We start from the raw sequence: 52,143 nt of genomic DNA on the forward strand, positions 1-52,143 counted from the left end.
AGCCTCCCCCGGCTGCAGGGTGATGAGTACATGGGGCTGGATAGCAGCAGGAGAGGAAGTGACCGAGGATGAGGAGAACAGCTGCTTGGACGCAAGGAGGAGGCCGTCCACGGGAGAGGCGGACAGTGGAGTTGGGGAGAGAGAGAATGGATTTTCAGAACCTGGAGGAGGTAGGCTTGATGTGTGAGTGATGAGCAGCGTCCCGCAGTGACCACTAGGGTTCAGGTTACAGAGTCAGGTCCGTGGTGACGTCCTTTGCCAGGAACATAACCGATTTGGTGTGGTGGGGGAGAATCTGGATTGGTGCTTAAAGCATCCAGGGGTTGTTGAACAAAGATGTGCAAGAAGCTGTGAGGGGCTTCCCCGGTGGCCCAGTGGATGAGAGTCTGCCTGCTAATGAAGGGGACACAGGCTCGATCCCTGGTCTGGGGAGATCCCACATGCCGTGAGGCAACCAAGCCTTCGCGGCCACAGCTCCAGAAGCCTGCACATGCTAGAGCCCGTGCTCCGCAATAGAGAGAAGACCCGCTCGCCACAACCAGAGAGAGCGCACACAGAAATGAAGCCAGCCAGCGCGGCCAAGAGCAAGTAGACAAAAGCTGTAAAAAGGAAAAAGCCACGGGGTGTCTGGAGGTCAGGAGAGGGGTCACCTGGAGGGAAGAGCCTGGGATGGAGCAGTTCACAGGTGGTGGCTGAACGACTTTATTTTTTTCAGTTAGAATTTGATTTCGAAAACACATCTGTGATTCCGTCATGTGTCACCATCTCAGTGGCCTCCAGCCTCTCTGACCCCGTGACTTCCTCACCCAGCCTCTCTGTGGCTTCTGTTCTGTCTCCCCTTCGGCCCATTCTGTGTTCAGCTAGAAGTAGGGATCCGATTGTCGGAGCCAGCATTCCACCCGTCTCCCGGGGCGTGGTTGCTGTGTCAGGGAGGAGACCTCTCGGCGTGGGAAGTACTCGGACACGTCTTCAAGGGATGGCCGTGGGCACGGGGACCGTGGAAGGGAGGGGTCCCTGAGTGAGGACTTGCAGACAAAAGGGAGCGGGGGGCGGGGTGCAGGGGCTACACCCTGAGCAGACCAGGACATGGGGATCGGGTGGGCAGGAGCGGTCCGTGCGTGATGAGGGACGGACACGAAGCTGACGGGAGCAGAACCAAGTATGCTATCGTGTGGACTGAGCTTTCCCACCAAAGGACAGGCAGCTAAGCGGGGTGAGAAATAAACTAAACCCAGCTCCACCCTGTCTACGAGAACAGAGTGACGAAAGTTGGACATAGAGATGAGGGCCCAGGAAACAGAGGAAGGAGAACAAAAAGCGAATCTGCAGTTGACCTCAGACGAGGTGGTGTTTGGGGTCAAGTGTGTCGAATTAAGAGGAATACTAGGTAATGTAAAAGGCGAAATTAATGGTGTGTTAGGAATATGTGGCCAGCAAGCAGCATACTGAGGAGATAATAAATACTGGGAGAATTTCAGGCAAATATAGCAGTAATTGGCACTCCTGTGTTCATCCTTCAGCGTTCTAATTCACCAGATAGGATCCAGGAATTAAATAAGAGCACCAGTTAGGATACAGGAATTAGATAATAGAGTCAGTAAAGCTGATACAATATCTATGTAGGATCCAGCATCCCTCACACTTAAAGTAGACTCTCCCTTAGGTTTGTGAAATGTTTACAAAAACAGATTCCACATGTGACCACAAAGGGATACTTTCTCGAGTGCAAGAACCTTAAAGGTCACATTTTGGAGCTTGTGGCTGTTGTTCCGTTGCTGGGTCGTCTCCAACTCTTTCTGACCCATAGACGGCAGCACGCCAAGTTCCTCTGTCCTCCACTCTAACTCTGGGGTTGGACCAACTTATGCCCATCGAGTCAGTGATGCCATCCAGCCGTCTCGTCCTCTGCCACCTCCTGCTCCTTTTGCCCCCAATCCCTCCCAGCATCAGGGTCTTTTCCATGAGACAGCTCTTCGCATCAGATGGCCAAAGTATTGCAGTTTCAGCTTCAGCATCAGTCCTTCCAATGAACACTCAGGACTGATCTCCTTCAGGATTGGCTGGTTGGATATCCTTGCAGTCCAAGGGACTCTCAAGAGTCTTCTCCAACACCACAGTTGAAAAGCATCAATTCTTCGGTGCTCAGCTTTCTTCATAGCCCAACTCTCATATCCATACATGACCACTGGGAAAACCATAGCTTTGACTAGATGGAGCTTTGTTGGCAAAGTAATGTCTTTGCTTTTTAATATGTTATCTAGGTTGGTCATAACTTTCCTTCCAAGGAGTAAATGTCCTTTAATTTCATGGCTGCAGTCACCATCTGCAGTGATTTTGGAGCCCAAAAAAATAAAGTCAACCACTATTGCCACTGTTTTCCCATCTATTTCCCATGAAGTGATGGGACTGGATGCCATGATCTTAGTTTTCTGAATGTTGAGCTTTAAGCCAACTTTTTCACTCTCCCTCCTCTTTCACTTTCATCAAGAGGCTCTTTAGTTCTTCTTCACTTTCTGCCATAAGGGTGGTGTCATCTGCATATCTGAGGTTATTGATGTTTCTCCCAGCAATCTTGATTCCAGCTTGTGCTTCTTCCAGCCCAGCGTTTCTCATGATGTACTCTGCATATAAGTTAAATAAGCAGGGTGATAATATACAGCCTTGACATTCTCCTTTTCCTATTTGGAACCAGTCTGTTGTTCCATGTCCAGTTCTAACTGTTGCTTCCTGACCTGCATACAGGTTTCTCAAGAGGCAGGTCGGGTGGTCTGGTATTCCCATCTCTTTCAGAATTTTCCACAGTTTATTGTGATCCATGCAGTCAAAGGCTTTAGCATAGTCAATAAAGCAGAAATAGATGTTTTTCTGGAACTCTCTTGCTTTTTTGATGATCCAGTGGATGTTGGCAATTTGATCTCTGGTTCCTCTGCCTTTTCTAAAACCAGCTTGAACATCTGGAAGTTCACGGTTCACGTATTGCTGAAGCCTGGCTTGGGGAATTTTGAGCATTACTTTACTAGCTTGTGAGATGAGTGCAGTTGTGCGGTAGTTTTGGGATTGCCTTTCTTTGGAATTGGAATGAAAACTGACCTTTTCCAGTCCTGCGGCCACTGCTGAGATTTCCAAATTTGCTGGCATATTGAGTGCAGCACTTTCACAGCATCATCTTTTAGGATTTGAAATAGCTCAACTGAAATTCCATCACCTCCACTAGCTTTGTTCATAGTGATGCTTTCTAAGGCCCACTTGACTTCACATTCCAGAATGTCTGGTTCTAGGTGAGTGATCACACCATCGTGATTTTCTGGGTCATGAAGATCATTTTTGTAGAGTTCTGTGTATTCTTGGCACCTCTTCTTAATCTCTTCTGCTTCTGTTAGGTCCATACCATTTCGGTCCTTTATTGAGACCATCTTTGCCTGAAATGTTCCCTTGGTATCTCTAATTTTCTTGAAGAGATTTTTAGTCTTTCCCATTCTATTGTTTTCTTCTATTTCTTTACACTGATCACTGAGGAAGCCTTTTTTTAAATCTCTCCTGGTTATTCTTTGGAACTCTGCATTCAGATGGGAATATCTTTCCTTTTCTCCTTTGCTTTTCACTTCTCTTCTTTTCACAGCTGTTTGTAAGCCCTCCTCAGACAGACATTTTGCCTTTTTCCATTTCTTTTTCTTGGGGATGGTCTTGATCCCTGTCTCCTGTACAATGTCATGAACCTCTGTCCATAGTTCATCAGGCACTCTGTCTATCAGATCTAGTCCTTTAAATCTATTTCTCACTTCCACTGTATAATCATAAGGGATTTGATTTAGGTCATACCTGAGTGGTCTAGTGGTTTTCCCTACTTTCTTCAAGTCTGAATTTTGCAATAAGGAGTTCATAATCTGAGCCACAGTCAGCTCCCTGTCTTATTTTTGCTGACTGTATAGAGCTTCTCCATCTTCAGCTGCAAAGAATGTAATCAGTCTTGTTTCGGTGTTGACCATCTGATGATGTCCATGTGTAGAGTATTCTCTTGTGTTGTTGGAAGAGGGTGTTTGCTATGACCAGTGCGTTCTCTTGGCAAAACTCTGTTAGCCTTTGCCCTGCTTCATTCCGTACTCCAAGGCCAAACTTGCCTGTCACTCCAGGTATCTCTTGCCTTCCTACTTTTGCATTCCAGTCCCCTATGATGAAAAGGACATCTTTTTTGGGAGCTAGTTCTAAAAGGTCTTCATAGAACTGTTCATTCTTTAGCATTACTGGTTGGGGCAGTAATTACTGTGATATTGAATGGTTTGCCTTGGAAACAAACAGAGATCATTCTATCATTTTTGAGATGTACTGTATTTTGGATTCTTTTATTCTTTTATTGAGGGATACTCTAATTCTTCTAAGGGATTCTTGCCCACAGTAGTAGATATAATGGTCATCTGAGTTAAATTCACTGATTCCGGTCCATTTTAGTTCTCTGATTCCTAAAATGTCAATGTTCACTCTTGTCATCTCTTGTTTGACAACTTCCACCTTACCATGATTCATGGACCTAACATTCCAGGTTCCTATGCAACATTGCTCTTTACAGCATCAGACTTTACTTCCATCAACAGTCACATCCACAACTGGGTGTTGTTTTTGCTTAGGCTCCAGCTCTTCATTCTTTCTGGAGTTATTTCTCCATTCTTCTCCTGTAGCATATTGGGCACCTGCTGACCTGGGGCATTCATCTTTCAGTGTCCTATCTTTCTTCCTTTTCATACTGTTCATGGGGTTCTCAAGGCAAGAATACTGAAGTGGTTTGCCATTCCCTTCTCCAGTGAATCAGCCCCCACATTTTGTCAGAACTCTCCACCATGACCCATCTGTCTTGGGTGGTCCTCCACGACACGGTTCATAGTTTCACTGAGTTAGACAAGACTGGGGTTCATGTGATCAGTTTGATTAGTTTCCTGTGGTTGTGGTTTCCAGTTTGTCTGCCCTCTGATGGAGAAGGATCCGAGGCTTATGGGAGCTTCCTGATGGGAGAGACTGACTGTGGGGGAGGCTGGGTCTTATCATTCAGAAAACTAACATCATGGCATCTGGTCCCATCACTTCATGGCAAATAGATGGGGAAACAATGGAAACAGAGACTTTATTTTTTTGGGTTCTAAAATCACTGCAGATGGTGACTGCAGCCATAAAATTAAAAGATGCTTTCTCTTTGGAAGAAAAGCTATGACCAACCTTGACAGCATATTAAAAGCAGAGACATTACTTTGCCAACAAAGGTCCGTCTCGTCAAGGCTATGGTTTTTCCAGTGGTCATGTATGGATGTGAGAGTTGGACTATAAACAAAGCTGAGTGCCGAAGAATTGATGCTTTTGAACTGTGGTGTTGGAGAAGACTCTTGAGAGTCCCTTGGACTGCAAGGAGATCCAACCAATCCATCCTAAAGGAAATCAGTCCTGAATATACATTGGAAGGACTGATGCTGAAACTGAAACTCCAACACTTTGGTCACCTGATACGAAGAGCTGACTCATTGGAAAAGACCCTGATGCTGGGAAGGATTGAAGACCAGAGGAGAAGGGGCTGACAGGGGATGAGATGGTTGGCTTGCATCACTGACTTGATGAACATGAGTTTGAGCAAGCTCCAGGAGTTGATGATGGACAGGGAAGCCTGGCATGCTGCAGTCCATGGGGTCACAGAGTTGGACACGACTGAGTGACTGAACTGATTTGGTAGGAGAAGCATTAAAAATCCGAAAAAGAGACCAAGGCAAATTGATATGGTCTAGATTCAGTGCGGCCATGGATATTTGCTTCCAGGCTATACATTCTGACTTGTCTGAATTTGAAGTAACAGTTGACCACTGCTTCCCACTCTGAAAAGCCCAGGCTTCCTTTTAGAAGCAGAGACAGTAACCAAATCACAGAATTCAAGTGACTGAATGTCTCCTGAGCATCTTCTTTCCGCACCAGGAAGCTTCCTGGACATTAAGGAACACAAGCGGGGATCTGACCCAGTCCCCGACAGCAAGTTAGGACTCCCTGGAAACCAGAGCAGAGTGGCTGGGAGAGTGATTAAACACCACGTGAGGAAGTGCTGTAGAAAATAGCGCTCTGTTTTCTGGCATGTTCTGGATTAATCCCTGGATTTGCTTTTGAATTGGAACAATAGTCTTAGAACATTAAGTTGAAGAGTTTTTTTTTTTAAGCAAGAGAGCAAAATGTGCCATTATAACCTCAGAGAAGTAGTATAATGTTGAAAGATGACAGGAAAGATTTTAGAGGAATCTTAAATTAGGCCCCGCTTTTGAAGACCTGTAATTAGAGAGAGGCGCATTATCTCTTACATAATATTTTCTTGCTTAAAATTGCATTTCACAATGCGCTACTTACACTTGGGTTTCAACAAACCTATTCAAGGGAGGGGGACGTGCTTTTTTCCTCCTAAATTGAGAGCCGTCAGAGCAGCAGCACTGCCATCTAGCGGCCACTCTCAGAACTGCAGGTTTTGTTTCAGCGGCTGTTGGTCTGTAGATAAGGTTTTTCTAAATTTTTGGCTTGCAACCTGGTAATGGGAGGGAACGCCTCATGAATGAAAAAAAAAAATTGGAAATATTGATGAGCAATTATGACAAGAAAGCAGAACTTCTTCCAACTTTGTGGAAGCATTTTTATAAAAAATTTGGAGCATTATATAAGTTTATTGTTTGTATATTATTGGTTGTTTAGTTATTACAAAATAACCTCATTTGGGAAGAGTATAAAGTGAAAAGATGTTACCAGATCTCTTAAAAATGTTTCCTTGAGAACTCCCCTGGTGATTCAGGGGCTAAGACCCTGAGCATCCAACACAGGTGTCCTGGGTTCAATCCCTGGTCAGGGAACTAGATGCTACATGCCACAACTAAAGATCCTGCGTGCCTCGACTGAGACCCAGCACACCTAGATAAAATACTTAGAAAGACAAAGTGTCCCCTCCTTTCTTCATATAGAGCTCTAAATCAGAGGTTATTATTTTTCTTCATTTTTTAAAAAATGCTTGAGGTATAGTTTACACATGGGCTTCCCTGGTGCCTCAGATGGTAAAGAATCTGCCTGCAATGCAGGAGACCCGGGTTTGACTCCCGGGTTGGGGAGTTCCCCTGGAGAAGGGAAAGGCTACCCACTCCAGTATTCTTGCCTGGAGAATCCCATGGACAGAGGAGCCTGGAGGGCCACAGTCCATGGGGACGCAGAGAGCTGGACACGATTAAGGGGCTAACTCTAGCGCTAGCACTGACACACAGGGACACATGGGTGTGAATTACAGTCCTGAAGCGTGAGGCAAGCAGGGGTAACGCCGTGGCAGGCAGCTTAGATTAGGAGTAACACTGACCGCTGTTTGCCAATTAGGACCAATTAGCTTTCACTTAACACTGACCGCTGTTTGCCAATTAGGAAATTAGGAACGGGGGGGGGGGGGGGGAACCCCCGGGAAAGTCCCGCCGGCGCGAAAGTTTTGACCAATGAAATTGCTTTGCAAACTTGTAACCAATCCGCTTAAACCAACTACCAACGGGGTGTGCTCACCCTATAAATTTGTGTAATAGCTTGGGCTCGGGGCTCTCTGACCCACATCACTGCGTTGGTTGCAGGAGCCCTGATTCGAGTCAGTAATAAACTTCCCTTTTTGCGAGTTGCATTGTCTTGGAAGCCTTCTCTCTTCCCGCTCGGGGATTCGGACATCCGGTGTAACAGAAGGAGCTGATGCATGCACGCAGCCGCGCCCTCCCTAAGAGAGCAGGCTGTTTCCATCAGCACCAAAGGTTCCCCACGGAACAAGCACCCTTCTGATCTCTTTCGCTGTATATTAGGTTTTTTTTTTTCACTGTAGATTAGTTCTGACTGTTGTAGAAGGTCATATAAATGGAATCCTACAGCACGTACTCTTCTGGTCAGGCTAGTTTTTGCACAGCATTTTTTGAGGTTCATTCATGTTGTTGTATGACTGAATGATTTGTTCTTTTATTACCCATTGTATAAAAACCACCAATTTATTTATCCGTTCTCCTACTGATGTGGATTGCTTTCACTTTGGGCCGAAGAAAGCTGCTGTGAACAAGTCTTTATAGATACATGATTTCCTGTCCCTTAGATAAACAGGATAAATACCTAGCAGAGGTGGGGTTTGAGCATTTGATTGGAGGCAGGAGGAGAAGGGGACGACAGCGGATGAGATGGTTAGATGGCATCACCGATTCAATGGACATGAGTTTGGGTAAACTCGGGGACTTGGTGACGAACAGGGAGGCCTCGCGTGCTGCAGTCCATGGGGTCGCAAAGAGCCAGACATGACTGAGCGACGGAACTGAATTGAAGTGGTGGGATTACTGAGCAGATAGTGGTTAAACCTTATAAGGAACGGCCGAACTTTTCGAAGTGCTGGCTGCTTTGACCTTCTCTTCCTGTAGTCTTTAAAAGAAATTTGCTCATTTATTTGGCTTAATAAATCAGGGGCCAGATTTACAGCAGACGAGGCTTTGGTCGTGGCGTGCAGACCGAGTTGCGGCATGCGGGATCTCGTTCCCTGATGGGGGGTCAAACCCCAGGGCCCTGCACTGGGGGCGCTGAGTCTCAGCCTCTGGACCGCCGGTGAAGCCCGTCTTCCCGTAGCCTTTAGAATTCTGTTTACCCCCACTGAGTAGTTAATCCGCTTGTATTAATAACTCATTCTATCACACTCTGCCTGTAGCTTCCTTTGTGACGTGTCTGCGGCCCTCTCGTGGCCCGCCTCGGGGCTGTTTGTGTCTGTCTCACTGAGTTGTAGCAGATCTCCCTCTGTTTAGGGCACAGCGCTTCGTCAGGCACACACTGTGAAAATCTCATCCTAGTCTAACCTTGCCCGTTCATTGTATTGTGGTAAAAAACACAAACATATCGCCATCTTAACCATTTAAAAATGTGAATTTTACTTACCTTGTTGTGAAGCAGATCTTTAGAATTTTTTCACCTTGCAAATCTGATTCAACACCACCTCCCCGTTCCGCCTACCCCCAGCCCCTGACACCTATCATACTTCTTTCTCCGTCTCTAGGTTTGGCCTCTTTAAATATCTTCATGAGTAGGTTATGCAGGGTCTGTCTTTTTGTGCCTGGCCTGTTCCATTCAGCATAACGTTCTCAAGGTTTATCTGTGTTGTAGCACGTGTCAGAACTTACTTTCTTAAGGCTGGATAATGGTCCATTGTGTGGATGGTCATTGAGCTTATCCAGTCATCTGTCACCTCTTGGCTGTTGTGAATAGCGCTGCTCTGCGCACGGGTGTGCAAGGATGCCCTTAAGACACTGCTTTAAATTCTTTTGGATGAAGGCCCAGAGTGGGATTGATGGATCATAGGTAGTTCTGATACAGACAGAGTAAAGGGATGATGCAGGTGATTAAATAGTTAATCCCACTAGGAGGCTGCAAACAGAGAAAATACGAGGGACCCCTGTAAGTTAATGATTACTCAAGAAGGCAGGTTTGCTTAACCACAAAACTGAGCAGCCTGGCTTAGCAACAAAACCATTCACCAGAAGAACGGGACATGCCCCCAGACAATAAAACAATGGTGGCGTGAGACGCACACCCTGCCGGTGAGCTGGGTGAGGTAGGACACGCTCTGTGCACACATGAAAAACAGTAATCTGTGCCCCTAACTTGACCATGTAGGGTCAAGAAAGCGCCTCTGGCCAGCTGGAGGAGGAGTTGATGATGGAAGCGAGACATCTACTCAATAGTGAGGAAGAAAGGGGTCTTTTCTCCCTTCCCACGCTTCCTCTGATTATAAAACTGTAGCTTGCTAGGTTCTCTAGGTACGGCATCCTCTTGGCCGCCTGCCTGTCAGCCTCACAAGCATCCTATTCTAATAAATCACTTCTTATCTATCACTCTGCCTCTTGATGAATTTTTATGTGCTGAGACATAGAGGACTGGAGCTTCCTGTGTGTGCATGCTCAATCGTTTCAGCCATGTCCGACTCTTCTTGACCTCATGGACTGTAGCCCTCCCGGTTCCTTTGTCCTGGAATTCTCCAGGCAAGAAGGCTGGAGTGGGCCGCCATGCCCTCCTCCAGGGGATCTTCCTGACCCAGGGACCCCACAAAGCACCACCAAATGGTCTCAGCTCAAGTTCTAATTTTTTGAGGGTCCTCCACACTGTTTTTCGTAGTGGCTGCCCCGTTTTAAAGTCCTGCCAGCAGTGCACAAAGCTTCCGGTTTCTTTACTGTCTCACCAATATTTGTTGTTTTCTGATTTTATTTTTAATTTGTCTGTGTCTGGTCTTCTGCTGTGGGGTGTGGGCTTCTCTCCGGTTGTGGCCCCCGGGCTCCAGAGCAAGCCTGGACTGGATTGTTAAAGCCTGTGGGGTGAGCTGCACTACAGCATGTGTGATCTTAGTTCCCCGACCAGGGATCGAACCTGGGTCCCCTCTGCTGGAAGACAGATTCTTAACCACTGGACCACTAGGGTGTCTTTCTCCCCCCCCCCCCCCCCAACACCATTGGGTGTAGGGGATATTTCAGTGTGGTTTTATTTACATTTCTCTGAGAGTGAGGTTGAGCATTGTTTTAGGTGCTTATTGGTCATTTGTGTATAATCTGGAAAAATGTCTATCCAAGTCCTTTGCTTGTTTTGTGATTGAGTTACTTGATTTTTGTTGAGTTGTAGGAGTCTTCTACGTAGTCTATTAACCCCTTATCAGATACACAATTTGCAAGTATTTTCTTTCTTCCTGTAGGTTGCTTTTCCACTCTGTCGACAGATTTCTTTGATGCACAAAGGTTAAGTTTAATGCAGTCCTATTTGTCTGTTTTTTTCTTGTGTCGCCTGTACTTTGGTGTTATGTCCAAGAAACCATCGTCAAGTCCAGTGCCGTGAAGCTTTCCCCATGTTCTTTTTTAGGAGATTTTTAAAAATATGGATTTGTTCACTTGGAAGTGCCAGGTCTCAGCTGCAGCCCCTGCGTTTGTCGGCCTTCCTTGCCCCAGGTTGGCTTTTTCTAGTTGTGGCCCCTGGACTCTTAGGTGCAGCACATGGGGTCTAGTTCTCTGGCCAGGGGTCAGACCCGAGCCATCTGAACTGGTAAACACAGAGTTTCAGCCACTGAACCACCAGAGAAGTTCTTCTTCTAGGAATTTTACAGTTTTAGGTCTTATGAACCCATTTTGAGTTATTCTTTGTATGTGGTCTATTCATTTTTTTAACAGTGTCTTGAGATGAACAGCAGTTTGGGATTTTGATGTTTATAATTTAATATTTTTATGTTATGGTTAGTTCCTTTGAGTTTCCTAAGAAATCTTTGTCTAACCCCAAGTCACAAAGAAACCCCATCTGTGTTTCCTTCTGGAACTGTTACAGGTGGAGTGTTCAAATGAACACCACTTCTGGGTGACTTCCAAGCGTGGTGAGATCGGGGCGGGGGGGTGGTGGGGGATGTCTTCCAGGGCGGGGTGGAGGTGATGTCTTCCGGGTCGGGGTGATGTCTTCCGGGGCGGGGGATGTTTTCCCTGGTGAGCGACAGGTGCAGCAAGCCGCCGGGTTCGCTGTCCTGCCAGGCCGTGCTGAGAACGCCGTGAGGCTGCCCTGGCTTCCTCTCCAGAGGACACACGTCCCCTCCAATTGGCAGGGCCTCGGCTGTCAGTTCTCTTTGGGTATTGTTTTTTCTTTGCTGAAAAAGCCCTGCTCCCCACCCCCGCAGACCCCCAAGATCGGGCTTCCCTCCAGAGGCAGTGTGCGTGCAGTGACCAGTCCGCACAGGCTTGCGGGCACCTCCCTCTGACTCGGGACAGCTGTGCAGGCCGCCCCGAGGCCCTGGGGTCCCGGCGGCCGCGGTCTCACGGGGTTGGGCCCCCCGCGGGGTGTCGTCCTCGGAGCGCCCCCCACCAGCTGCTGGTGGCCTCTGAGGGCCAGGCTGCACCCCGCGCCCCCTCGCCGTGGGCAGGCCCCTGCAGGGCCGGACGGGGCGGGGGGACGGCGTCCCGCTGTGTCCGGAGCCCGCGGTGACGCGGGTGGCGCCGCTGTCTGTGAGAGCCCCTGTCTGCTCTCTCTCTGCCCTCTCTCGGGCCCCTGACCCAGTTCAAGCTCTCCTTCACCCCAAAAGCGACCCCGAACCCCAGCCCCAGCAGGCACCTGGGGCGTCCCCCCGCCACCCAGGCCTCAGACCCCGGCCGCACGGCCGGGCGGTTCCCGGGCCTCCGACCGGCGGTGGATCAGCGGGCCCACGACCCCCGCCTCGGGTCACGGGATCGCCGGCGTCGCGCACGGAACTCTGGGAAGCGCTGACTTCCGGGAAGTGCGGTCAGGGCGGAGCGGTGAGGGAACGACGCGGAACCGCACTGACGTGGAGCCGGGGCGCCGGAGGAGCCCTCGTCTCGGGCCACTCGGGCCACTGCTCCCCACGGCGGGGCGGGAGGGGGCCCTGCCTCGCTGCCCGTGGCGGGTGCCGCCTTTTTCACAGCCGGAAGGCCGGTGAGCCCCCGTGTGGACGGCCGTCTGAACCGCGGTTCCGACAGCGTGTGCTCTCTGCGTCGCGTCCGGGGACCCTCTCTCGACCTTCAGGCCGTATCACTGTCCCCACGGGGATGCTCACGGCGCCCCGCGATCTCGGAAGTTACACCCTCATTGACTGGGGGCACCTCCAGCCGCCCGCACAAAGCCGGCGCCTTGATGGGCAGGAGCGTGTGTTCTGACCGCCCCCCCGGCCGGCTGTCCCGCCACCCCCACGCCGCGGGCCTCCCTGTCCCCTGCGACGCAGCGACACGAAATCAGTCCGACTCGGGACCGCCAGCGGCCCCCAGGTGCTCACGGATGGGAGGAGCCCCATGTTCCTGCAAGGCTGACGGAGCGCGCCCCCGCACCCTGCGGCCTCCTGAGGCCTGCCCTGCGGTGGACACGCCCCGCTCAGGAGGCTGGCCTCACGCCCGGCCCCCGGGCCCTTTCTCTGCAGTCCCGCGGCCTCCAGGCTGCCCTTTGTCCGTGGTCGGTGGCCTGGGCGGCCACAGCTCAGAGAGCCCTGGTGAGGCAAAGCCAGCATCTGGTGCCCAGTTTGCTCAGCGGCCCTGCCCTGGAGCCGGCAGCCTCCCTACTGGGCAGGTCCCAGGTGGCCAGCAGCTGCTCCCCCCGGTCACTGGGCTCAGCGGGGAGCAGGGAGGCGCTGGGGTGCAGAGCCGGTATTCAGAGAGGCGAGGCCGAGCCGGGACCAGACGCCTGTCCCGGGGTGGACTGAGGGGTGGGCGCCGTCTGCCCCCAGAAGGCCCGCTGCCCCGCGGCTGCGGCTCTCTCCCAGTCTCTCCCTACACCTCCCGGGATGTTGGGGTGCGGATGAGACGGCCTGGTCACGTTCACTTAGGGGAACAGCTGAGTCCTGGTTAGCTGACCCCTGGTCTCACCGGAGGTCCACAGACTTGTGCCGGCATTCCCGAGTCCCCGCTACAATCAGAGCGTGGACTGTCGGGGCCCCTTCCTGGGATATCTGAGCCAGGCGTCTGGGAAGCTTGCATTCCTGGGGTCTAGGCTAGGCTCTAGGCCTGGACCACACGCTGGGAGAATGCTCTGGAAGATGCATAGGAGAGCAGAGGGGGCGGGAGCAGGTCACCTGGGCAGCAGGGGCCCTGGGGGTGGCACGCAGGGGCTTTCATTCAGGTCTCACAGCACCCTCCCCCAGCTGGCATGCTGGGTGAGCTGGGCAGGCATGTGAAGAGTGAACTCCTGTGAGTGAAGGGGGAGCTGGGTGCTTGTGTTGTGGGGTGTGTTTGGGGGGAGCCGTGTGGGCATCTGATGAGTCACCGTGGGGCAAGATGGACAGACAGGTGTGTGGCAAGGCTGGGTAGGGTGAAGGGATAGGTATGTGGTGGGATGGACATGCCATGCAGCCAGGAAAAAAAAGACCATAAAGGAAATCAGTCCTCAATATTCATTGGAGGGACTGATGCTGAAGCTGAAACTCCAATACTTTGGCCACCTGATGCGAAGAACTGACTCATTGGAAAAGACCCTGATGCTGGGAAAGATGGAGGGTGGGAGGAGAACGGGATTACAGAGGATGAGATGGTGGGATGGCATCACTGATCCGATGGACATGAGTTTGAGCAAGCTCCAGGAAGGACAGGGAAGCCTGGTGTGCTGCAGTCCATGGGGTCACAAAGACCTGGAAAACAAAGGCCATGGGAAAACTGATTAAACTGAGGATGGCTCCTCGTGTAGTCTGTGTATTTTTTAATGTTGTGTGTTTGTTTTTGGCTGTGCATGGTCCTCACTGCTGCTCGGGCTGGTTTCGGTGCCCGGGTGTCTCATCACAGTGGCTGCTCTTTGGAGCACTGGTCTAGGCAAGTGGGCTCCTGGTCACCAGAGCACAGACCCAGTAGTTGTGGTGCACAGGCTTCGTTGCTCTGTGGCAGGTAGGATCCTCCCAAATCAGGATCAAACCCATGTTTTCTGCCTTGACAGGTGGATTCTTTATCACCGAGCCTCCACGGAAACCCCACAGGCATTTCTTTAAGAAGAGGAATTGTATTCACATAGAAGAAAAAAATAGATGCAGGTGCGCAGAGATGCTCGTGAAGCGTACCATCGTCCCTTACATCTCCCATACCAGGGACAGGGTCATTCAGAGCTGAGATTTGATTCTTACACGTATCATAAGATGAATTATGTTAGAAGACGCATCAGATATAAAAACCCGATACTCAGTATCATAACATCAGTGCCCCCGTGGGAAGCAGTTAGAGAGTGCCTAGAGCCACGTGCTTCTATAGGATGGATTTTCTCATCATGAAGACTTCTGAACTGGACAAGCTAATGGTGTGATTACTGTCATTCAAAGCTTGCTGAGTAAATTTTGTTAAAAGTCTCTGTGGTTAATCAACCTTGAATATTCATTATAGGGGCTGATGCTGAAATTGAAGCTCCAGTACTTTGGCCACCTGACATGAAGAGCTGACTCACTGGAAAAGACTCTGATGCTGGGAAAGACTGAAGGTGGGAGGAGAAGGGGAAGACAGAGGGTGAGATGGTTGGATGGCATCACCGGCTCGATGGACATGAGTCTGAGTAAACTCGGAGTTGGTTATGGACAGGGAAGCCTGGCGTGGTGCAGTCCATGGGGTCGAAAAGAGTTGGACACGACTGAGCGACTGAACAGAATTCCAAGTGAAGGAACAAAAACCGCCACCAAATGGTCATAGCGTAAGAAAACGGATTAAAACCAGTGTGCTCACATTAAAGGCAGACTGGCAGGGACCGATTCTGGAACTACCCATAGGTGACTTTGAACCCAAGGGAGAAATACATTTGGTTCCTAAGCAAAAGTGTGAACAATTATCAAAGTAACTGGTACGCAAGCCTGGTCAAGCATCTTGGGTCAGCTCTCTGCTTCAGATGTTGCTGTCTTCTCATCCTGGTCTGGTGGCGCTGGTCCTGCTTAGTTGAAGTGGGGTGTCAGAAACAGGAGTTGCAGTTCATTCAAGAGAGGAAGGCGATAGATTCCTTCCAACCTGGCTGTAAAGTTTCCTCTATAATAACTGTCAATTAAAAAATAATAAGTTGATCTAAGAAAGAAATGGAAAATTTTCTTCAAGCCAAATTTAAGGATTATAACTCAGGGAGAGCATTTCAGAGAGCTCTGAGAACTGTTCCTTCCGGTTAGACGTCAAGACACAGTTATATGAATTTTTTGAGACAGAAGTTCAGTTGCTCAGTTGTCGTTGTCTGAGTCTTTGCAATCCTGTGGACACCAGGCAGGCCAGGCTTCCTGTCCTTCACCAGAAGGCTGTACATCAAATGACGTATTATTGAAACCGTTTACATTATCCAATCTAGGCATCATCCTGATGGATGGTGTGACCCCTTACAAGATCAAGAAGGAATGTTACCATTTAAGGAGTTGTTTTGTTGATGCAATATCACAGTAATCCAAGTCTATGCCGCAACCAGTAACGCTGAAGAAGCTGAAGTTGAACGGTTCTATGAAGACCTACAAGACCTTTTAGAACTAATGCCCCCAAAAGATGTCCTTTTCATTATAGGGGATTGGAATGCAAAAGTAAGAAGTCAAGAAACACCTGGAGTAACAGGCAAATTTGGCCTTGGAGTACGGAATGAAGCAGGGCAAAGGCTAATAGAGTTTTGCCAAGAGAACACACTGGTCATAGCAAACACCCTCTTCCAACAACACAAGAGAAGACTCTACACATGGACATCACCAGATGGTCAACACCAAAATCAGGCTAATTATATTCTTTGCAGCTGAAGATGGAGAAGCTCTATACAGTCAGCAAAAACAAGACCAGGAGCTGGCTATGGCTCAGATCATGGACTCCTTATTGCCGAATTCAGACTTAAATTGAAGAAAGTGGGGAAAACCACTAGACCTTTGAGGTATGACCTAAATCACATCCCTTATGATTATACAGTGGAAATGAGAAATAGATTTAAGGGACTAGATCTGATAGAGTGCCTGATGAACTATGGACAGAGGTTCATGACATTGTCTCCTGACAGGGATCAAGACTATCCCCAAGAAAAAGAAATGCAAAAAAGCAAAATGGCTGTCTGAGGAGCCATTTCACAAATAGCTGTGAAAAGAAGAGAAGTGAAAAGCAAAGGAGAAAAGGAAAGATATTCCCATTTGAATGCAGAGTTCCAAAGAATAGCAAGAAGAGATAAGAAAGCCTTCCTCAGTGATCAATGCAAAGAAATAGAGGAAAGCAATGAAATGGGAAAGGCTAGAGATCTCTTCCAGAAAATCAGAGATAGCAAGGGAACATTTCATGCAAAGATAGTCTCAGTAAAGGACAGAAATGGTATGGACCTAACAGAGGCAGAAGATATTACGAAGAGGTGGCAAGAATACACAGAAGAACTCTACAAAAAAGATCTTCACGACCCAGAAAATCAGGATGGTGTGATCACTCACCTAGAACCAGACATCCTGGAATGTGAAGTCAGGGGCCTTAGGAAGCATCACTATGAACAAAGCTAGTGGAGGTGATGGAGTTCCAGTTGAGCTATTTCAAATCCTAAAAGATGATGCTGTGAAAGTGCTGCACTCAATATGCCAGCAAATTTGGAAAACTCAGCAGTGGCCACAGTACTGGAAAAGGTCAGTTTTCATTTCAATCCCAAAGAAAGGCAATGCCAAAGAATTGCACAATTGCACAATTGTCCACAGTTGCACTCATCTCACATGCTAGTAAAGTGATGCTCAAAATTCTCCAAGCCAGGTTTCAGCAATAAGTGAACCGTGAACTTCCAGATGTTCAAGCTGGTTTTAGAAAAGGCAGAGAAACCAGAGATCAAATTGCCAACATCCACTAGATCATCAAAAAAAGCAAGAGAGTTCCAGAAAAACATCTATTTCTGCTTTACTGACTATGCCAAAGTCTTTGACTGTGTGGATCATAATAAACTGTGGAAAATTCTTAAAGAGATGGGAATACCAGAACACCTGACCTGCCTCTTGAGAAACCTGTATGCAGGTCAGGAAGCAACAGTTAGAACTGGACATGGAAGAACAGACTGGTTCCAAATAGGAAAAGGAGTATGTCAAGGCTGTATATTGTCACCCTGCTTATTTAACTTATATGCAGAGTACATCATGAGAAACACTTGGCTGGGTGAAGCACAACCTGGAATCAAGATTGCCAGGAGAAATATCAATAATCTCAAATATGCAGATGACACCACCCTTGTGGCAGAAAGCAAAGAGGAACTGAAGAGCCTCTTGAAAGTGAAAGAGGAGAGTGAAAGGATTGGCTTAAAGCTCAACATTCAGAAAACTAAGATCATGGCATATGGTCCCATCACTTCATGGCAAATAGATGGGGAAACAGTGGAAACAGTGGCTGACTTTATTTTTTTGGGCTCCAAAATCACTGCAGATGGTGACTGTAGCCATGAAATTAAAAGATGCTTACTCCTTGGAAGGAAAGTTATGACCAACCTAGACAGCATGTTAAAAAGCAGAGACAGGCTACAGTTCACAGGGTCTCAAAAGAGTCAGACACGACTGAAGCAACTTAACATGCGCAATGAGAGAAAAAGACCTTGTCTGCAGCATTTGCCAATTTCTGTGGTATAAATAATCTCATGGACAATTTTAAGCCACCTATGTGACATCACTGAACAGGGTTGGAAAAAGATTCGGAGTAGCTTACCCTTACATAATGTTTTTGTTGTACAGACATGATAGGGATAAATAACCTCTAGAGCTTAGATAACAATAAAATGCAATAAAATAATTAGCAAGTGAAAAAAAAAAATAAAAGCAGAGACATTACTTTGTCAACAAAGGTCCATCTAGTCAAGGCTATGGTTTTTCCAGTGGTCTTGTATGGATGTGAGAGTTGGACTATAAAGAAAGCTGAGTGCTGAGGAATTGATGCTTTTGTTTTTGTTTTTGTTTTCTCTTTCTGGTACTGTTATACTTGTTAGATCATGTGTATGGGGTACTCTGGTTTGAATGGAATGAAAAGAAGTGAGGAAAGGAAGCAGTAAATCCAGGATTCTCTGGCTTTTCATCAGGAGGGCTGAGGACGATGCCCCTTGATGAAATCCTATTGATAGGGGAAATTGAGCCATTTGAAGGGGCTCCCAGTGCGGAGACTGATCCCTCCTGTAGTGGGATGGTGGATCCCGCCAGGAAAATTTTGTTTTCAGGTCTGCCCTCCTCTGGAGGCTCTGAAAGTGAAAGTGAAAGTGAAAGTGAAGTCGCTCAGTCGTATCCAACTCCTTGAGACCCCATGAACTGTAGCCTACCAGGCTCTTCCATCCATGGAATTTCCCAGGCAAGAGTACTGGAGTGGGTTGCCGTCTCCTTCTCCAGAATTGATGCTTTTGAACTGTGGTGTTGGAGAAGAGTCTTGAGAGTTCCTTGGACTGCAAGGAGATCCAACCAGTCCATCCTAAAGGAGACCAGTTCTGGGTGTTCTTTGGAAGGACTGATGTTGAAACTGAAACTCCAATACTTTGGCCACCTGATTCGAAGAGCTGACTCGTTTGAAAAGACCCTGATGCTAGGAAAGATTGAAGGCAGGAGGAGAAGAGGACAACAGAGGATGAGATGGTTGGATGGCATCACTCACTCAATGGACATGGGTTTGGGTGGACTCTGGGAGTTGGTGATGGACAGGGAGGCCTGGTGTGCTGCGTTTCATGGGGTTGCAAAGAGTCGGACACGACTGAGCCACTGAACTGAACTGAACTGAACTTGTTGATGGTGGGAGGACAATGGTCTTTATGGTTGAGTAGGTATTCCTGCTGATGGCAGAAGTCTTGATGCCCAGTAGGGCCCTGTGGGGCTCCCAGGCACAAAGGCCTTTTTGTCCCCCATTTCTTATAGGCAAGACTCCATGACCTTCCCTTTGTTCCAAACAGCAGACTCTAATAGTTGCTAATCAGGGAAGGAGCAGCCATGAAACCACCCGAGGCAAGATTAAAGGGGCCAGAGAGGCTCATTCAGATTAGAGAACCTAATCTGGTGGCTCAGATGATAAAGCATCTGCCCGAGATGTGGGAGATCTGGGTCGATCCCCGGGTCAGGAAGATCCCCTGGAGAAGGAAATGGCAACCCACTCCAGTACCCTTGCCTAGAAAATTCCGTGGATGGAGGAGCCTGGTGGGCTACAGTCCAAGAGTTGGACACGGTCGCAAAGAGTTGGACACGACTGAGCAACCTCACTCACTCACCCTTCTGAAACTGCAGAAGGAAGAATGCAAGACTATTACCGCCTCGATCCTTATCACATGCCCCTCTGTTGTTGCTGTTAACTGCTACCTTCTGTTAGACTCCCTGCAACTCACTGGGCCGCAGCCTTCCAGGCTCCTCCGGCCTTCACTACCTCCATTGGTTTGCTCACACTCATGTCCATCGAGTCGGTGATGCTGTCCAACCATCTCATCCTCTGTCATCCTCTTCTCCTCCTGCCTTCAGTCTTTCCCAGCATCAGGGGCTTTTCTAATGAGTCACTCTTTGCATCAGGTGGCCAAAGTATTGGAGTTTGAGCTTCAGCATCAGTCCTTCCAATGAATATTCAGGGTTGATCTCCTTTAGGATGGACTGGTTGGATCTCCTTGCTGTCCAAGGGACTCTCAAGAGTCTTCTCCAGCACCACAATTTGAAAATACCAATTCTTCAGCATTCGGCCTTCTTTATGGTCCAACTTTCACATCCATGCATGACTACTAGAAAAACCATAGTTTTGACTATAGGGACCTTTGTCAGCAAAGTGATGGCTCTGCTTTTTAATATGCTGTCTAGGTTTGTCATAGCTTTTCTTTCAAGGAACAAGCATCTTTTAATTTCATGGCTACAGTGACTGTATTCAGTGATTTTGTTGTTTTTGTTCAGTTGCTCAGTTGTGTCCGGCTCTCTGCGATCTCATGGACTGCAGCACTTTAGGATTCCCTGTCCTCCACCTTCTCCCAGAGTTTGTTCAATTTGTTTATGTCCATTCAATCAGTGATGCCATCCAACCATCTCATCCTCTGTTGCCCCCTTCTCTTCTTGCCCTCAATCTTTCCCAGCATCAGGGTCTTTTTCAATGAGCTTGCTCTTCACAAGCTCATTGGCCATCTCTGATGGCCGATGTATTGGAGCTTCATTTTGGAGTCCAAGAAAATTAAATCTGTCACTGCTTCCACTTTTCCCCTTCTATTTGCCATGAACTGATGTGATAGGGTAGGATGCCATGATCTTAGTTTTCTTAATGTTGAGTTTCAACACGGCTTTTTCACTCTCCTCTTTTACCCTCATCAAGAGGCTCTTTAGTTCCTCTTTACTTTCTGCCATAAGGGTGGTGTATGCATAAGATAAAGACAAAGTTGCGCACCCCCAAATCCCGTCAGTTACAAGAGGGATTGGATTCAGACTGGGGTTCTGGCAGATGGGACAAGTCAGGGTCACTTGTTTAGATGGCTGTCCTATGGGTCTTGCAGAATCAGACCTGAGCGACTAACTCAGACAAGTCAAGTTCCAAATTAGCCAACCTTTTGTTTTGTCTTAGGATAGGAATTGGGTTTCCCTGGTGGCTCAGAATCTGCCTGCTGCAATCCAGGAGGCCAGAGTTCAATCCCTGGGTCGGGAAGATCCCCCAGAGAAGGGAATGGTGGAATTTGCATTTTTAAAAGAGGGCCTAGGTAAGGGTTCCTAGAAAGGATCAAGTAGAACATTTACATCTGAAAGACAGAGGAGGAGAAAAGCAGGTCTCTCCCAAGAAGACTTTGATCCCTTAAGACCAGACTTTTTCTTTTTTTTTTTAACTCTGGCCATAAAATAGAAATTTTATTTCATCACTTCCAGGAGTCAGAATCAAGTCTGGAAGGGCTCTCTCTGGAGACGAATCAGTTTTCCACCAAACCACGCTGTGGTTCCCCGCCCCTGTGTGGGTCCCTACAGGGCCTTGGTGTGCTGACCCCAGGGAGGGCTACGCAGACTGACTCCACCTGCGGGGAGTTCTTCCTGGTCCCCATCCTCCTCCATCTCCTGGACTGAAAGGCAAGTGAGTGACTCGTCTGTGTGTGTGTGTGTGTGTGTGTGTGTGTGTGTGTGTGTGTGTGTTCACGCTCTGTCATTTCCGACTCTTTGCAACACCAAGGACTATAGCCCGCCAGACTCCTCTGTCCGCGGGATTTCCCAGGCAAGAATGCTGGAGCAGGTTGCCATTTCCTCCTCCAGGGGATCTTCCCAACCCAGGGATGAAACCCGTGTCTCTGGAGATTCTAGCATTTGCAGGCAGGTTCTTTACCACTAGCGCCCCCTGGGAAGCAGGGACTGCCGCGGGTAGGCTCTGTCTAGCCCAGGAGGGGGTCCCCTCGGGCTTCTGGACAGTGTGAGTGGACTGGCTGGGGTCTCTGCCTGCCCCACCTTCCAGGGCAGAAGACTCCAAGGGCATGGGCTACAGTGCTGGGTCAGCTGGAGCGCCAGGGCCCGTGGGGAGGGCCACCCGCCCTCTGCTTTGGGGGTCCTCGGGCTCCACCGTCGCTGAGGCCCATGTCCTCTGTGCCACAAGTCACAGCGACTCAAAACGCCCCAGGCCACTGGGGCCGCTGGAACCTGTCCCTAGTACCTCCCGCCTTGGGGGCCTGCCCCGCCACTCCCCGGCGGGGACAGGTACAGGCCCGACCCTGCGGCGAGTGCCCGCCCCCCAGGCCCCGCCCCGCCGGCCCGCCCGGTCCCCTCGGAGCCCTGGGTGGCCGGCATGGCGCGCGCGGCGGGGCCCGAGCGGCGGCTCCTGGCCATCTACACCGGTGGCACCATCGGCATGCGGAGCGAGCGCGGCGGTGAGCGGGGCGGGTGCCCGGCTCGGGGTGGGGGGCGGAGTGGGGGTCGTGCTCCCGCCGGCAGGCCTTTGACCTGTCCTGTCCCGCGCTCCGGTGGGCGCCCAGCGCCTCCCCTGCGCTGCCGCCGCTCCTCTCGGGCAGAGCCCCGGGGGGGCTGTGGCTCCCGTGGGACCCCCATCCCTGCACAGATGGGCTGGTGGGCAGGTGTTCAAGGGCTGTCCGGGCCTCTCACTCGGGACACCAGCGGCTGCCGGGCGACCCCGGCCGCTCCCGGCCGCTCCCCGCTGCCCCTGTCTGGCCCGCGCGGGGGACAGGGGCGCCCGCCAGCTCTGGGCAGAGCTCACTGGCACCAGGAGTCGGGGCAGTGAGCGTTCCCTGTCCCCTGCTCCGGGCGCTGACGGGATTTGGGCCAGGGAGGGGTGACTGTTGGGTGGGGGAGAGCCTGGGGTGGGCGCCGGGCTGGAGGACCCCGGGGCAGGCGTACCCCCAGGCTGGGCAGAGTGCCTCGGGCAGGAACCTGGTCTGGGGAGCCTGCAGGGGTGGGGTGGGCACCGCACGCACCCCCGGAGTGTTGCAGCGTGGCCTCCACGTGGGCCCCGGGTCCTCCAGGAGGGGCCCAGACAGCCCCTCAGCCCTGCTCTGGAGCCTCGCCCCGTACTCTGGAGCGGGGGCACTGGCCCTCCTCCACCTCCGTCCCCCGGGCCTCCTTCCCAGCCCTCCCCAGCTCCCTGCACCCCCGGGGACCCCCACGGGCCTCACTCGGGCCGCCCGCCCTGGCCCCGGGGTAGCCTCCTACTCGGAGCTCTCCCAGCTCCCCAGGGCCCTCCTTCTGCCTTGGAACCAGCTGTGTTCCCCCCACGACCCTCAGGGCTAACAGAACATCCTCCGCGGCCCCCCCACCACCAGCGGTTCCCCTGAAGCAGTCACTCACATGCCGTGAGCCCTTTCTCACGCCAGCAACTGCTTCCCGTCCTCTGTCCCTGTTAATGTTCCCCTCCCCCACCAGTTCACAGGTGTCTCCAGGGCCCGTCCATGCTGGGCCCCAGGGCTCAGGCCCCCAGAGAGCCCTGTCCTGGGGGGCTTTCCACATCCCTTCGTACCCTGGGGGTCTCTCCTCCTCGACTGCAGGGCTGGGGCAGAGAGAGGGGAGCGGGCGGGCTCTGCTGGCGTCCTCAGATGGCCCCGACGCATCCCGGTCACTGCTGATGCCCCCAGGCTTGGCACTTGGCCAGCTGTGATGCCTGTGATTCCATTGAGCTCAGCTCATAGGTGTTAAGGGTCCGGGCTGCAGGGACCAGGGGGACTCTGACCCTGACCCCATTTGCACTGCGTTGTGCGCCCCCATCACCACCCCCCACCACCTAGACGCCCCCGGCTCACTTCCACAGGCCCTGCCTTTGCCAAAGAGCTTGCAAACCCCCTTGTTTGGAAGGGGCTCTAGAAAGATGAAGTGTGGTGGGCAGTGACCTCCAGGCAGGCTGGTCTCCCAAGATCCCGCAGGACAGCGCCCCTGGGCTGGTAGGGAGCCAGCTGGGGCCGGGGAAGAAGGGCAAAGGGGGTGCGCGGAGGACACAGGCCTGGCCCATGGGGACCCCATTCTGAGCCCTGCTGGAGGCGAGGGCCGCCCAGCCGCTCCAGGCCCTGCCTGCCTGGGGATTCCGGTCGGTCGCGGGGTCAATGATTAACCGCCCTGGCTCTGCGGGTGTGGTCGAGGGGCCAGCCTGGCTGTTTGAATTCTCACTGTTGGGAGCATTTTTGCGCCTGCTGGTAAACAGTGACCTGCCGGGCATGTGGGGCCTTGCATGTGAGCCCTGCCAGAGGTCAGGATGCTGAGGGGAGGGCAAGGCCGTGGCGGCTGGGGACGCCCCTCGCCCGCCCCCTCTCTGAGCTCAGAGATGATGTTATAGGTCAAGGGGCGTCGTGAACCCGAGATCAGTCGATGACGGCAAGCCCAGGGTCAGGCAGCACCCCGGCCGGAGACCCCGCCGCCCCGTGTGACCCCCGTGGGCTCGGCTCCCGGCGGGCGGAGCCTCGGGGTCCACAGGGGCCAGGACGTCCCAGGAGGCCACAGGAGGGCCTGGCAGCCAAGCCTCATCCTGAGAGGGGATGCCCACGGCTTCTCCTGCCCTCGGCCTGGACGCCCTTCACGGAACAGGCTGCCACGCGCTCCCTGTCCTGGGGACAGACTGGCCCTTACGGGGGAATGTGTCTGTGGGGCCGCTACCAGTGACCAGCTCCCCGTCTGCATTGCAGGGAGACGAGGCCCCGTGCGGCCGCTTCTGCTTGTGGAGGGCCTGAAGCTTGGGGGCCCTCGTTAAGAAAAAGAATCCAGTTTACAAAATCAGAATTAGATGTGAAAGCAGATGTTGACTTATTAGTTGTTTTGTCTTTGCTGCACTGCGAGGCAGGTGGGATCTTAGTCCCCGAGCAGGAATTGAACCCGCGCCCCCTGCAGGGGAAGCCTTAACCTTTGGACAGCCAGGGAAGTTTCCCAACCCCTGCCCTACTTTTTTTTTTTTTTTTTTGGTAGCAGGTGTTTACTTAGATTGATGAAGGAAATGACAAACTCCCTGTTCTTAAAAGTCAATAATGTTACAAAATCCACAGAAAATATTTTTTGTTTGTTGACTTCCTGACACTCTCTCACCACCGTTTTCCCCACATTTTTGGCTGCTTTGGATAATGATGCGTCGGCAGAGTTTTGCCCCCAGAGAATAGAATGGAAACAGAGTGTGGCCTCCTCTTGGGCTGGCTCTGCCTGTCCGTCCGCCTACACACTCGCCAGGCGGGGTCACCAGGCCCGCCGGCCCTGAGGTGGGATGTTCCCGGAAGTCAGGGACCCCCCGAGCCCCCCCGCCCAAGCCCACCAGCAGTGGCCTGGCTCTGGGGTGGCAGTGAGTGTGCACACCACCCGCCCTGTAGGTGGATCCGCAGATTTCCACGGCCACCCCCCCAAGGCCGCTCACCACAGGGGAGCTGGCGCAGACCGTGGCGGGGCGGGGGGGGGGGGGGCCTCCTGCACCCGCCCTGACCTGGGGCCGCAGACCAGGGCCTCGGGCAGCAGGAGGGCCCTCTGGAGACCTTCCCCACCAGGGCTCTGTCCTTCCCCCGCCCTCCCCTCTGAGGGTCGAGCCCGCTCACAAGGATGTGGGTGGAAGCCAGGAGCCAGCGTCATCTCCTGAACTCACGCCCACAAGAAGTTGGCCCTCAGGTCCTGGGGCTCAGGCCGGGACATCCGCGGGCCGTCCTGTCCCCTGCCGCGGCGGGGTGGGCGGCCCTGGGCCTCCGTCAACGCCCAGGTCTGAAGTCGGGGCCTCCCAGCAGCAGGGCTGGCGAGTCCAGCGCTTTGTGCAGGCAGCCGCGTGTCCCGGCCACCCTCCAGCATCTTGGGAGGGAGGCCGGCCGGGCCGTCTCGCACTGATGTTCCCTGAGCCACGGTGCTTCCGCAGCAAAGTGTATGGAGCCCCCACAGGGGCTTCCTGGGTGGAAGACGGGGTGGCTATTCAGGGTGCCCCCTTCCCTGAGGTATCCTTCTCTGGCTGGGGAGACGGCACCCTGAACTCTGAGGCTGTGCTCCCTGTGCGGCTGGTGGGAGATGGGTCTGGGGTTTAGCGGGTGGACGTGTGGAGGGGGTGCTGGGGCGGGAAGCCCACCCTGCCACCCAGAGCCTGCAGCTTCTGGCCCATGAACATTGCTGCTTTGGTTCCCTGAGTTTGTGCCGATTTGTTCCTCGGAGGGTGAGGCACGGGGAAGCTGAGTGCTGCCCCGAGCTGCAGGGTGGGGACAGGGGCATCACTGAGCTGGGGACGGGGCGGAGGGTCTGATGCTGGGCCCACGGCCCCAGAGAAAGGAGCACGTGGCCGGATTCACATCTGGGGAGAGATCCTGGCCGCCAGCCTGAGGAGGAGACGCATGCCTAAGGCAGCACCGGGGTGGGGGGCGGGGTGAGGCTGGGGGCGGTGCGGGACGGCTGTCGGGCTCCACTGAGGGAGGAGAGGAGGCAGGGTGAGATCAGAGAGATTCAGAGTGTGAGGAGCCACCGGCCGTCACGGGGGTCCCCCGGCCGGGGGTGTGGGCAGCCCCTAGGCTAGGAAAGCTCATGGTGGCGTGAAAGCTGGCATGAAGCTGAGTTCTGCCACTGAGCCTGGACCGGACCTGCTCCAGCATCTCCAGGAGGAGCGCCTCCCGGACGCCGGAACCCACCCCACGCCCCACCTCCAGACTGAGACAATGAAGGGTGCTGTTTAAGACGCTAAGCCCGGGGCAACCTGTTACACACAGCAGGAGGCTGATACGCCTGGCAGAGGGCGAAGGCTGGGAACGAGATCGCCGCCCAGGTGCCCACTGCCGCTGGCCCTGGAGGTCTTCTGTGTTTCAGCCAAAGAAGCTTCTCTGGAATGGGGGGGGGGGCATGTTGTCCTTGCTGCTGTGGCCGGGCGTCCAGCACGGCCAGGCACGTGGGCGATGCCCCGCAGAACCTCAGTGAGGAGGAGTCAGGCGACCTGCCTCAGGTCACGGAGCTCGCAGGGAGCAGGATGGGACAAAAAACCAGGGCCCGGATGCAGAGATTCTTCTGGGAGCCTTTGCTGAGGAAGCTGTTTGTCTCCGGGAAACACTTGGAACTTCGTGAGCTTTTCTTAGAAGGCGTGCCGTTTCTGGCTAGTGCCTCTTTAGATGCGTGCTTCTGGCCGGGGAAGGAGAAAGGGTAACCGGGTGTGTGTGGCAAGGGCACCGGGACCTGAACATCAAGGAGGGCTTCCTGGAGGTGGTGCCCTGCACCGGGGGGAAGCATCTGCTGGGTGAGAAGGGGGACGGGGCAGGGGACGTCAGGCAGAGTCAACGGGGCATCCTCGGGCAGAGTGGTGTGGATGTTCTGGGAAGTCGGGGGGAGGAGTGGTGTGTGTGTGTGTGTTGTGAGGGGACCGGGGCACCCTGAGCCTTGCTGGGGCCGTGGGCTCGTCCGGAGGTGGAGGTGTTAGCCAGGAAGTGGCCGGAGCCCCTGGCAGACCCCTGGTCTGTCTGGAGGAGAGTCGGGGTCCAGGCCCTGGGCGGCGATCCACACTTGCCAGGGCCCTGGGTCGCCTGCAGACCTGAGCACTCAGTCTGACTCCGCGCAGGGCCAGAGCTCACCCGCAGCACCCAGCCCCGTCCTGCCTGGGGCCCGGTACCCAGCGAGGAGCGGGGGGCCCTGGTGGTGGCTGCCAGCCCCTGACCCCCCGCCCACCCTGCCCACAGTGCTCGTGCCCGGGAGGGATCTGGCCGCAGTTCTGAGGATGCTGCCCATGTTCCACGACGAGGAGCATGCCCGGGCCCGTGGCTTCCCCGAGGACACCCTGGTGCTGCCGTGAGTGGGCGCTCCCCTGGGTCCCGGGCACGGACGACGGCTGGCTGTTGTGGGGTGGGGGGAGGGCACCCTGAGACTGGCACCTGCCAGGCCGGCGGAGCGGCTGTGGCTTCTCAGGGTGTCCGCGGCGAGCTGCTGGAGGGCGCCGCCCCCACGGCCCCCCACGGCCCCCCACAGTGGTGGCTCTGGAACTGACCGCAGTCCCCTTTAAAGTCCATCGGGACAGGCAGGGGCAGGCCCCGGGGTCCCCCCGCCCCCGGGAAGGTCCTGCTTCCCAGGTCGGGGCCCAGGCTGCCCGGTGGTCTTCCCTGCTGGCCGGCGGGGCAGGGGTTGCCTCCTGGCCGCTGACCCCTCCTGCCAGCGGCCCTCCTCCTGGGGGTGTCCTGGTTCACTTCCTGCTGTGGAGCAGCCCTTCCCGGGGACCATGGCCCTTGTTCCTGCAGCCTGAGGCAGAAGCGGGACTGTGGAGGTGCAGGGCCCGAGGCCACGTTCCCGGGTGTCCGACTGGGTAGAGGGGAAGGGGCCGCCGACGGAGGGGGCGCTGAGTGCGAGCCTTCCCTCCGCCTCCCGCAGGCCGGCCAGCCCCGACCAGAGGGTCGTCTACACGGTGCTGGAGTGCCAGCCCCTCTTTGACTCCAGTGACATGACCATCACCGAGTGGGTTCAGATTGCCCAGACCATCGAGGTGACCAGGGAGCGTGGGGAGGGCGGGGAGGGGGCTGGCAGTGGAGGTGGGGCTGGGAGGAGGCTGATGAGGAGTCACACCTCAGCGGCATGGCTCCCACGACCCTCTCTCCTGTACCCTGGGTGGGGGGGGGCATCAAGGACCACGTCCACTTTTCCAGTGAGGAAATGGCCCAGGTGGCCATCTCACTTTGAACACTTAGCTTGTCCCAGTCTGTGTCCTGGGCGGAGACTGAGACACCTCTCTGCAGACTGACCACCCCACGCCGGTCCACCCCGCGCCCACCCTGGAATGCAGTCTTAGTGGGTTTAGGGCTTGTGGTTTAGAGCACTGAGTGGCCGTCTCTCCTGCAGCCAGAGCCCCTCACCCCCACCAGTGCCGGCCCCAGCTACTGCCTCCCGGGGTGGGGGCCCTCCCAGCCCATTTCTCACCTTCCCCCCTTAAGAAACCCTGCTCCCCAGAGAGGGACTTGTCACTGAGCCACCCTTCCTGGCAGCTGGGGGCTGGCCCCGTCTCTGGATGTATGCAGCTGTGTCTGGGGCAGTCTCCCTAGTCTCTGGCCAGCAGCACCCACAGCTGGGGCCTGACGGCTTTTCTGAGTGCCTAAGACTGCTGTCCAGTTCAGTTCAGTTCAGTTGCTCAGTCGTGTCTGACTCTTTGCAATACCATGGACTGTAGCATGCCAGGCTTCCCTGTCCATCACCAAGAGCGTGCTCATACTCAAGTCCATGGAGTCAGTGATGCCATCCAACCATCTCATCCTCTGTTGTCCCCTTCTCCTCCTGCCTTCAATCTTTCTCAGCATCAGGGTCTTTTCCAATGACTCAGTTCTTTGCATCAGGTGGCCAAAGTGTTGGAAATTCAGCTTCAGCATCAGTCCCTCCAGTGAATGTTCAGGACTGATTTCCTTTAGGATGGACTGGTTGGCTCTCCTTGCACTCCAAGGGACTCTCAAGAATCTTCTACCACAGTTCAAAAGCATCAATTCTTTGTCCTGCTGGCCAGCCATGTGCAAATTCGTGGTGTGGCCGGCAGAGGGCGGCCCAGTCCACCACGTGGCTCCGCTCCCCTGCAGCTCCGAGCCCCGCCTGGCTTGGTCTATCAATGGGCCTCAAGAGAGGTCCCAGGGTCCCATGGTTCCTGGGCTGTGCCCCTTGCAACCACAGCCCAGGCCAACTGCCCCCTGAGGCCTTGGCTGCTCCTACGGAGGCGGTGGCTGGGGGGTGTCCCTGCAGAGCTGGCCTGTGTGCCAGGGGGGGCCTTCTGACTCCCTGGAGGGGCCGTCCCCATGCCTGCTGTCTGCACCCTGCTCACCTCTGACCTCTCATCTCCCAGCACAGGCTGTGCCTCCTGCCTGTTGCTTCTGTGCGGGCCCGGCCCTCCCGCTGGACCGAGTGGCTGGTGGGCTTCCTTGCCCCACGGCCCCTGCTGCCCCCCGGGGCAGTGGTCGTTCAGCAAGGGCCCTCCAGAGCACTGAGCTGGGCCCGGCGCCATCGTCCAGCTGACGGAGTGCTCAGGAGCCCAGGCCTGGCGTTGCACAGGGAATCTTCCCACCCGGGACCAAAGTGCCCGGAGCCCCCCACCAAGTTCTCTCAGGGCCGCGGGATGTCACCGGGAGACCCTGGGGCCTCCGTAGGAGGCTGTCCTGGGAGGGAGCAGAGCACAGGGACAGGGGCTCCGTACCCTGCGGGCCTCCCCGGCTGGCAGTGACGGAGGCCCGCCCGCGCATCCCTGAGTTCCGCCAGCCGCGTGTGGGGGGCACCAGCGCCTGCTGCCAGGGGCTGGGCCGCCTGAGCTGGCCGCCGCCCCTGCAGAGCCACTACGGGCAGTACGACGGCTTTGTGGTCATCCACGGCACCGACACCATGGCCTTCGCCGCCTCCGTGCTCTCCTTCGTGCTGGAGAACCTGCAGAAAACCGTCATCCTCACCGGGGCCCAGGTACGTCCCCGGGCGCCCGCTGGGCAGAGGCCATAGGGCAGCTGAGAGGGCAGGCGGGTCCCCGGCGCCTGGCCCGGTTCTGCAGGTCCTGGGGCTCCGCGCGCTCATTGCCTGGATCCTGCTCGCTGCCAGCCTGCTGCCCTGCTCTGCCTTCTCTCCGCTGCACTGGCCCCGGTGGGACGCCCCTGTTGTAACCAGGGCAGATGAGGCGCAGAGGCCAGGCAGCTGGCGCACGTCCACGGCCTTATGAGCACCCAGGACTGTGGCTCAGCCCAGGGCGGTTCCATTGGAGGCCCTGGGGGACTCCTCCCCAGCCGACCCCTCTGCCCATGCCATGGCAGGCCAGCCCTTTCCTGCCTTCCTGGGTAGGGGTGGGGGAGCTGGGTGCGGGTCATTCATTGCTGGGGCATCGGCCCAGGTCTGTGACCCCGCACTCGGAGGCCCCGCCTGAAGCTCCTCGCCCTCCCTCGCACCTGCGGTCGGCCGGCTCCCCTCTGCCTGCCCCGCCCAGGCACTGGCTTGGGCACCATGACAGCAGGGCCTCGCTGCCCTGGGGGCCAGGGAGCTGGGCTGGGCAGCGACGGGTCCCAGGGCGTCCTGTGCTCCCCGAAGCGTGGGGACCGGCCGGCACCCGACAGGGGGCCCTGGGGCCTGGGGGGAGCAGAGGGGGCCGGGCCGGGCCGGAGGAGCGCGGTCAGCAGGGGCGGGCCTCCAGCGGCAGCGCCCACGGCCTGAGCTGCCCCCGCCTCTCCCCAGGTGCCCATCCACGCCCTGTGGAACGACGGCCGGGAGAACCTGCTGGGCGCCCTGCTGCTGGCCGGCCAGTACGTGATCCCCGAGGTACCGCCTCCTCCTGCGGGCGGGGCGGGCGGGGTCTGGGCTCCAGCGCGGCGCGGGGGCGGGCGCCTGCCTGCCCGGGGGCCGCAGGTGAGGGGGCCGGCAGCGTTAAAGCTCAGTCTGTTACCTTGAACGTGACCTACACCCTCACCGTAGAGAAAATGGGAAAGCAGCAGGCAGCGGGAGCCTGTGCGCGCGTCCCACCCAGACACCTGCGCTGGCGGCGCGGCGCACAGAGACATTTCCCAGACCCTCCCTCACATCTCAGGGGAGGAGAGGAGCCCGGGGGGCGGGCTCACCATGGGGAGGGGCTTCATGAGTGCCATTCAGAGCCCCCGCCCCAGGAACAGCTCCAGAGCGGGGTGGGGGTCCTGGCGGGTGAGGGGAAGCGGGGGGCGGCCCGGGGTCCCCGGCACTGAGCTACGCGCGCCCTCCCCGCCCCGCAGGTCTGCCTGTTCTTCCAAAATCAGCTGTTTCGGGGCAACCGGGTGACCAAAGTGGACGCGCGCAGGTTCGCGGCCTTCTGCTCCCCCAACCTGCCGCCTCTGGCCACCGTGGGCGCTGACGTCACGAGTAAGCGAGCAGGGCCCCCGGCGGGGCATCGGCCCGGGGGTCGTGTCCCACCGTAGCTGCTGTCGGTGCCCCTGGGTGGGGGAGCGCGGCTCTCAGCTCTGCGGAGAACCTGGGGTTGGGGCCGCTCAGAGTGGGGACGCCCCCCACGTCACCCCGGCACACAGCCAGGCCACGTGTGGGGGGTCAGCCTCTCGGGTGCCCCTCCCCAGGCACATGGCCCCAGGCCCAGGAGCCCCGCAGTGGCCTCGCGGGGACGTGGTTCCGGTGGGGTGAACTGTGTCCTGGGGACTTTCAAGGGAGTCTCTGTGCCCCAGCCCCCCTCCTGGGGCTGTCTGATGCCTCCAGCTGCTGGTGGGTCCTGAGATCTCCCCCCCGAGGCCCCCCACGCTTGCCCTGGGAGGAGAGGACCTCTGCCAGGGGGCCGTTGGCCGCAGCGGGCAGGGCGGGAGGAGACCACGGGGTCAGAACCGCACACCGAGAGGGAAGAACCATGCAGGGAAGTGTTGCGGCCCTGAGTCCTGAGTTCATTCCGGGGTCTTAGCCTGCACTTCCCTCCCCCTGCCCACCCATCCTCTTGTCCACATGCCCTGGAGGGTGGGAGGCCCAGGACACATCAGTGTATCTGCGGTGTGTGTAGCACGGCCGGGGTCTGGGGGTCAGGCAGGGGGCACGTGCTTGCTGAGAGTGAGTCAGGAAGGCTTCCTGGAGGAGGTGGCGCATGGGCTGCTGCTGGTGGATGGACCTGCCTCCAGGCTGCGCTGAGTGGTGGCGCTCAGCCCCTCCTGCCAGCTGAGGAAGGAAGAATGGGCACGAAGGTGGGGCAGCCGCTATGCAGGCCTGCCTGCCCCTCGGGGCTGAGTCACTCCTGGTCTGGGGCTCAGAGGGGAACTTCCGGGACGCGGCCTGCTCATGGGTGCAGAGGAGTTCACCCTGGGTCCCAGGCCCCTGCCGGGGCCGCGCCAAGCCCACGCTGGCCTCGAGGCGCAGGGCACGCTGTGCGGGTGAGTGGCTGACGCTGGCCCTGAGGGGCAAGACGTGGACCCCCACGTTTGTTATCCCAGGAAGAGCGTGTCCTCTGGCCCGGGGGGAGGGGGCCGGTGTGGTGTCCAGGGCACCAGGCTGGTCCGGTACCCAGTGCTGAGACGCACCAAGCTTTGCCTGGGGCATGCCCGGCAGAGTCCCTCCCTGCTTCCTGCCGCATTTCCCATCCCTATGTGAGGCTGGGGCTCGGGAGGGGCTGAGCTGTGCCAGGAGGGGAGCACGGGGTGCTGCCCCCCACGGTGGTCCCGCCAACCCCCTGCCAAGTGGCTGTGGCACGTGCGGTCACCCTCCTCTCCAGGAGCCCCAGGTCCTCTCCAGGCAGAAGCCCCTGCTCTGGGCAGGGGGAGTCAGGCCTCCAGGCTCCGGCCAGCAGGGGCCCAGTGGCTGCAGTGGACTCGGAACCACCATCCCCAGTGTACCAGGCTCGGCCGAAACCCTGAGGCCTCGGTCAGGACCAAGCAGGAGCCCGCCCAGCCTCGTGGGCCTCACACCGCCTCCCTCCCCTCTTGGCCCCTCTACATGTGGGGGCAGCGCCCCTCGGAGTCCGGCAGGCCCAAGGGGAGGGACTCGAGTCCCGTGGGCTCTCGGGATGGGCAAGCTGTGTGGGGAGCGTGGGCCCTCTCTGTCTCCACAAACCCTCCTCTGCAGTCAGAACTCCTGGCTGCCCGGCCCTAAAATAAAGAACACGGCTCCCTGCTGCTGCAACAGCCGCCTTCCACCCCCAGGTCTCCCCCAACACTCAGCTCCCTCCTCTCCCACCTCCCAGTGCCACCCCCCAGCTCCCTGTGACAGGGCAGCCTGTGTCTGGAATGTTCCTTGGTTTATTATCACATGACGATTACTTTTAATTTGCAAAGATGGGCACAATAAAGGACAGAAATGGTTGGGGCTTAACAGAAGCAGAAGATAGTAAGAAGAGGTGCCAAGAATACACAGAAGAACTCTACAAAAAAGATCTTCATGACCCAGATAACCACGATGGTGTGATCACCCACCTAGAGCCAGACATCCTGGGATGTGAAGTCAAGTGGGCCTTAGGAAGCATCACTACGAACAAAGCTAGTGGAAGTGATGGAATTCCAGCTAAGCTATTTCAAATCCTAAAAGATGATGCTGGGAAAGTGCTGCACTCAATATGCCAGCAAATTTGGAAAACTCAGCAGTGGCCACTGAGGACTGGAAAAGGTCAGTTTTCATTCCAATCCCAAATAAAGGCAGTGCCTCCAAATGCTCAAAGTATAGCACAATTGCACTCAGCTCACAAACTGGCAAAGTAATGCTCAAAATTCTCCAAGCCAGGCTTCAACAGTACGTGAACCAAGAACTTGCACATGTTTGAGCTGGATTTAGAAAAGGCAGAGGAACCAGAGACCAAATTGCTAACATCTGCTGGATCATTGAAAAAGCAAGAGAGTTCCAGAAAAACATCTACTTCTGCTTTATTGATTATGCCAAAGCCTTTGACTATGTAGATCACAACAAACTGTGGAAGATTCTTCAAAAGATATCAGACCACCTTACCTGCCTCCTGAGAAATCTGTCTGCAGGTCAAGAAGCAACTGAACATGGAACAACGGACTGGTTCCAAATTGGGAAAGGAGTACGTCAAGGCTGTATATTGTCACCCTGTTTATTTAACTTATATGCAGAGTACATCATGAGAAACACTTGGCTGGGTGAAGCACAAGCTGGAATCAAGTTTTCTGGGAGAAATATCAATAACCTCAGATATGCAGATGACACCACTCTTATGGCAAAGACTGAAAAGGAACTAAAGAGCCTCTTTATGAAAGTGAAAGAGGAGAGTGAAAAAGCTGGCTTAAAACTCAGCATTCAAAAAACAAAAGATCATGGCATCTGGTCCTATCACTCCATGGCAAATAGATGGAGAAACAATGAAAACTGGCAGACTTTATTTTCTTGGGCTCCAAAATCACTGCAGATGGGGACTGCAGCTATGAAATTAAAAGACACTTGTTCCTTGGAAGAAAAGCTATGACCAACCTAGAGAGCATATTAAAAGCAGAGAAATTACTTTGCTGACAAAAGTCCATCTAGTCAAAGCTATGATTTTTTCTGTAGTCATGTGAGAGTTGGACCATAAAGAAAGCTGAGCGCTGAAGAATTAATGCTTTTGAACTGTGATGTTGGAAAAGACTCTTTAGAGTCCCTTGGACTGCAAGGAGATCCAGCCAGTCAATCCCAAAGGAAATCAGTCCTGAATATTCATTGGAAGGACAGATGCTGAAGCTGAAGCTCCAATACTTTGGCCACCTGATGTGAAGAACTGACTCATTGGAAAAGACCCTGATGCTGGGAAAGATTGAAGGCGGGAGAAGGGACGACAGAGGATGAGATGGTTGGATGGCATCACCGACTCAATGGACATGAGTTTGAGCAAACTCTGGGAGTTGGTGATGGACAGGGAGGCCTGGCGTGCTGCAGTCCATGGGGTCACAAAGACTCGGACACGACTGAGTGACCAAACTGACTGAGCACTCCTCTGGTGGAAACAGCAGGAGGCAGGCAGGCTTACAGCCGCCACAGGACGGGCTGTTGGAGGCGCCCTGGGTGGGGGTCCTGGAGTTCCCATTCCCCTCTGAGTTCTCCACCTGACCCTGGGCGGCCTCTCAAGCCTCTTCCCTGCTCTGGGCCTCGGTTTCCCTGGGCCCAGGGAAGGGATCTCCTTGGCACCTGCTCCCTCAACAGGCTCTCGAGGGGTCTTGGCACCCACTCTCTGCCCACTTGAGGGGCTGAGAGGATGGGACTCTGGCTCAATGCCATGCTCCTGAGGGTCAAAGGCCAGGCCTGCTGCCCAGACCTCTGCCCCCTGCCCCCGCCCATGGGTGCGGCAGGAGGGCTGGGAGGCTCTGGCCACACGGTCCCTACAAAGCAGTCGCCTCTCTGCCCAAAGAGAGCCTGATGTCCTGGGGCTTCTCTGAGTGGCGGGCACTGACTCCCAGGCACTGCCCCTCCACGCTCCTCGGGGCTCAGGAGCCAGAAACCCGCCCTGGGTGTGGGGAGCGGGCCGGGCTCAAGTTACCCCTGAGATTTTGGAGTGAATGAGACGGAGGTTTCCCCAGAGGTGAGGGATCCGGAAGACTCATTCACTCGTTCACTTATGGACCTGCTGGGCTCGGGGCCCGGCGGGTGCCCCGCCAGGGACCCGTGAGTCTGACTGGTCAGAGGCTGCTGCCCCAGCTGCTCATGGGACCCGGACCCCGGCTCCTGCGGCCCTGCGCGCTGCCCTCTCCTGGGAGGCCCTTCCTCCGCCCCCTCGCCCCCTCCCCTGCGGGGTCCTCCTCGCCCCCTGGATCCCACGCCCGCCACAGGGCTGCCTCGGGCTGCGTTGCCCCCGTCGCCCGAGCCAGCTGAGGCGGGCAGGGGAGGGGGTTTCAGAGGCGCCAAGGGAGGGGGGGGGTCTGGGGAGGCGGGGCCTAACGTCTGCTTTTCGTCCGTCTGTCCCCGCAGTCAACCGGGAGCTGGTGCGCAGGGTCCGTGGGCAGGGCCGGCTGGTGGTGCACAGCAGCATGGAGCGGGACGTGGGCCTGCTGCGCCTCTACCCCGGGATCCCCGCCTCCCTGGTAGGGCCCCGCCTCCTGCTGGGGCCCCGCCTCCCTGCTGGGGCCCCGCCTCCCTGCTGGGGCCCCGCCTCCTTACTGGGACCCCGCCTCCCTACTGGGACCCCGCCTCCCTGCTAGGACCCTGCCTCCTTGGTAGTGATCCCCGCTTCCCTGCTAGGACCCCCATTTCCTGGTAGGGACCCCCGCCTCCCTGGTAGGGATCCCGCCTCCCTGCTAGGACCCCCGCCTCCCTGCTAGGACCCCCGCCTCCCTGGTAGGGACGCCAGGGCTTCACTCCATGGGGGCTAGTGGGCCGTCAGGGCAGGCCCTGCAGGTGGCCAGCGTCGTCCAGCAATGGGTCCCAGACTCCAGTCTGCTGGTTCCTAGGTAGCTGCCAGGAACAGGTGAGCTTTCCCTGTGGCTTCTACCTGGAGAGGCGGAGGGAGCTGATGGCAGTTCTGATGAGGGCTGAAGGCTCTGGGAAGACTCTTGAGAGTCCCATGAACTGCAAGGAAATCCAATTGGTCCATCCTAAAGGAAATCAGTCCTGAATATTCATTGGAAGGATTGATGCTAAAGCTGAAGCTCCAATATCTTGGCCACCTGATGGGAAGAGCTGACTCATTGGAAAAGACCTTGATGCTGGGAAAGATTGAAGGCAGGAGGAGAAGGGGACGGCAGAGGATGAGATGGTTGGATGGCATCACCGACTCGATGGACATGAGTTTGAACAAGCTCCGGGAGTTGGTGATGGACAGGGAGGCCTGGTGTGCTGCAGTCCATGAGGTCGCAAAGAATTGGACATGGTTGAGTGACTGGGCTAAACTGAAGGCTCTGGCGGGGACACAGCTGGAGGTGTGGGTCCTTACACAGGCCAGCAGCTCGGCCTCAGCAGCGCCCTGAGCTCTGCTCAGCCGCAGGGCGTCCCCTCCCGCCAGCTCGCTGGGAGCATCACCTGTCATGTGTCAGAACTTCGGGCTGGACGGAGGGGCCAGGAGGGCAGTGGGCGGCCCAGCTGGGGTGGGGGCCCGGCCCTTGGTGAGGCCCCTGACGGCCCTTTCTCATGTCCGGCCAGCTCCCTGTGACCGCTGACCCGTGTCCACAGTCTTCACGGCCCTAACGCTCAGAAGGGGACGGGGGTCGCTCGGGGAGGATGTGGTGGGGAGCAAGGTGGGCAGTCCCCGCTGCCCGGGGGCCAGCCTGTCGGTCCCCGTGTCTGGTGGAAGCGAGTCCCCGCACCCCTGCCTCCCGCCCGCGCAGGTCCGGGCCTTCCTGCAGCCCCCCATGAAGGGCGTGGTCATGGAGACCTTCGGCTCCGGGAACGGGCCCGCCAAGCCCGACCTGCTTCAGGAGCTGCGGGCGGCGGCCCGGCGCGGCCTGGTCATCGTCAACTGCACCCACTGCCTCCAGGGCGCCGTCACTTCCGACTATGGAGCTGGCGTGGTGGGCGCGGGGGCGCCGGGGCCTGGGGCGGGGCAGGGGCGAGCCCTGGCCACCCTCCTCCTTCACAGTCCACCTGCGCCCCCACCCCTCCAGGCCTTGAGCAGGGCCGGGGCCGTGTCAGGCTTCGACATGACCTCCGAGGCAGCGCTGGCCAAGCTGTCCTATGTGCTGGGCCTGCCGGGGCTGAGCCTGGATGGCAGGAAGGAGGTGCGTGTGTGTGCCTCTGGCGGGGACCGCGCCCCTCGGCCCGCGTGTGGCGGGTGGGCTCAGCCCCGGGGGGTGTGTACCTGGGCTTGGCGGGGGGCTAGAAGTGGCCGCCACAACCCATCACCTCCCCCAAGTCCCACACCGCCCCACACCCCCAGACTGTTTCTGGGGGAGCCCCAGGTCCGCCCTGCTCCCAGGGTGTTCCCGCCCCGGTGCTTCCCCGGCTGGCCCCTTGAGCTGGGCAGAGGCCGCCAGGGCCCGGGGAGACCCTGAGCTGGAGGCTGGAGGGTGGGCTGAGCCGCTGTGGGGAGCTGGCTGGGTCCGGCTCTGGGCCCCGGGACGGAGCCTGATGGAGGCATTTCAGGTCTGGGGGGGCCCTCCCCTGGGGCCCGCCTGGTGGGCCTGGACTGCTGGGTGCAGGCCCTGGTGAGCTGCCCGGCTCTCCCTGTGTCCCCCCACCCCTGCCCCGTGCTCCCCAGCTGCTGGCCAGGGACCTGCGCGGGGAGATGACGCCGCCCGCCGTGGACGAGCCCCGGCCCTCTCTGCGGGGTGGTGCGCTGGGGCGCGGGGTCGCCCAGCTCCTCAGTCTGAGACAGGTGCAGCGTGGGCAGGGGGCCTGGGCGGCGGGGCCCAGGGGGACGGGAGCGGAATGCCCCCAGACACAGCCTGGTTCTGGGCTGGGGGCAGGGGCCGGCGGAGCTCAGGGCAGCAGCCGGGAGGGCTGGCAAGGGACTCGGGAGGGCGTCCAGAGGGGGCTGGAAGGGGCTGGGTGGTCCAGAGGGGCGCTTGCAGTGTGTACGCAGCGTGCAGACCATGGCGCTCGCCTGATGGGGCAACTCGGGGCTGGCAGGGTCGCCTGGAGCCCCAGCGCACATGGACACGATGGGTGCCTGGGCCCGGGAAGGGGCTGAGGGCTGGGTTTCGGGCCTGGGTTGTGGGCTTCATGGTGGGCCAGGCTCCCGGCAGTGGCTGGGACCTCCTTGACCCCCCTCACCCCCCTGCCTCTGGGCAAAGTGTCCAGATGCAGCACGGGGGCACCCCATCTGGTTGCTGCCCCGGGGCCTACCATGTGCCTCAGTTTCCCCCCTGCGGAGTGAGCATGGGGACAGGCCTGTCCAGGAGGGCGGTGAGGGCGTGGGCAGTGGCCATGTGTGTACGGCGGAGGCCTCGGGGAGGGGGCGGGGGTCCTGTACTGCGGAGGCCTCGGGGAGGGGGCAGGGGTCCGAGGTGTTGCTGCCCCCGCCCTCCGCAGGAGGCCGATGAGGTGTGGGACGCCCTGGGGCCCAGCCTGGCCTGTGCCGCAGCCTACGCGGGCGAGCTGGAGGCCCTGCAGGCGCTGGTAGAGCTGGTGGGTCTCTCATCCACCCTTGGGGACCAGCCCGGCCACACAGGGCCCGGGGGTGGGCTGGATCGCCTTTCCCGGGGCGTGCTCCCCTCACTGCGGTCGACGGGGCCTCGGGGCTCTGCCTGCTGTCCCTTCCCCGGGGCCTCCCTGGCCCTCCCTGCCTTGTCTCGGTGGGTGACGGGCCCCTGCGTCCCCCCAGGGCAGTGACCGGGGCCTGGAGGACTTCAGCGGTCAAACCCCGCTGCACGCGGCCGCCCGGGCCGGCCAGGCTGGGGCCGTCACCATGCTGCTGCAGAGAGGGCTGGACGTGAACGCCCGGGACAAGGGCGGCCTCAGCCCCCTGCTGCTGGCCGTGAGGGGCAGGTATTTGCCGGCGGGCGCTGTGGTGGGGGTGCAGGCAGGGGCGCCGCCCGGGGCCGGGATGGAGTTGCCTCCGGGGGCCTCCAGTGTGCCTGTGGCCACACGGCTTCCCCGGGAGAGCCGGGGGCACCGAGGACACCTGCTTCCCGGAGCCTCGCCCCCTCCGGCCTGGGCTCTCGGTACCAGCAGTGACCCTGCCGGTCGTGGGCAGGGCCCAGACTGGGAGGACTGCTCGGGGCAGGGGGCTTAGGGAGGGCTTCCTGGAGGTAGCCTCTGAGCTGAATCTACCAGGTCCAGCAAGACCCTGGCATGGAATTTCTGAAAAGAAAATCAGAGGAGGTCTCATGTGTGTTCCCCGCATCCTCTGCCTGAGGGGCTGGGGCGGGGGTGAGGGGAGAAGCCCCCTGCCCAGCACTGGGGTGAAGCAGGTGCAGGGCAGCCTGTATAGTGCCAGGTGGGCAGGGTGGGCACGGGTGCCCTAGAGAGTGGACTCAGCATGTCTGATGTTCGGGGGTGGTCCCCCAAGCGGCCCCGTCCGACAAGCCCTGGCTTTTTAAGGCAGGTCCCCAACCTGAGTGTTCCTGGGGAGGCTCCCCCCCTGCCCGCAGGTGGACACTTGCCGAGCCGAGTCCCTCCTGAGACCCTGGCACCCTGGGCAGTGGGTTTGGGCACCTGGTGCCTAGTTCCTTCTGAGGATCGGAGGACATGGGCCACTCTGCAGCCAAGGCCAGAGGCCAGGGCCACCCGGAGGGGTCACCCGGCGAGCTCACCTGTGCTGCGGGACGGCCCCTGGCGGCGCTGGCTGTGTGAGAATTGATAGGAGCTGGGGGTTGCGCCCCAGGAGCCAGGGCCATGGGCGTGGAGCCCGGCCCCTGGGGCAGGCAGCTGGCCAGCATGAGGGCGGAGGTGCAGGCATCCGGCGGGTGAACCCGCGTCCCGTGTCCTTTGCTGGGATGGGGGTCTCCTTGCCCCCCTGCAGGCCTGTCTGGCCTCTCTCTGAGGGTCAGCTTCGCCTGCTTTGCCGGCCCGTGGGGACTCCCAGTGGCCGGGCACGCGGGGGCCCTGGAGGCCGCCGGGCCCCTGCCTCTAGGGGCTCAGGGCCCTCGGAGGCTGGGGACTTGCCGGGAAGACCCGTGAGCGGGGCGGTGCTGCCTGCCCCGCCCTCCCTCTGTCCAGCCGCGCAGAGCCGCGTCACGCACGCGTGTGCCGGCGCACATGCTGGTGAACGCCTGTGTGAGTGTGTGTCTGGGAGCTTTCCTTCCGGTTCTGCCTTGCTGTTGATGAGCCGCTCGGTCCTGTCCGACGCTTGGTGACCCCGTGCACTGCGCACGCGCGGCTCCCCGTCCTTCACCCCCATCCTGCTCAGTCCCCCCTTTCTGAGAGCTGAGCGCCGTGTGGCGTCTGCGCCAGGCCCCAGGTCCCTCTCCAGGGGCTCACGGCCTGTGGGAACCTGGGTTGTTGCTGGGGTTTTCCTGAGTCTCACGGAGCGTCCAAGCCACCAACCTCTTCAGCTCGGCCTTGGGCTGGGGCGCCTCGTGGCACTCCCCCCTTCGCGGAGGCATCAAAGCTTCTCAGAACAGGCCTGGCAGTGGGCAGAGGGGGCGGGGTGCCCGTGGGGTGTGCCCGCGGCGCCCAGGCCGGGCTGATCTGGCTGCAGACTCCAGGCTGCTCATCCTGGGGCGTGGGTGGGTAGCGCGGTGAGCTCACGCTATCCTGGCCCCACCCCCTCTCCCGGCCGCTGTCACAACACCTCTCCCACCTCCCAAACCGGTCTCACCCCCAGAGGCCCTGTTGTGCCCGGGTGGGGGGGCAGCCCCACCCTGGAAGGCTCTGGGCTGGCGGTGGGGGCCAAGACTGCAGGACTCCCCCTCCTCCCAGGCTCCTCAGAAGTGGGGTGACGGTGCAGTTGATGGGCCTCCCGCGGCCCTGGGGAAGGGGCGTGTGTCCCACTGTGGGGTCTTCGGGCTGTCTGTTCCCTGGCCTCTCCGAGCCCCACTCCCACCCCGCGAGCCCCATGGAGGCCCACGCTGCATGCGGGGCTCAGGCCAGGTGCCCCTGGACGTCCGTGGCCATCTGGGCCCCACTGCGGGCGAGCCTGTCCCCGCATGGTTTGTTTGGTATCTCCTCGCCACCCTCAAGGGCAGAGCACGGGCCCAGTGGACTCAGCCTTTGCAGACTCAGCCTGAGCGTGTGTGAGCTCCACAAGGGTGGTCTGCAGGGTGGGCCTTCCGGCGCCCACAGCAGTGCCCTCAAGTGGGCCTGGGCCTTGAGCTGCTCGGCCCGGGCTGGGCACCAGCGTGAGTCTGGGTGCGTCCGGTGAGGGTGGGCTCCCGGTCCTGGCTTACTGGTGTCTGGCGGACGCTGCCGCGGGCAGGCGGTCACCCCGCTCTTTCTCACGGCAGGCATCGGGGTGTCATTGGGCTGCTGCGGGCAGCTGGGGCCTGCCTGTCCCCCCAGGAGCTGGAGGACTCGGGGACAGAGCTGTGCCGGTGAGGCTCGCGGGCACACCTGTGCTTCCTGGACTGTGGGGGAGCCTGGGCTCCAAGAAGGAAACCAAGCCCCGGGGAAGGGGCCATCTGCACCAGCTGGGCCCTTGGAGCCCTTGGGGGTCGGGGGTGGGCAGGTGGCAGCCCAGGGTCCTGCGCCCTCCCTGTGGGGCCGCCGCCCCAGTGCCTGCCAGCTCCTTCTGTGTCCAGCCTGGAGCGCGAAGGGCTAGGCTCAAGGCCTCCAGGTAGGGAGGAAGTGAGGAGGGTCGTGGGGAAAGGGAGGTGGAGGCAGGACAGGCCGGGCACCGGTGGAAGCCAGGCGGGGGTCTGGGAGCAGCGCTGAAGTCAGAGCCTCCAGGGTGGGTCACGTCTCAGGCTGAGTAGCTGGTGGGGGCGGGAGGTGGCTGTCTCTTCACCAGGACGAGGGCCTGAAGCTCTGGCCCCTGGTCCCCACCGGCCAGCCTCTTCCCTGGCCCCCTGCCTTGGTTCCAGCGAGGTCCCACCCAGCCCGGGGGCCCCCATCCTGTACAGAGTGGGGTGCACAGACCCCACGGGCCCCCCGTCTCGGCCCCTCCCCTCTGGAGTTCAGTGTCCCCGAGGGGACGGATCCTGCTGACTTTTCAGCAGTGACAGGGCTGGGGGGCGGTGTGCCCCACGGTGACGGGACCCACGTGGGAAGGGTTTGGCTCCGGAGGGACTCCTGGGGTGACCCGGCTCAGGGCTGCACCCCAGATGGGTCTCGACGGCTCCTCGATTGACAGCTGGGGAGGCAGGCGAAGGGGCAGTGACAGGTCGCACGGGAGCAGGTGATCCAACCCAAGCTGCTTGGCTGGACATGGCGGGGGGCCCCTGACCAGCTCCCTGAGAAGCGAGTGTGTGGGAACCAGCATGAGAGGCCTGGGGCCAGGTCTGAAGGCTGCTGGCGGTGCGTCAGCGTGATTCACCTTAGAGATGACCCCGTGCCCCGTGGGGGCTGCTGCTGCGGGCTCCTGACTCAGAGGAAGTCCCGGGGGTCAGCCTGCCCCCCCCACCCAGCAGCCAGCCAGCACCCCTGGCATGGACCCTGCACTGGGACGGCCTCTGAGGGCAGGGGGAAGGGTGCGGGCTGCCCCTCGGTGCCCCCGCCTCTCCAGGGCGGGCAGGCCCAGACCCGCTCCTGGCCAGTCCGCTGGTCCAGAGCCCCCCGCCCCGGGCCCTCGTGTGACCCTCTTTGCACCACTGGGCTGCCTCAGACTTTCCTCCCACCCCCGGGGGCCCCTCCCGGGAAGAGCTATATTGTGAAATATGAAACTGGCAGGCGGCGCTCAGCTGCTGGGGTGTGTGTGCACGTGCACGCGTGTGTGAACACCCCTGTGTGTGTGTGTGCGCGTGTGTGTACCCTTGACCTGAGTCACAGCCACCCCCATGGGTGACACATCAGAGTCCAGGCTGCTGGCCGGCCCCGGGGACCCTGCTCGCTGCCGGGTCAGCTGTTGGGGGCTGGCTTTGCGAGAGAGCCCGTGGGCAGATGGCCGGGCGCCCAGGAGTCCCCGACGGCGCCCCCTCCTCCCCTCCCCCTCCCAGGCTGGCGTCCAGGGCGGACTGCGAGGGCCTGCTGGCGTGGGGGCAGGCGGGGGCCGACCCAAGGCAGCCCGGGTACGACGGGCGCAGCGCGCTGCACGTTGTGAGTGCCCCGGCGCCCTCCCCGGGACCACCTCCTCCAGGAAGCCCTCCCTGACTGCGCCACTGGCTCCCCCCTCCCAAAGGCCCAACTCCTGCCCTCCTTGCGGAGGCACTCTTGTGTGCGGGAACCGTGGGTTGGGGAGGGGGCTGTCCCTTCCCCTGTCCCAGATCCCCCCCAGGGCCCAGAGCTGTGGGGGTGCAGGAGACACGGGGTCCTCGATGCATGGGTGGGAGCGCATCCTGGTGGGGGTGGAGTGGGGTCCAGGGCCAGGCTGCTGGTCCCAGGGCCTGAGGCAGCCCCCCCCACACTCCCCACAGGCAGAGGCAGCTGGGAACCTGGAAGTGGTGGCCCTCCTGCAGAACCTTCGGGGTGGGGCTGGTGACCAGGCCCCAGGCGCAGTAAGACCCCTACCCGCTGTGGTCTGGCGCTGGTGGGGATGGTGTCCTGGGGGCAGGGCGGGTCGAAGCCCCTCCGGCGGGCGGGACTCACCCTGTGAGGGGAGCTGCAGTGTCTGGATGGAGGGCTTCCCAGAGGGATGGCTGAGCTCAGACCCACGCTCCGTCCGGGCCAGGCCACCCCACAGAGCAGCCCCGGAGGCCTGGCCATGGCCAGGAAGCTCCCGAGCCTGGAGGGGCCCTGCTGGGCCCGCCCCGCCCGGACCCCAGCACCCACTGGGCCGGGTGGACGGGGCTCCCAGCTGGCTCCCCGCCCCCAGCGCGTCAGCTGGCCTTCTGGAAGCCTCTCCCTCTGGTTGGCTTTGCTCGGGTCCTGGGGTGCCTCCCTCGTGGAAGGCTGGGCCCCACTGCCAGGTGCCTGGGCTTGTCTGCCTGCCCTGCCCCCATGCAGTGCCTGCGCCTCCACTCCTCCAGAGACCTCCCTTTTCCAGGAAGTGCTGCCTGGGGTCTGACCTGAAGCTCTCCTGCTGCGGCGTGAGCTGTTCCTTCCTGTTGAGACCTGCTGGAGGGACGGTGCCGCCCGGCCCCCCCGGACCCTGACCGTGCTGTGCGCCCCCTGCCCCTGCCCCCCGCTCCCCACCCTGCTGCGGGAGCCGCTTCCCATTCTGTGCCCAGGACGCAGCCTGAAGGGCGTTGCTGGGGAGAGTGGCCATAAAGTCCCTCTGAGGACCGTTCCCCCCACAGCCTGGCTCCAGTGGGTCAGTCTGGTCCCGGGACCGTGGGGATGTGTGTGGGGTGTCAGGCCTCAGGCTCTGCGTCAAAGGGCAGTGTTTTCGGCACCCTGGGGGTGGGGGAGCCACTGCCCTTCCTGCCTGAGGAGGTGGCAGGGGGAGGGAGTAGGGACCCCGCTGGGGTGGGCGGGCCAGGCCCTCTGCCCAGGCCCTCCCCTCCCCGTCCCCGTCTGGACGCTTGGGGTCACCCCTGCAGGCACACCCCACCCACATCCACTCCACCGAGCATTCCATGCAGACCTCCCGGGCCCTCCCCTCCCATCCGGCTTTCACGGGGCCTTCTGCTGCCCATGGGCCCCTTGGCCACGCTCACTCCAGGCCCACCCCGGGGAGGCAGAGAGGGCGGCCTGGGCCGGTCTTCGCCGTGACAGCCTGGGTGGGAGGCAGCTCCCAGCCTATGGGCCAGGCGGGGCGGGCCGCGGTGGGGTGCGGCTCTCCGAGGCCCGGCCGGGGCTGAAGTCAGGTGTCTGGACCTCAGGCCTCCTCTCTGACCCTCTGTCTGGGGGGCCAAGGACACACCCTCGATCCTGGGCCGGCCCGAGGCCTCGCTTCCCCACTCCAGCCCCCAAGCCCCTCCTGCTGAGCCTGAGGAACCGTGGAGGCCACCCTGGCCTGCTCTAACTGCCCACATGGTCCGTGTGGGCCCTGGGCTGGGGGCTGAGGAAGCCGCTGGGCCTAGCCCGTGGGCACGTGCTCTGTAGATTTGGAGCAAAAGTGTGACCCCAAAGAGCTCTCCCTTGGCACCCACCACGCAGCCTTCTCCCTCTGGGGCCGGGGGCGGCTCCACCCGCACCCCTAGGCTTCTCAGCCTGGTTCCCAGGCTCGGGCTGGCACTGCGGCTGGCACCATTCCAGATCTCGCCCAGACAGGGGTGTGCCCGAGCCTTGCACAATTAGGTAACACCACACGAGGAGCGTGGTGGGGCCCGGGGAGCCTCTGCCCCACACCCTAATAAAGGCCCGAGGAGTGGGACTTGGGGGGCCCTGCGGCTGCCTGTGGGCTGGGACCCTCGGAAGGCTGGGGGCGGGCAGCAGGACCACTGCACAGGAGCTTGGACCACTGGAGGCCCCCCTTCCATGTCCCAGGGCTGGTGGCGCCTGGCACTCAGCCGCTCATTTGAAGCAGCCACCGCTTTGACTGCTTCCGAGGGGCCAGGAACGGCTCAGAGCCTTTGCTTCTCCCAGGCCCAGTGCAGCTGGGTTGTGAGAGCTGTGGTTGGACCCGCGTGGTGCCTCTGTCCCCGAGTAGGGGCTGCCCTGCCCCCTGGAAATGCCCATGGGGCCCAGGGCCCCAGGGGGAGCCGCTGCGCGGGCTTCTCGCCAGGTGGGTCACTGAGGGCCGGGGCGAGGCTTCCGCCTGTGGGGAGGCTGCCCGCTGCCATCTGCACTCCGGGTCCTGTGGAATGAGGGTGTCGCCCTGAGGGTCACCCGCCTGGGGGCACCAGCCCACCTTCCCGATTTACAGCGAGAAGCCAAGGCCCAGGCCTATGCTCAGGGTCCCAGGCTGGCACGTGGCGGAGCTGGGCTACGAGCTTGTCTGGCACCTCTTGCGGGTGGTGGGAGGCACGGGAGGGCGGGGTACCTGTGGGAGGTGCCCGGAGCCCCTCGGGGTCTCGGAGCTGCGTGGCTCTCCGGTGATTTCACTGGGTGGGGCTCCGGCTCCTGACAGCGCTTCCCCAGTCACCGCGATCTCTGTGTTATCGCTGGCCAACATTCACTGTCATTTAGGCCATTATCCACATTTACCTGGCGTCTGCCATCCCAAAACCAGGCTCGGCAGGCAGGGAAGCCCCCCCTCCCCAGCGCGGCTCACACCTCAACACCTCCTGCTGCAGGCGGGGCCCCCTCTGGTGCTGCAGCAGGCGGACGGAGGGGTCCGCCCTGGGCCGGGCTGGTCCCAAGCTCCTCGTCTGGGTCACACGGACGTCTGTGCCCCCTGCCCCCAGTTTCCGCTCAGCCCCCACTCACTGACACTCAGGCCTGTGGACTCAGCAGAGACGCCAGACGTGGAGTCCCAGCTCCATTGTTTGACCTCCGAGAAGTTACAGCCTCTCTCTGAGCCTCAGTGTCCCCAACTGCAAATGGAAACAGTGAGACCTCTGCCGCTCCCTTCGCAGGGCAGGGCGGCAGGAAAACACACGCGCGGCCCGCGGGAGAACGCCCAGAGGCCTCGGCCAGCCTGGTGTCTGTGTCCCGGCCTGGGACCAGCCAGGGATCCCGGGACCAGAGGACAGTATCCAGCTGGCGGCGTGGCCCTGGGGGCTGCCCTGGGCTCAGCCCAACGAGGATGACCACCGCCTGCTGCCCACCCACCCTGAGGACTTCGGCGGTCACCTCCTGATTTTCTCTTTCCTAAGGCTTGAGCTCCCCACTAGCCCCCAGTGGACAACTCTGCCTAAGGGGGTCTCTGGGGGCTGGCTGCTGGGCCCCCCACCCTCCCCAGGTGACTCTAGTGGTCGGCCGGAGGGCAGGGGGGATGGGGCGATGGCGGCAGGGGGCGGTGCTGGGGGTGGGGCGGGGGCCGAGCGGTGTGTGCCAGGAGGGCCCGGGCTCTTGTGGGGTGTGGGGCAGAGCAGAGCGAGCACTGGGCCCCCCGCCTGCCCCGCACGGGGTGGGGTGTGAGGCGTCAGGATGAGGCCCCCCGACGTGAGCTCGGAGGAGGCCGGGCGTCCAGGCTGCCCTCCCTACGCTCTGGGAGGAGACCCACGGGGTCTGAGAACCAGAAACCTGCCTGCGCGTCCTCGCCCGCCCTCTGGTTTCACTTTCCTTTTGTTCCCTCCTCCCCCTCCCACGATGCTGCCTTTGAAGTGAGGCGGACACTGATGGGCGTGTCCAGCCCGGCCCTCCCGCCACCCGAGAGCCCGAACCCGGCCGGACTTCTGGCGGCTCCGGTCCTCACCTGGGCGCCAACTCGGCCCGGGGTCTCCCCGCCGCGATCCGGGCGCCCCGGTCCCTGGCAGGACGGTGCCGCTGTGGCCCGGCCCGGAGCGCGGACCCCAGGAACGCCGGGGGCGCCGGGCCGGGCGCTGGGGGCGGGGGCGCCGGGCGGGGCCGGGAGGCCGCTGAGTCAGGGCCACCCCCGCGTGGGCGCGCCGAGCAGGTACCCTCGCCGCGGACGACCAGCAGCGCGACCTGCGGGCCCAGGAGCCGCCCCGCCCGGAAAAACCGGTCGGGCCGGCGCGGCGTGAACGCATTCCGGCGGCGGGGGAGGGCGGCTGCCCCGCTTAAAAGGCGCCGCGGCGCTGGCCGCCGCCACTCGGACGCACCGCCCGGCTTCGTGGAGGGGACACGCCGCCGGGCCGGCTGGGCTCGCGGGGCTCGGCGGCCGCGGGCGGGCGGCTGGGTCCGGCGCCCGCGCTCCCCGGGCACGTCGGGGCTCCTCTCTACAGAGCGCGGCGGACGGCGATCGCGCGCTGGGTCCAGTGGTTCTTAACAGTTCAACAGTTCTGTAGCGCAATTGTGAAATGTTTAGGACCACTAGACCCGGCGGGCCTGGCGCCCGCGACAACGACGGGGCGCCCCACGCGCGGCCCGGGAGCGCGGACAGGGGCAGGGCCGCGCCGGGACGGCCGAGGAGGAGCCCGCGGACCCGGCGCCGCGCACCTCGGGCCGGCCGTTCCCTGCGCGCCGCGCCCCGCAGACCCCAGGCCGGTCCCGGGGCCGAGAGCCGCAGGAGGCGGCCGGGCGCGGCGGCGCCGAGCGCAGGGGACGGCCGGGACGGGCTCGGGTGCGGGGCGCGCCAGGCCCACGCTCTTGGCGGGTTGCCAGCGCCGAGACGCCACCGCCGCCCGCCTGTGCCCGGGGGTCTCCCACCCTCTCGAAACTCCGCCGGCTTCCCAGCGCGCTCCTCGCCTCCGGCCTCCCGGGAGCTGGTGATGCGGCGGCCGCGCCCTCGGGTGGGGGCAGAGGGTCGTGGGCTCGCAAGGGGAGAGCTGGAGACTGCTTCGCGGGGGACCGTGGTGGGGGCGAGCGCGGGGGCCAATGAGAGCGTGGGGAATGAATGAAGGACCCTGCCGAGGAACTCGGACGCGCTGGGGGGGAAGCTGGGAGCCCACGCTCCAGACAGGGGTCAGGCCCGCAGGCTCGGTGGGCCGGCCTGCCCGGACCGGAGCGTCACCCCGCGGCCTCAGGCTCGGCTCTGCAGTGGGGCGCGGGAGCGCCGCGGGGGATCCCCGGGGGCGGGGGTGGGGGCGCTGGGAGGGGCCCAGGGAAGTGCCGTCCATTCCCACCTCGCGCCAAGGGCGACGCTGCTCCACCCCAGGATGACTGACCTGCAACGCAGCCTGCCTGGCCCGGGTCTGGCCACACCCTCCGGGGAGGAAAGGCCCCTGCCGCCGGGCCTCCTTCGAGGGGAGACGCCGCAGGGCGGCCTGGCTGCTGGGTCCCGCAGGCCTGGGTTTGAGGCCAGCGGCGTTCCGAGCTGCCAGGTAGCTTGCAGGCCAGTCACGGCTCATGAGCCTGGTGGTGCCTGGGGCGCGGGGCACCGGGGAGGCGGTGCGGAGGGAGAGAGTGGGCTGCGAAGGATGCGGCCCCAGCCCGGGCGGTGGACCCCTCGGCCGCCCGGGAAGGCGGCCCTGTGCCCTGGACGCGTGTCCACCTGCCAGACGGCACCTTCCCCCTTTGCCCAGCAGACCTCTGTTGTAGCCGCCGCAGGGCCAGGCCGGGTGTCCCAGGCTCCGAGGGGCCCAGAGGGTTTGAGCCGCGGTCCTGCCGCCGCCCTTGGGCCGCCGGCGCTGCTCTCTGGTGGTTTCCTGCCACCGTGTTCCTGGGCCGTCCACGCTGCCCCCCAGCAGCCCAGGGACAGCCCCCCCCTGCTGGGGCTCAGGTGAAGGGTCCCGGGGCTTCTCCAGTCTGTGGCTTGGAATCATTTTGTACAGTGTGAACATGTATGCATTGCAGGTTGATGACAATAAACTTTTGTCCTAAAGCGTCCCTGTGTCCTGCTGCCAGCCGTCCTCTCTCCCCCCGGGCTCACTCATGTTGACCTCCCCGTCTTCCTTCTGACCCCAGAGGGGGAGGAAGGGGGCAATTCCCCTGGGCCTGGCTGCCAGCCTCCACTTGCTTCAGGCACTGTGGTCTCCCATCCAGCCCCTCTCTTGGGGGATGGGGAGAAGGGACACATCCTGAAACCTTTGCCCACTCCCCTGACCCACCTTCTGCTGCCTCAGGGAGCAGGCTGAGGAGAGGACTTGGTCTTGGGGCCCCAGTTTCGAGTGGCTCCATCTGCTTCCAGCTCACCCCATCCTGGCCTCCTGGCCGGCGGCTGCCATGCCCAGCCTGGCCGGGCTCTGGTTCCGGGGAGGGGCAGGCTTGGGGGGCTTAGGGGCTGAAGTGATGGAGGCCCCTCCTCTGCTATCCCCTGCATCCCAGCGCAGGCTGAGCGTCGGCTGTGGTGCAGCCTGTACCTGGACAGCACGTCTCAGCCCTGCCGCCCATAAGCAAGGGACCCTGGCATGCCCGCCTCCCCTCAGGGAGCCCATTTCTTCCTCTTGCAGAGGGGGGTCCTAGTGCCCACCTTGCAGGGGCTCGCTGGAGCGGCCGCGCCCTGAGCACTGATGCGGGCCAGTTAGACCTCATCCCAGGACCAATAATACCTGGTGGAGGGGGGGCTCTGGGGGAGGATGCAGGTGGCAGTGGGGTGGGTCTCATCACAGGCCACCTCAGCCCCTGGGCGTCCTGGAGGACAGGCAGCTCCTCCTCCGTGACAAGCCTGTCCTTCCTGACAGTCTGTTCCCCCACCCCACCCCCGGGTCAGGCCTCTCCTCTGGCTGCTGTCTCTGGCGGGCGGTGGTCAGGGTCCCCAGGACCCATCCTCTTTAGCAGTGGACACCCCTGGCTGCACACGTGGCCCCCGAGCAGCTAGTGGGGGGTTCTGGCCTGCCCCTACCTTTTCCCACTTCAAGTGGAACCAACCCTCCATGGTGCTGAGCCCACCCTGGCCTTGCAGGCAGGACCACCCTGGGCCAGAGCAGAGCATCCTGGACAAGGCTGACCAACCTGTCAGGGTTTGCCAGGGACTGTCCAGTTCTGACACTGGAGATCTTGTGTTCTGGGAACCCTCTTTGTCCTGGGCAAACGGACCTGATCACGCTACCCTGGACCGGCTAGGGGACCTGCCACCCTAGGTCCTTGGACCACGTATCAGCTTGTCTTTTCCACAAGAGAAATTAACCTTCTGTTTTTTAAAGCTGCAGTTCTTTTGGTCTCTATTAAAGTAGTTAAACCGGTCTTCTCAGCGAGTGGTTCTCCAGGTTGCTATGTGGCTGTCACCAGGAGGGCTGGCAAAGACCACCACACCAGGCTCAGAGGGGCGGGGTGGGCACCCCAAGCCCCCAGCCGATCCTGATTCCGGCCCGAGGCCGAGGATCACTGGCTCAAGTGGTAGATGTCAGCAAAGGAAAAGAAGTGATCGGAGACAGACTCCCGAACCTGTGGCTTTTGGCGATGTCCGGAGCCTCTAATCCCCAGGGACGCAAGAACCCGGAGCAGACACAGCCCATCAGCCCCTCCGTCCCCAGCGTCCCTACTGCAACGGCCACCTCCTGGGGGCCCCCACCAGGCGGAATGAGTCTAACTCCAAGTGCCTCTGAGGTTGAGCACCGTCACAGAGGGGGAGGGACAGACTTCACACCCTTGGTGACCTGGTGAATGCCCACTCTGGGAGGACTCGGGGGCCACTGTGACGGGCTGTAGAGGCTGCGGGGGGCGCGGATGGGGCACGTGTCCAAGTGAGCTTTCCTCGAGCCCTCTCCTCCACTTTTCCAGTTTTTAGAGCTATACCTAAGGTATAGTAAGATGTACAACAGGTGTTCAAATTGCACAATCTGATGACTTCTGCCATATGCCTACATCCGGTAAACTCTCACCCTTATCAAGATAAGGAGCAGACCCACCACCCAACAGGGTTAGCCTGGCCCTTGGCGGTTCTTTCCTCCCTTCCCCAACATCTCCCAGCCTCCGCCCTCACCCCTGCCCTACTCTGAAGTTTCTCTCTTGGAAGGTGTTCAAATGCAAATGCAGCACCTTTAATGGACATAAGACTATTCAGTTATCTGTTTCTTCTCGAGTGAGTTTTATCAGTTTGTATCTTTCAGGAAATCTGCTTATTTAATCTAAGTGGTCAGATTTTTTGGTGTAAAGTTAGGTGTGACGTTCCATTGTTATTCATTTGGCATCTGTAGAATCTGTAGCAAACTTCCATCTTC

General features: G+C 59.2%; 1 protein-coding gene across 1 annotated transcript; it reads left to right on the forward strand.

The window, feature by feature from the left end:
• The first annotated feature begins 22,184 nt into the window (after nucleotides 1–22,184).
• On the forward strand, nucleotides 22,185–47,279 carry ASPG (asparaginase). Its single transcript, XM_065906085.1, has 20 exons — nucleotides 22,185–22,266; nucleotides 27,502–27,610; nucleotides 28,184–28,295; nucleotides 30,110–30,235; nucleotides 30,992–31,075; nucleotides 31,519–31,645; nucleotides 36,158–36,270; nucleotides 37,510–37,692; nucleotides 37,786–37,899; nucleotides 38,379–38,495; nucleotides 39,152–39,247; nucleotides 39,444–39,607; nucleotides 42,007–42,093; nucleotides 43,654–43,753; nucleotides 44,071–44,151; nucleotides 44,325–44,562; nucleotides 44,668–44,906; nucleotides 46,384–46,572; nucleotides 46,774–46,963; nucleotides 47,056–47,279. The coding sequence occupies exons 1-20, from the start codon at nucleotides 22,185–22,187 to the stop codon at nucleotides 47,277–47,279; spliced, it is 2,775 nt and encodes a 924-aa protein (XP_065762157.1).
• Nucleotides 47,280–52,143: the final 4,864 nt, after the last annotated feature.

This window comes from Muntiacus reevesi, chromosome 15 (genome assembly GCF_963930625.1).
Source record: "Muntiacus reevesi chromosome 15, mMunRee1.1, whole genome shotgun sequence".
Classification (NCBI taxonomy): Eukaryota; Metazoa; Chordata; class Mammalia; order Artiodactyla; family Cervidae; genus Muntiacus; species Muntiacus reevesi.

What these genes read in the sequence shown, in the direction of transcription:
- ASPG (XM_065906085.1), top strand. Translation starts at nt 22,185, where the DNA reads ATGGCGCGCGCGGCGGGGCCCGAGCGGCGGCTCCTGGCCATCTACACC. An exon ending in GGCGCAGCGCGCTGCACGTT is followed by an intron (nt 43,754 to 44,070) that starts GTGAGTGCCCCG and finishes CACTCCCCACAG; the next exon opens with GCAGAGGCAGCTGGGAACCT. An exon ending in GTGACCAGGCCCCAGGCGCA is followed by an intron (nt 44,152 to 44,324) that starts GTAAGACCCCTA and finishes CGTCCGGGCCAG; the next exon opens with GCCACCCCACAGAGCAGCCC.